This window comes from Vulpes vulpes, chromosome 9, assembly GCF_048418805.1.
Source record: "Vulpes vulpes isolate BD-2025 chromosome 9, VulVul3, whole genome shotgun sequence".
In the NCBI taxonomy this organism is placed as follows: Eukaryota; Metazoa; Chordata; class Mammalia; order Carnivora; family Canidae; genus Vulpes; species Vulpes vulpes.
In genome coordinates this window covers 107,666,656-107,737,311 of record NC_132788.1, presented here as the reverse complement: position 1 = coordinate 107,737,311, position 70,656 = coordinate 107,666,656, and the positions used below count along the sequence as shown (strand labels likewise).

General features: G+C 51.2%; 1 protein-coding gene, 2 long non-coding RNA genes and 1 pseudogene across 11 annotated transcripts; 1 reads left to right on the top strand and 3 right to left on the bottom strand.

Annotated features, from left to right (window-relative positions):
- Window positions 1–19,645: 19,645 nt before the first annotated feature.
- Window positions 19,646–41,578, bottom strand: LOC112935554 (uncharacterized). Of its 7 annotated transcripts, none has more exons than XM_072721867.1 (5): window positions 41,047–41,578; window positions 40,222–40,736; window positions 25,191–25,317; window positions 23,565–23,745; window positions 19,646–23,152 (listed from the first exon to the last, which is right to left on the bottom strand). In XM_072721867.1, the coding sequence occupies exons 1-5, from the start codon at window positions 41,561–41,563 to the stop codon at window positions 21,457–21,459; spliced, it is 3,036 nt and encodes a 1,011-aa protein (XP_072577968.1). In that variant the 5' UTR covers window positions 41,564–41,578; the 3' UTR covers window positions 19,646–21,456. The 7 variants fall into 7 exon arrangements, with proteins under 7 accessions (XP_072577968.1, XP_025875091.2, XP_072577969.1 ...); XM_026019306.2 differs by having other exon boundaries at window positions 40,222–40,755; window positions 41,047–41,197; XM_072721868.1 differs by having other exon boundaries at window positions 40,222–40,353; window positions 41,047–41,159.
- A 398-nt stretch (window positions 41,579–41,976) lies between these two features.
- Window positions 41,977–50,371, bottom strand: LOC140593982 (uncharacterized). 3 transcript variants are annotated; one of them, XR_011994520.1, is made up of 5 exons: window positions 50,084–50,371; window positions 46,922–47,088; window positions 45,698–45,836; window positions 44,202–44,294; window positions 41,977–42,246 (listed from the first exon to the last, which is right to left on the bottom strand). It is a non-coding gene; the product is annotated as an uncharacterized lncRNA (long non-coding RNA). The 3 variants fall into 3 exon arrangements; XR_011994521.1 differs by having other exon boundaries at window positions 44,202–44,265; XR_011994519.1 differs by lacking the exon at window positions 45,698–45,836 and having other exon boundaries at window positions 44,202–44,265.
- Window positions 50,372–51,887: 1,516 nt separating this feature from the next.
- Window positions 51,888–52,403, top strand: LOC112935636 (U1 small nuclear ribonucleoprotein C-like; annotated as a pseudogene).
- Window positions 52,404–61,462: 9,059 nt separating this feature from the next.
- Window positions 61,463–65,338, bottom strand: LOC140593981 (uncharacterized). The gene is made up of 2 exons (XR_011994518.1): window positions 61,943–65,338; window positions 61,463–61,686 (listed from the first exon to the last, which is right to left on the bottom strand). It is a non-coding gene; the product is annotated as an uncharacterized lncRNA (long non-coding RNA).
- Between the last annotated feature and the right edge of the window lie 5,318 nt (window positions 65,339–70,656).

The window sequence follows — 70,656 nt, the reverse complement described above, 5'->3', positions numbered from 1 at the left end:
TGTTGCAATATCTATGCCAACCAAAGCAATCTACACATTTAATGCAATCCCTACCAAAATACCAATGGCATTTTTCATAGAACTAGAAACAACAACCCTAAAATTTCAGTGGAACCACAAAAAGACCCCAATTAGCAAAAGCAATCTTCAAAAAGAAAAGCAGGGACACCTGGGTGGCTCAGTGGCTGAGCATCTGCCCTTGGCTCAGGGTGTGATCCTGGGGTCCTCGGCTCAGGGCGTGATCCTCAGGGTCAGGGGTCCCACATTGGGCTCCTTGTGGGGACCTGCTCCTCCCTCTGCCTGTGTCTCTGCCTCTCTCTCTCTTGCCTCTCCCATGAGCAAATAAATAAAAAATCTTTTTAAAAAAGAAAAAGAAAAGCAGGAAGTATCACAATTCTGAACTTCAAGTTATGTCACAAGGCTGTAGTAATCAAAACAGGGTAGTACCCACACACAAACAGATCGATGGAACACAATGGAAAATCCAGAAATAGGGACGCCTGGGTGGCTCAGCGGTTGAGCGTCTGCCTTCGACCCAGGGCGTGAGTCCCTGGGATCGAGTCCCACATCAGGACTTGATGGAGTCCCCATGGAGCCTGCTTCTCCCTCTGTGTCTCTGCCCATGTCTCTGTGCCTCTCATGAATAAAAAAAATAAAATATTTTTTAAAAATCCAGAAATAAAACCGCAACTATATGGTGAATTAATCTTTGAAAAGCAGGAAAGAATATCCAATGGGAAAAGAACAGTCTCTTCAACAAATGGTATTGGGAAAACTGGGCAACATGCAAAAGAATGAAACTGGACCACTTTCTTACACTATACATAAAAATAAATTCAAAATGGATTAAAGACCTAAATGTGAGATCTGAAACCATAAAAATCCTAAAAAAAAAAAGGACAGTAATTTCTCTGACATCAGCCATAGCAACTTTTTTTCTAGGTATGTCTCTGCTGGAAAGGGAAATAAAAGCAAAAATAAACCATTGTGACTACATCCAAATAAAAAGCTTCTGCACAGGGCAGCCCCGGTGGCGCAGCGGTTTAGCGCCGCCTGCAGCCTGGGGCGTGATCCTGGAGACCCTGGATCGAGTCCCATGTCGGGCTCCCTGGATGGAGCCTGCTTCTCCCTCTGCCTGTGTCTCTGCCTCTCTCTCTAGATGTGTCTCTATGAATAAATAATAAATAAAATCTTAAAAAAAAAAAGCTTCTGCACAGGAAGGGAAACAATCCAACAAGCTAAAAGGCAACCTACAGAATGGGAGAATAGATTTGCAAATGATACATCCAATAAAAGGTTAGTATCTAAAATATATAAAGAATGTATAAAACAAAAAATAAAATAAAAATAAATAAAAACAATGTATAAAACACTACACCCAAAAAAACAATCCAATTAAAAAATGAGCAGGGGCGCCTGGGTGGCTCAGTCAGTTAATCATCTGAGTCTTGATTTCAGCTCAAGTCATGGTCTCAGGGTCATGAGATTGAGCCCCACATCACCTTGGTGCATGAAGCCTGGTTAAGATTCCCTCTCCCTCCCCCTGTGCCCATCTCCACCCCCACTCACCCTCTCTGTCTCTAAATACATAAATTAAATTAAATTAAACTAAATTAAATTAAGTAAAAAATAGAAGACAAAGGGACACCTGGGTGGCTCAGCAGTTGAGTTTCTCTCTGGCCCAGGGCATGGTCCTGGGGTCCTGAGATTGAGTCCTACATTGGGCTTCCTGCGTGGAGCCTGCTTCTCCCTCTGCCTGTGTCTCTGCCCGCCCCCCTGTCTCATGAATAAATAAATAAAATCTTTAAAAAAAAAAACATAGAATACATGAACAAACATTTCTCCAGAGAAGACATACAGATGGCCCACAGACACCTGAAAAGAGGCTCAACATCCCTCATCATCAGGGAAGTGCAAATCAAAATGAGATATCAAAAAAAAAAAAAAAAGAGAGAGAGGTATCACCTCACAGGTGTTGGCGAGGATGTGGAGAAAGGGGAGCCCTCTTGCCCTGTTGGTGGGAATGCAAACTTGCACACCTACTCTGGAAAACAGTACGGAAGTTTTCTCAAAAAGTTAAAAATAGAGCTACCCTATGTTCCAGCAACTGCACTACTAGGTATTTACCCCCAAAATACAAAAACACTAAATCAAAGCGATACATGTACCCAATATTTATTGCCGAATTATTTTCAATGGCCAAGATATAGAAACAGCCCAAGTGGCCAGCCACTGATGAATGGATAAAGAAGATACGTGCGCATGTGTGCGTGTGTAATGGAATATTTGCCATCAAAAGGAATGAAATCTTGCCATTTGCAACAACATGGATGAGCTAGAAGGTATTATGCTTAGTGAGATCAGTCAGAGAAAGACAAATACCATATGATCTCACTCATGTGGAATTCAAGAAACAAGACCAACAAAGGCGGGGTGGGGGGGGGAGAGACAAACCAAGAACAGACTTTTAACCATAGAGAACAAACTGATGGTTACTAGAGGGGAGGTGGGGGAGGTTGGGGGAAATAGGGGATGGGGGTTAAGGAGGCACTTGTGATGAGTACCAGGTGATTAAAAAGTAATAAATTTTAGAGTCTATTCTAGAATATATGTACTAATTTTAATGACAACTTTTCAACTTATTACACCTTTTTTAAGTCCTAAAGTATGTCTGTGAAGTAAGAGAAAATATATATATTGGTCTCTGGGCCCAGTTGTTAGCACTGAGCTCCTGAAGTCTTTGTAAATTATAAAGTCATAAGAGCACCAGGAGGATCTTTTGTGCTAATAAGGTGACTCTAGGTGGCTCGTGGGTGGGGGCCGGTCACCAGAAAGATAAGGCCATGACCGCAAGCTTAGACTTTTCAGCCCCACACCCTACCACTCCATCTCAGGAGAGGGTCTAGGATCATAGTTAGTCACTGACTATGCCTAGGTGAGGACGCCTCTAAAATCCCAATAGTATGGGGTGCAGAAAGCCTCCAGCTAGGTGATCTGATCCACACCAGGAGGATGATGCACCCCAACTCCACAGGGACTGAGGCTCTCTGTCTGTTGCCAGGATCTTCCCCTATGTACTTCTACATCTGGCTGTTTGTCAGGACCCTTTATCATATTCTTTAATAACCTGGTAAATGCTAAGTGTTTGGTCCCTGAGTTCCAGGAGCAGCCCTAGCAAATAAATCCAAGGACGGGGTCATGGGAACCTCTGTCCTGTAGCCAGGTCAGACAGTTGCGGGTGACCTAGGGCTCTACTGACTGCACTAGGCATGTGGAACGGGGCCGGTCTTGGGGACTGAACCCCCAGCTTGTGGGGTCTGATGCTGTCTCAAGGTAGAAAGAGTCAGAATTGAGTCAGATTCTAGGACACCCAGCTGGTGCTGCAGACACCTGTTTGGTGTCATTAAAACTCCAGAGTTGCCATCATGGCAGGCGGTTTTCTTTCAGAGAACATGTGCCATCATTCCACTTCTGCCTTCCTACTTTGATGTCACCCAGGAGCATTTTATGTTTCCTTTACGATGACTTTATGTTTTTATTTGACACTGTATCTGGAAAGCCCACGGTTCTCCTACATCTTTCTGCTTTTACACAGAACACTGCAATTCTGACACTTCTGGTCACTGGAGTTTTAATGACATTCCATTAAATCCCAAACCAGGTTGGGCTTTTTAGTTTTGAATTTATGAAAAACTGCTTCAAAACACTGAAATTGAAGGCAGGGTCTATGAACAGCCAAGTTTTCTACAAAACAAGGGGTAAGAGACTCTCCCTAAAACACATCAAGGCACGGGGGCGCCTGGGTGGCTCAGTGGTTGATCATGGGACTCCAGGATCAAGTCGCACGTCGGGCTCCCTGCGTGGAGCCTGCTTCTCTCTCTGCCTGTCTCTGCCTCTCTCTGTGTCTCTCATGAATAAATAAATATTTTTTTTTAAATCAAGGTATGTAAATCACAAGAGAATAGGGACAGTGTGGAACAGCAGAGGGAGGGGTCCGGGGACGAAGGGAAGCCCTGAGACAGCTCGGCTGCTCCTGAAGCACAGGCTCGTGACAGCAGGCGGTGCCCAGGGTGGAAATGCTGGACACCTGAACCCAGAAGGGGCTGCCGGACCTTATCTACAGGGTGGAGAAGGTCCTTCATAGCAACTTCATGCAGAAGAACCAATTCATGTAGATTTTACAAGTAGAACACGTTCAGAAGGAGGTAAACACAACTGTTCTAGGGCTTGGTGTTACAGGGTTTTCCAATGTAAAGTGGAAAAGAGCAGGTTACAAAGGAAAGCAGCGGCAATCACGATGCTCTTAAAATTCAGAGGAGTCCACTCAGTGGCGCTGAATAGAGAGACTGAAAAGGGAAACCAGCCTCCAGGAGAAAGTGCCTGCACACCTGAGGACGCCAGAGGACGCCTGTCCAGGTAGGTACACAAAGCACAGGTGGGCACACGGCAGGAAACTGCCACAGGCTGGGCCTCCACTATGACAAGCCAGACCTGTCCCTGGTAAGGGGGAGACTGCGTCAGGCCGAGGACCCCCGGCCACTCTGCAGCGGGCCCTGCGCTGCTCGCAACCAGGCGGAGGCGGGGCCCACGAGCCCTGGGGCCACCTGCGAAGGCGGGGAACCCCGCACGCGCCCGACCCTCGTGCACAGGGACAGTGTCAGTACCGGGACACCTGCCCCCCACGCCCCGGGCACGTCCCCTGGAGAAGCCCCAGAGCCACACAGTCAGCAGGAGGAGGGCAGACCTCACGCCCTCCGCCCTCCACCCCCAGGGGAAGAGGGGAGGCAGGAAGGGGTCGGTCACGCTCCACCTCCACCTGCTGAAGCCCAGGCTGGCCCAGGAGGCAGCTGGACGGGGACCAGGCTGCCACCGGGGGCGGGGGACCTGCGGGTCCCCCCAGAGCCTGTGCTGCTGGCACACAGCAGGCTGCAGAGAGGGACCGGCCCCGCCGAGGCACGACCCCCAGATCCGTGCAGGCTCCTCTGCTCCTCGCACCCGCGGGTCACTGACTCCCCCAGGCCTCCGGCCTCCCCACGGGCCCACGGAGCTGGGCGGCCAGGCCCTGGGACTGGGCCACGAGCCTTCCCGACACGGGCTTCCCGCCCCCATCACCCAGAGGAGCAAAGCCCAGGCTGTGTGTCCCTGGACAGGCCGGGGGGTCTCGGCCCCTGGGCCTTCTCTGCAATCAAGTGTCCTCGGCCAAGCTCTGAGCGAGGTCAACGCCCGGGTCACCACGGGTCCCCCGACCCCAATTCCCCGACTTCAGCCCCCGCGGGAGGTGGGCCCCGCCAGCTTCCCGCAGCCAGGGACTGGGGGGGGGGGTCGCAGGGACACTGGCACGCGGGGCGGGAACGGGGCGTCGGGACCGCACCCCACGACCAAGGGCCGAGGCTCCGGTCGGGACCCCGGGGTCTGCGAGACCCGGCCGCGGCCACTGCCAGCCGGGACAGGTGGACGCCCCGCACACCCCACACCTGGGGCAGCGCCGGGCAGGTGAGCCTCGGCCGCGAGGTTGGGGTCCGCGCCCGGGCCCGACTGGACGGTTTCCACACGAGGAGCTAATTGCACCGCGCTGCAGGCCTCGGCGCTCCGATTGGACGATAAAGTGGGCCCTGCGACCTGATTGGAAGGTGTTTAAGATTTTATCTATTTATTCATTAGAGACAGAGAGGCCGAGACACAGGCAGAGGGAGGAGCAGGCTCCACGCAGGGAGCCCGAGGCGGGACTCGAACCCAGGACCCCGGGGTCACGCCCCGGGCCCAAGGCAGACGCTCCACCGCTGAGCCCGGGTGTCCCTCTTCTGTATATCTAAGGACCCACACTGCATGGCCTTGTGCGTCTGGGGTGGTTCACGTAGCGTATTTCCAAGACCTATTCAGGACGCAGCATGTGTCCCACCTCACCCCCTCGTGTGCCCGGATAAGCCTCCGCCCTGCGTGAGCGCCCTGTGCCCGCGTCCACGCCCTGGGGGCCCGGGCCGGCTCCTCTTCTGTGGGTCTTGAACGGGGTCGCACCAGCATTCCCGCGACCTGTCTGGGTGTGTGAGTCAGTTGAGGTAGCACTGGAAGACCCAGGTAACCCGTCATTCTGTGTTTAACCAGACTTTCCCCCATCAGCTACCTCAGTTTCCTCCCACCAGCCACGCACAGGGGCTCCTATTTCCCCGCATCCTCACGGATACTTATTTCCCACATCCTGGACTCTAGCGACCCTAGTGAGTGGGAAATGGTATCTCATCCTGGTTTTGACTTACATTTCCCCTGAACCTGAAGATCGTTTCACGTACTTAGGAGCCATTTGTGTGTCACCTTAAAAAAAAATCTATTGAATGTTTTGTTCACTAACGGGTGGAGTTTTGATATTCAGATATAAGGGTTCACTGTGTATCCTGGATGATAAATCTTACATATGTGACTCGCCTATATGATCTCCCAGTGTTGCTGTGTCCTTTTATTCTCCTAATAGTGACCTTTGATGCACAAAAGATTTTAACCTTGCTGAAGCCTAATACACCTACTTTTTCTTGTGTTGTTTGTGATTTTCCGGTCACATTTAAGAAACCTTATTGATGCAAGGTCATGAAGGCTTCTCCCTGTGTTTCTTTCGCTCTTGGCTTACCCAGGACAGCGTCTTCAGAGCTGGGGGGTTCTCAGCAGAGCTGTCTCCAAGTAAGATGCTCCGATAACAAACACCCCTAAATAATTGGTTAATGTGAAAGGCCTTGAAAGTTAAGGTAAGGAAGTTTTTTGTCTTGTTTTTTTATGATAGTCACACAGAGAGAGAGAGAGAGAGGCAGAGACACAGGCAGAGGGAGAAGCAGGCTCCATGCACCGGGAACCCGACGTGGGACTCGATCCCGGGTCTCCAGGATCGCGCCCTGGGCCAAAGGCAGGCGCCAAACCGCTGCGCCACCCAGGGATCCCCGGTAAGGAAGTTTTTATTTTAAGTGATGACCTTAGACTCCTCTGCGAATATGCTTTTATGCTTCCAGACCTTCATCATTGTGCTTCCAACGTACAAGGTCCTGATGACTGATCATTTTAGGGTAAGTCGCTGCACCTCATTGTTTAGAAAAGCATGGCTGTTACGGAACATGTGTTGTTATTTATACAATTCTGAAGTAAGACTTGCAAGGTTCCAGGAAAAACATGGTTATAGTATTGATGGATTCTGTTAACACGCTTCAGCGTCTGGTGTAAATACTGACATCCTGCAGACGTGTCCTTGACGCTCTCTCAGCCCGCCTCCAAGCCAGGAACTTCTGATGGCTCCAACATCAGTTGTATCTAGGCTTCAACCTCCACGTCACTGCCACTGCTACCAACCCAGTGTGATCACAACCTTGGCCAACGTCCCCATCCTAGTGCCTGTTGTCATGGTAACAGAGGGATGCTGTGCGGCTGCCTCATCAGCTCATCTTGATGGTCCAGGCCACCCACCACCAAAGTCAGTCATCTCTGCTGTGCAGCACATGCGACCCAGCCCGTGACTGTCCTCTCACCTCTGCTGTTGCTCCTCCCCCTCTCATTGGGCTGCAGGCACACTGGCCTCCAGCTGTCTTTGGGTATCACAGGCACCCTCACTCCTCGATAACTGCATTCGTCTCCTGCCAGTAGAAAGTGCCACACACTGGACGGTGGAAACGAGAGGCATTGAATTTCTCGGAGTAGAGGAGGCTGGAAGGGAAGGTCCCTGTGCCCAAATTTTCCAGTTTTATAGGGATACTCGTCATTGGATGAAGACCTGCCCTAATCCGGTATGGCCTCATCTTCATTACATCCCAAACAACTTACTTCTAGATGAGGTTGTATTCTGAGGTTCCAAGTGGGCATGAAATCCGGGGGGACAATCCGGAACCCAGAGGATGTGTATGGCTGAACTGCGTATATCTTATCAATTTTGCTATCAACCTCCCGTGTCTGAAATCATTAAGTTGCTGTTCCACTTTCCTATTTCCACTGATACCCCTGATATTTTACTTAAGCAGAAGACGCTACCCATGTGTCCCAGGAAAGTCTTCTGAATTATACTTAAATATGACATGCATTGTAACAAATGACAGTCTCTTACTTTTCACTGGCTGAAGGACTATATCAAAATATCTCTGTACTTATGGGTTCTCAAATCAGCCTATTGCTCACTGAAGACCATTCTTGGGCAGCCCGGGTGGCTCAGTGGTTTAGCACCGCCTTCAGCCCAGGGCGTGATCCTGGGGTCCCGGGATCGAGTCCCGCATTGGGCTCCCTGCATGGAGCCTGCTTCTCCCTCGGCCTGTGTCTCTGCCTCTCTCTCTCTCTGACTATCATAAATTAATTAATTAATTAATTAATTAATTAATTAAAAAAAGAAAAAAGAGTCTCTTATGTTAAAAAAATAAAATAAAATAAAAATTAAAAAAAAAAGACCATTCTTGTCAATGTTCTCATACATTCTTATTCCTACTACCACATGCATAGGACTTTATGGATTTTTTTCTTAGAAATCAATTTTTTAAATTCTTATATATTAAGACTTTTGTCATAATTGCCTTGTAGTACATCAGTAAGAATAAGAAACGACTTGGTCAATGCCCCGCAGCCAAAGACCACCAGGACCACACCTGTAGTCAGAGAGAGGAGTGTGCTGCTTAGAGCATCACGTGAACACGTCATGCGGACTGCCGAGCTGTCAGTGGGAGGGACACATCGTGACATGGACAGCACGAGGACATGTTCTGACGTGTAGCATGTAGACTTGTGATGGATGACTTGAGCGTGTGCGAAGTGCTCCTCTGCTCTGGATTCGATGCTGTCAGGAGGTCCCTGCAATTTTAGGGTAGGAGAGCTCATCTTAGCAGCTCTTCTCTAGAAAGCAGGCAGCATGCAGTGCAGCTGAAGCTGGGACTAGGGAGGCCGTGGGCGCATCAGCAGGAAGCAGGAAACATTTGCTGCTTTTGACAGATTGGCCTCGTACGGACATGACATGACCGTGACATGGGCTTCGCGTGCCTCGGCTCCCCAGCGACAAGGAAGTGCCTCGTCCGAGCACAGGTGGCTGCCAAGGTTTCTGCTCCAGGAGAAAGCCTCAGCCCAGCGGTGGGCGCCGGGCCAGCCTCCAGCGTTGTCAGTCACTCTGTGAACTCTGACCTATGGCTTAGCCACAGCCCGCACCGGGTTAACGGTCTCCACGAAGGAAGCTAGCAGGACGCAGAGCCCCGCTGCTGGCAGACTCTGGCACGGAGACACCGTCCTTCCGTGCTTGTAGGAGCTCCCTGAGGCCTGCAGGTGCAGGTGACGGCCCAAAGGCCACAGAGCAAGAGAGAACCAAGTCAGGGCGACCAAGATTCGAAGTGAGCCTCTGTCTCGGCCTCTATATTCCGTGTCGGGTGCCACGTAGCGAGCCTCCCTCGTGTGCGCACACGCAGCTCAAAGCAAACCACTGTACCCCACACTGACGTCGGCCCGCGGGCATCGCTCCACGTCCTCATGCTCACTGCTCCCCTCGCTCCCCGGGTGCTCCCTGGGTCACCCTAGGGGTCACTGACTGTCCCCTAGGACCTGAGCATAACGCACCGTTTCCCGGGCCTTCCTGTGTCCCTGGTTCGGCCACCCGTGACTGGCAGCCGCTGAGGTCCACAGACCACGTGCAGCTCCACAGCTACGCGCCAGCGTCAGCGCCCACCCCTGCTAAGCCTCTCACTCCGGTTCTGAAGGCCACAGAAGAGGAAGACTCCCTCGGGGTACGCGGAAGGGTTAATAACTTCTAGGCAATGTTGGAAACTGGACGGCCTGGTTCTGCTCTGGAAAAGAGAGTCCCCTGGAAAGTGTCAAGCGCTGAGGCTGTCTCACTGGTGGTGACATCGAAACGTGGTTGTGCCGCACACCTTCCATGCTGTTCCAGCTCAGAGCGGATACGCCGCCCTTATTGGTGTGTGGTGTCCACACAATCTCTGGTCATACTGGTGAACCGAGGACAGCAGGGAGGAAGGCCCATCCTGACAGTGGCTGGACTAATTAAATGGGAGCATCCCTCTCTGCGAACATGCTACAAGCATCTTTCCTTCATCCACACACCACATTCCCGTACCGTTCTGTCCCCGAGTCCCAGGGGGACTGCTCACCTTACACCTCCTCAGGTGTGAAGCCCAGCCAGCTCCACCACCGGACAACCCTACTTGCACCCTGCCCAGGGCCGGAGAAGCAGCCCTGGGGCCCTCTGATGGACACGGAGACTGACCTGTGTCAAGTGGGGGCAGATCAACAGAAGCGTGGGCGGTCTGAGGCAAAGACAAAGGCACGGCCAGTTTGTCCTCCACTGGAAAGAATACAAGGGGACACCGGTGGGTGGAGCACCGCCAACCACTCACCCATCCGTCCCGGCAAGAAATGTCCTGTGGTCATTTAGCAGAATTACTAACACGAGGAAGTAAGGCGTGGGGGTGTGTTTGCTGTGACCTGGATTTTCATGGAAACACGTCAGAGCTATTTGGACAACAGACATTGAGAAGCAGCATTTCCAGAAACTAGGAATTGCTCAAGGTTTGCTTTGTGCCCGGACCTCCAAGCCATGCTCCTTCCCACAGCTGAGACTCACCTGAAGGTGGTTTGTTCTAGCAAACAAGTAGGGAAGATGCGTGTGTCGGGCTCCCCCCTCCCACGCTCCTTGAGTGGAAAGACCACGACTCCTAGTGTTGTTTGTCGGAGGCCATTGCATAAGCGACATTAAGGGTTTCGCCATTAGGATGCACTAAGTCGTTTTTATGAATAAAAGGGGTCACTGTAAAGGAATGAAAGAAAATCACACCGGAGAGAAAAAATGTCAACGGGTGTGTGTCTTGTGTAAATACAAAAGGAAAATGAAGGCGGGGGGCAGCAGGGCTGCTTTCCCATCTGACCTGTTGTAGACCCAACAGAAGAGGCGCAAGTGGGCACAGCTTTACTGCTCCTGCCACAGTGAGAAACCTTTGCTCCCGCCAAGCAACAGGCCAGCGAACGACGGGGAGCCGCAGACTGGCCAGTGAGAAGCCCCCATCTTCTAGCTGCCAGTTTGCCCCATGGACCTTTCCTACACCACAACCTCTCCCATCTCCTCACCCCTTCCTATGAAAGGGGGTTCCTCTCCTTTGTTCTCTGAACTTGCCCATGGATTTGCCAATTTTTGCATGTCCTCGTTTGCAATTCTTGCTATGCCAAATAAACCTATTTTTGCTGGTAAAAAAAAAAAAAAAAACCCTGACATTTAAGGCTAAGCTTACTTGGTGTCAGAAGTGGTGCCTGTTGGAAGTGTGCCGGCCTCGGGTCCCAGCCTGTGAGGACTCACTGTTCCTGCCTACAACTGTGCTGGCGTTTGGACAAAGTCCTTGTAGAACCAAACTTTTCCTGCTGAAGGAAAAGGAAAGGAAAGTGGTTTTTAGGAATTTCTCTTTTTGTCCTAAAGAAGCTAAGAAAGGGGATCTCACTCATCAAAACGCTTTGAGAGCATCCCTCTGTCCCCATTCTGTGGTGCCCTCTGGTTTTAAAAACCATGGTCTCTCCTCACAGGCATTTCTGACTAAATGGACTAACTTCACCAGAACTTAAAACATCCATGGCCATTATGGGGGACTTCTTATCCCCCCAGACAGACATATCAAAACTGAACAGGGCCTGGCCGCCACCTCTTCCCTCTGCCCTGAAAGCATATCGGCTGGTGAAGAGGGAGGTCCTGAGCCGGCGTGGTCCCGTGCAAGAGTAGGGTTGGGGCAGGGCTACAGCTCACGCGGGCAGCCGAGGGAGCCAGAGACCAGGCTGTTGAAGTTCAGCATCTCAACGTCCCCCTCTCCTGATCTCCACAGCCTCCACCTCGCACAGCCTGACTTTGGGAGGGAGTTTGGTTGTCGGAGTTAAGATGGTGGAGGCGTAGCAGGACCCCACACTTGCCTCATCCCTCCAACGCAGCGAAATACATATCAAATCATGCTAAACACCCAAGAAATCGATCTGAAGACTGAGAGAACAAAGGCACACGTACAGGTTTTAAAAAATGGCCATATTGTGCAAGGTAGGAGATGTGGAGGTGATTTGGGGGAGAGAAGAACCGTGGGTGCTGCAGAGAGGGAGCCCTGATCATAGAGGTGCAAGAAAGAGAGGACAGAGGGGGAGAAAGTAGCTTGCAGGGGACCGCACAGGAAAAACTCTTCCCCACAACCAGAGAGGGAAAGGGAGAGAGGCTGGCTACCGCAGGCTTCTGTAAGCAGTGGAGCTCAAGGGCTGGAGTTTTAGAAGTCTGCGCCATCACGGGGGTCGAGCCTGGTGGGCTTCACGGTGCTCTGGTGGGGAAGGAGGGAGGACCAGGAGCACACAGCATGGCTCGAGAATCCCCTGGGTTGCACATGGAGAAACAGCTCCCCTTCTTGGAGCGCCCTCAGGCGGGACAGCAGGGCCTCTCTGGGGACCAAAGAACTGCCGGTGCCAAGACGCTGCCCGGTTCACCAGCATAGAAACCAGGATGCCAGCTGAGGGCGGCAAACTTTGGCACCAGCCTTTTGCTGCGCTTTACCATAACCCCCAAACCACCATGCAGCCCTGTGACTGCTTTGCTGTGACAAACCGGCACCGGCCAGGCCACCATGAGACCCTCCCCCAGAGGATCAGCGTGGGTTCGTGCTACGCGGGTCCCTCACATTTGGACTTCAGAGACCCAGCTGCACGGGAGTCCTGTGGCACCTGGCGGGCAGACAGCCCAGACACAGAGTGAAGGCCGGGATCTGACAGGTGCCAGGGACACAAGGGCATTGATGGCCCGCCCTTCCGTGAGGGCTTCCTGAGCAGTGACAGGTGCAAACTCTCCACTCCCATCTTGAGAGAGCTGAGTGATGCCAGTGCCCCCTCCCCCACCAGCAGGGAGGGATCTGCTGCTTGGTAAGCAACACGGTGCCCTTAGTAGAGGCCGGGGATGCTTACCCCAAGCCTCACTGCCAGTGCCCTGGGGGTCCATCTCCACCAGGGTAAACTTACCTGCGAATCAGCACAGCAGGCCCCTCCCCAGGAGGCCCCCACAAGCCCCTCACATGCACCACGTCTACTGATCCTACAGTGCTGCAGAGCTTCAGCTGTAGGGGAAGTAGGCTCTAAGGACACTGGATCATAATTAAGGGATCTAGCCAGTAAGGAGATCTAACAATTGTAAATATTTATGCCCCCAACATGGGAGCACCCAAATATGTAAAACAATAACAAACATAAATGAACTCATCAATTATCCTTACGATAAGAGTAGAGGACTTTAACACCTCACTTACAGCAATGGACAGGTCGCCTAAGCAGAAGATCAACAAGGAAACAAGGGCTGTGAATGACACACTGGACCAGATGCACTTAACAGATATATTCAGAACATTTCAACCTAAAGCAGGAGAATACACATTCTTCTCAAGAGCACATGGAACATTCTCCAGAACAGATCACACACTGGGTCACAAATCAGGTCTCACCAAGCACAGAAAGACTGAGATCATACCATGTATAATTTCCAACCGTGACGCCATGAAACTGGAAATCACCCACAAGAAAAAAATTGGAAAGACCACAAATGCATAGAGGTTAAAGAACATTCTACTAAAGAATGAATGGGCTAGCCAGGAAATTAAAGAAGAAATTTAAAAATACGTGAAAATGAAAGCACGACAGTCCAAAACCTTTGGGATGCAGCAAAGGCGGTCCTAAGAGGGAGTACATAGCAATAGAGGCCTACCTCAGGAAGCAAGGAAAGTCTCAAATACACAACCTAACCTTACACTTAAAGGAACAAGAAAAAGAACAGCAAATAAAGCCTAAAGCTAACAGAAGGGAAATAACAATGATTACGGTAGAAACGAACGATATGGCAACAAAATAACCAACCAGTAGAACAAATCAAACTAAGAGCTAGTTCTTTGAAAGAATTAATGAAGTTGACAAACCCCTAGACAGACTTACCAAAAAGAAAAGAGAAAGGACCCAAATAAATAAACTCATGAATCCAAGAGGAGAGATCACAGCCAACACCACAGAAATAGGAACAATCATGAGAATATTATGAAAAAATCATACGCCAACAAACTGGGCAACCTGGAAGAAATGGACAAATTCTTAGAAACATCCAAACTATCAAAACTGAAACAGGAAAAAATAGACAACCTGAACAGACCCATAACCAGCAAAGAAATTGAATCACTAATCAAAAGTCTCCCAAAAAATGAAAGTCCAGGGCCAGGTGGCTTCACAGGCAAATTCAACCCAACATTTAAAGAAGACTTAATGCCTATTCTTCTCCATCTATTCCAAAAAGCAGAAATGGAAGGCAAATGTCCAATGTCATTCTATGAGGCCATCAAGTTGATTCCAAACCAAAGACTCACTGAAAAGGAGAATTACAGGCCAACGTCTCTGATGAACACGGAGCAAAAATTCTCAACAAGATATTAACAAGTCGAACTGGACAGTCAAGAGGGACTCGCCCCTGGTCGCCGGGGTGATTCAGTATTTACCAATCATTAAACATGATACATCACATCAATAAGAAAACGGGTAAGGACAATATGATCCTCTCAATAGATGCAGAAAAGGCATTTGACAAAACACAGTATCTTTTCTCGATAAAAACACTCAACAAAGTATGGATAGATGGAATATACCTCAACATCATAAAGGCCAAATATGAAAGACCCACAGGTAATACCCTCCTCAGTGGGGAAAGAGGAACAAGACAGGGATGGCCACGGTCACCATTACTACTTAAAACAGTATGAGAAGTCTTGTTCTCAGCAATCAGACAACAAAAAGAAATAAAAGCAAGGGGGAACATCGGCAAGGAAGAAGTCAAATTTTCACCATTTGCAGATGTCATGATACTCTGTAGAAAACCCAGAAGACTCCACCAAAAAAATTGCCAGAACTAATACATGACTTCAGCAAAGTCACAGGATATAAAATGAAAATACAGAAATCTGGTGCGTTTCTGTACACAAATAATGAAGCAGCAGAAAAGGAGATCAAGGAATCGATCCCATTTACAAGACTTTGTTTACTTATTCGAGACAGAGCTCACAAGCAGGAGGAAGGGGCAGAGGGAGAGGGAGCAGCAGACTCCCCGACATGGAGTCCAACGCAGGGATTGATCCCAGAACCCTCAGTCGGTGAAGCACCTGCCTTCGGCTCAGGTCATGATTCCAGGGTCCTGCCATCGAGCCCAGCATCGGGCTCCCTGCTCTGCGGGGAGCCCGCTTCTCCCTCTCCCTCTGCTGCTCCCCTTGCTTGTGTGCTCGCACACTCTGTCAAATAAATAAAATATATTTTTTTTAAATCTAATTGAGGGATCCCTGGGTGGCGCAGCGGTTTGGCACCTGCCTTTGGCCCGGGGCACGATCCTGGAGACCCGGGATCGAATCCCACATCAGGCTCCCGGTGCATGGAGCCTGCTTCTCCCTCTGCCTGTGTCTCTGCCTCTCTCTCTCTCTCTCTATGTGACTATTATAAATAAATAAATAAATAAATAAATAAATAAATAAATAAATAAATAAAATTTTTAAAAAAATCTAATTGAACTTTAGCTACTGAATGCACCAGGGAAGCCCGTAGCTCTGTTTATTCATGGGCAGAGCTCGTTCTCTTTTAGGCAAAAGAAACCAGGGTGTAATGGGAAAGTGTGTCCACTCCAGATTTAGGCAATTTGACAGACAAGTTCCTCACATCCGACATGAGTCACCTACATGGAAGACCATTAAATTCCCAATTGTCACTTATGGCAAATGAAAGCCCTAAATGAAATGGGGGATGGGGACCACCTCTACTTTCTACAATTATTGCAAAAATCCAGGATATTAGAAAAAAGCTCATTACAAACTTAAGCACTCCAGCCGCCTGTGTCCCTCCAGCCGGCCTTTCCCATGTCCTCATTCCCAATGACAGGTTCCAAGGAACCACAGCGGCTCTTCCCAGTCCTCCCTTATAAGCAGCTCAGAGAACCCACTCTCCACCCTGGGAACAAATCTCTGCCCTCAGTGACTCTGGAGCTACACTCCTGGTGCCCAACCCCCCCACCCCACCTGGAAGGGCTGACCCAGCTCCCAGAGTGGGTCCTCTCATGACCCCCCCGCCACAGGTTCCCGTCCCTGAGCCTGTTCCTTTCATTGAGACCCTTCAAGAGACACTCATCCCCTTCTCCTTCCTTCCTCCCTTATTCACGTATTAGGCTAAGACTTCTAAGAAATGTAAAATCCCAGAATTTCAATTCCTCCAAATGGCCAAATAATTCTAGAATTTGGCAGTAGTGATCAAAATAGCCAACCAGCGGAAATAACCCCATGGCCTCTTTTGTACACTCTGTCTCTGGTGGCACGATAGCAGTCTGGGAACACTGGTGGTTTGTTCCTGTTGGATCAGCTACCATGCTCTTTATGGGCAACACGCTCAACTGATCCCGGCGGAATCCAGTGACCTTCCACCAATATTCACATAGGTCCTTCAAAACCTCTTCCCAGAAGTAGTCAATACCCTATAAATAATGAAGACCCTCAGGGCATCAAACCCATGATAGAAGATTAAAAGCCTCAGTGTCTCATGATCCTCTGGATCTATTCCCTGCAACACCCCAGTTTTCCTGGTGAGAAAACCCAACGGCTGACAATGGTCATCTAAGACCTCTCAGCAATAACCTTTCCATCCCTCCACACGCTGTGGTTCCTAACACACACACACACACACACACACACACACCGCCCCAACCCGGCTACTGACATCCACCGCCACGGAGAGCAAATTTTTCATTGCAATCCATCCATGCAGCGCATTTTTAGTATTCCAGTTGGTAAGTGTGGTCAACTTTTGTTTTCACTTGGCAGCACAGACATACCCCTGGACGGTCAAGACCCACACAGTCTTTCTTGCTTTTCACAAACCCCTAAAGCCGCTCTGGGTGACAGAGGGTTCTCTGCATCTTTACTTTGGTACAGTATAGGGATAATTGCTTCTCTGCTTCCCTTCAATGGAATATGTCATCTAGAACTTTTGGCTTTAAAGGGACATGAAGTCCAGGGGTGCCTGGGTGGCTCAGTCAGTTAAGTGTCCGACTCTAGGTCTTGACTCAGGTCATGATCTCAGGGTTGGGAGATCGTGCCTCAGGTCAGGCTCCATGGGATCCTCTGTCTCCCTCTCCCTCTGCCCATCCCCCATCTCTCTCTCTCTCTCTTCCAAAAATAAATGAATGGCAAAAATTTATATTTGCTTAAGCTCAGGACCAATATTTAGGGCACCTGACCTTGCAACAAGACCACACTTGGATCCACACAAAACCCCTCATGACCGCTTAATGCTGATGTGTCACATTTTAACTCTATGGCATTTTACATGTCTCTCCTCTAAACAATAAGGATTTTCCAGTTTACTCATAGGTCTTTTTAAAAGGATGGAAGTGGTAAATATTTGGCTGAGTGTGCTATTGCAGGTCCTTTTAAAAATACCGAGGCAGCAACATGTTTCCCTTGGATGTCCAACTAATAGGATGAGTTACACCCCCTTACTTGGCCACGGACCTTAGCGAAGAGTAAAACACAAACATTTAGATCAATAGTTGGTAAAGATCCCCCAAGTGGCAGCAGATAACATCTGTGACACAGCCTTCCTGAAATGTCTGGCCAAGGCCTGAGCTCTTTTTGTCATTTCTTCTCTTTTTTTTTTTTTTTTTTTTTTTTTTGTTTTCACTTCTTCTCTTTGATTGAAAGAAAATGCCTTGTCCTCATTTCCCAAACTCTTGCACCAGCAGCAGGGCTCGGGGGGGCGGGGTGTCTCTTCTTCAAGTTCTGGCCTTTCAGAAGCACCCTAATCATGATCCCATGACAAGGTAATTTTCACTAGCTTTTCCCTAAGTGTTAAGAGGTTCAGAACTCTAAAAAGTCTTTCTCTTTTTAAGATTTTTTTTTATTTGAAAGAAAGAGAGAGCATGAGCAGGGGGAGGGGCAGAGGTAAAGGGAGAGAGACAGACTCCCCACTGAGGGCGGAATCTGACGTGGGGCTTGATCTCAAGACCCCAGACCATGACCCGAGTTTTAAAGTCAGAGATTTAACTGATTGAGCCACCCAGGTACCCCTCAAAGAAGTCTTTCATCTGAAATATTCACTGATACTGGATTCTTATGCAATCCAGTTTCTGAAAATTCTATTTTTTAGGCTGTATTTGATATCATATTTGGTTCTAAACAGGCTTTTTTTTTAGAATAACAATATCATTTTAAAATGTATTTAAATTTTGCCAATATTACAAAAATTCTATCAGCCACTGCTTCACATTCTTTTACCACACTGTATCTACCCCAGTCCACTCAGTTGATTCTGTGTGCTCTTGCAATATCCACTCTTTTTTTTTTTTAAGAATGTATTTAAAAATAAACCTATACACCCAACACGGGGCTCAATCCCACAACCCTGAGGTCAAGGGTCACATTGAGTCAGGCAGGCGCCCCTCCACTATTCTACTCCTGTGCTGCTTTCACAACATACTCCTATGCTGCTTCCAGGATGCATCCATGACTCCTGGATTGTTTTCATAGATAAAACCTTTCCTCCCCAGGTCTGAATAAGCGGCAATAAATATTTCAGCTGACTACTTTCAGACGTAGGGTTCTGCTTTATAATATTCACATGCATAGCATTCCCAACTCCTCTGTATTTTGTGTATTTATTCTACAGTTTCTATACTGTTGCCTGTCAAACTTTTGTGAAAATGATGTACCTAATACTTAAATGATTTCCAATGTTTATCAAGATTTTTTTTTCAAGATTTTATTTTAAAGTCATCTCTACACCCAACATGGGGCTCAAACTCAACCTGGAGGTTGAGAGTTGCATGCTCTACTGACTAAGCGAGCCAGCCAGGTGTCCCTCAATGCTTATCATCTTGATAAATATGGACCAGGTGGGAAGTACTAGAAAGTTTCTCCTGCCCAACCTTTCCTGTTTCTCAAACGTGGCCCTAACTGGTTTCCACTGCATGCACTTTCCCTCCAACATGAAACACAACAACCAGGAAATGCCTCCCTGGTGCTGAGGGACAAAACCACTGAAATAGGAAAGGCTGACTCTTGATCAGTGATGCTTTTGAAGAATGATCTTGAGCAAAAGTGGGAAATGTGAAAATAAAGGGAATAACACCAAAATAGAGGGGGTAGGCTGGCAGGAGAAAGCCTCATGACCTAGCACCGATTGTCAACTCCACACTCAAAAGAAAGAGACAGGGACACCTGGGTGGCTTGGCGGTTTAGCACCTGACTTCAGCCCAGGGCATGATCCTGGAGTCCCAGGATCAAGTCCTACATCGGGCTCCCTGCATGGAGCCTACTTCTCCCTCTGCCTGTGTCTCTGCCTCTCTCTCTGTGTCTCTCATGAATAAATAAATAAAATCTTTAAAAAAAAATAAGAAGAAGAAAGAAGAGACACCTTATAATTCAATGCTTCTTTAGCTAGTGCTTTACCATCCACCAGGAGGAAGTGAGTTTTTCTCCGACAGTAACAGCCTAGCCAATGACACTGTCACAGCTCAGGCAATGAAAGGACACTACACTTGAACTCCCACTTCACTACAGTGGGCTATTTGTTATAACAGCCCCTCCCAACTCCCCCTTTCTTCTATTAAAGACCAGTACTCTCCTCTGTCTTCGAGACATGCTGCTATTTTTATTGTAGCATTTCTGTACTAAATTTTAATTCACTGCTATTAACAGATAAACCCTGGTTTTTCCTGGTAAAGGAACCATCAGCCATATTTTTAAGATTAACAGCATTTAGTACTATTCAGAATATATATGGAAAAAATAATACAATTACAAAAATTAATTACTCCTCTTGCATAACATTTTAACATACCTTCTCAGGTAACGAATCATAAGAGATGGCCCTTAGAAGGGTGTAACAGATTTGAAAACCCAGGTAATAGGCTTTCTAAGAAGTAATATGGAGAATTACATCTCACACACACACACACCAAAAAAATCCCACTGTTTTGAATCACATATTAGGAATGAAAAAATTAAACACTGAGAAACCACATGTAACAACAGAAAAAAACTAAGCATACAGGGCTTATCTTTTACATAGAAGTCAGCTAGTCAGCCATACGGGAAAGTTCCCACAAGCTGCCAAATACACTCACAAGTGCTTATCCAATCATGGAAACATCCAAAAGGAAGAAATACGGGGTCAGTGCAGCCTCTCTACAGTGCAAAGAGGGAAGGAGGTTTCCTGTATCTGTGGGTGCAGCATTAAATCTGTCAGCAGGGTGGCAGGACACAGATCTATCCTGAGAGGGACAAGATGTTTACCACAGAAACCATGTATTAGGAAAAGCATGGGAGATGAAGGGGTGCCAGGATGAGAGGGATCCCTACACCTAACAGGCTGAAGAGGTGGCCTCGTGGACATGAAGAGCCACAAGGCAACACAAGGATCTGTGTGGGCCTGATAACCAAGACAGTCCATCCCGGGAGAGCTCATGGAGAAGTCTCTGGAATATGCTACCTAAGAGAACCATCGAACATATGTTAGGTTGATGGCTGTTCCAGATGACAGACCAGAAGTCAGGAAAACATGCCATGACCCAGGCCCATTTGGGTCCCCATGCAGTTCTGTCTCCTGCTGGCATAGAAGAATGGAAAACCATGGCTCTTTCACGAGGTTTCTCTCCTCAGGGCCTTAATATCAGAACCACACAGAGGACGACTCTGCAACATAGGGTCTCCTGCCTCACCATGCTCACAATGAAATCCAGGAGAACCAACCAGATGCTAGCTTTCATCTTCACGCCACATGGTTTCTCTTCTTAACTCATCCTGACTGATGAACAACCAAGGTGAAGGGTGATCAGCAGAAATCAAAATATGAACATAATTAGAGTAGACTGTCCTCTTACAACATCCTGCACATTTACTAATTTCTGTAAGGAACACAGGTGTGGTATACAGCAGCGATGAGCAAATGTGAAAATACATCTTTCAATAATAAAGATTGAAATGAAAAGTAGATATGGAGTCGGAAATTCCAGTATCCACAACAGAAGACAAGATATGTATACAAATCACTTATCACTCCTGGGTCCAAAAGACATTGTAATAGAAAAGAAACAAGTTTTACAGAATCATAGATTTTTTTTTCATGTGTGAGATAACAAAATATATTTCATACAAAAGGCAGGTAAGGGAATATTTTATCTCAGTGTTCTCATCAGAAACATGCAGTGGAAATAAATACAGTAGAGATCCTTGTTATGGACGAGGCACTTATAAGGCACAACCATATTTATAACAAATACAGATTTGCTGTCCAGCCCTGAGTTTTTATATACAAAATAATTGAGGTGCTATATCTGAAGGTTTTCCAACATTGCTTACATTCATAAGGTTTCCTGCCAGTGTGTCTGATTGGATTTACAGATTTTAAGGAAGAATGAAGGCTTTCCCACTGTCCTCATATTCAGAGTTTCTCCCCAGTGTGAGTCCTCACGTGTGCTCGCAGGTTTGTGGGATACCGGAAGGCCTTTCCACACTGCTGACATTCATAGGGTCTCTCCCCAGTGTGAGTCCTCACATGCGCTCGCAGGTTTGCAGGATACCTGAAGGCCTTCCCACACTGCTGACATTCATAGGGTCGCTCCCCAGTGTGAGTCCTCACATGTACCCGCAGGTTTGCAGGACACCTGTAGGCTTTTCCACACTGCTGACATTCATAGGGTCTCTCCCCAGTGTGAGTCCTCACGTGGGCTCGCAGGTTTACAGGATACCAGAAGGCTTTCCCACACTCCTTACATTCATATGGTTTCACCCCACTGTGTTTTCTCACATGTACTTGAAGGGAGGAGTGACAACTGAAGGCTTTTCCACAGTGCGGACATTCATAGGGTCTGTCCTCAGTGTGCGTCTTCACATGTGCTCTCAAGTTGGCTGGATACCAGAAGGCTTTGCCACACTGCTGACATTCATAGGGTTTCTCCTCACTGTGCGTTCTCACATGTTTTTGTAAGGATGAGGACCAACGGAAGGCTTTCCCACACTGTGTACATTCGTAACGTTTCTCCAAACTGTGTGCTCTCACGTGTCCTTGAAGGGAGGAATGACGAGTGAAGGCTTTCCCACACTGCTGACACTCAAAGGGCCTCTCCCCCGTGTGTGTCCTCACGTGTTCCTGAAGTGATGTGGAACTACTATAGGCTTTCCCACACTCCTTACACTCATAGGGTTTCACTCCAGTGTGCATTCTCACATGTCTTTGAAAATATCGAGGATGTCTGAAAGCCTTCCCACACTGCTTACATTCATAGGGTCTCTCTTCACTGTGCGTTCCCACATGTTCCCGAAGGGATAAGGAACAACTGTAGGCTTTCCCACATAACGTACATTCATAGGGTTTCACTCCACTGTGTGTTCTCACATGTCTTCTGAAGTATTTGGGACAACTGAAGGCTTTCCCACATTGTTGACACAGATAAGGTCTCTCTCCAGTATGCGTCATCATATGTCCTTGCAGGGACGCAGGATATTTGAACGTCTTCCCACACTGCTTACATTCATAGAGTTTCTCTCCACTGTGTGTTTTCACATGTTCTCGAAAATATGAGAGGCAACTGTAGGCTTTCCCACACTCTACACATTCATAGGGTCTCTCCCCAGTGTGGGTTCTCATGTGACGTGTAAGATAGGACTGATACATAAAGGTTTTCCCACACACATCACACACATGGACTCTCTGTTCACAGTGACCTTGCACATGACCCTGAAAGGTTGACGTGCAAGTGAAAGTTTTTCCACATTTCCCGCACTCTAAAGATTTTTGACTACCCAGACTATTTGAGTATCTCTTAGGTGCTCTCCCAATGTCCTGATGTTCATAAGGTTTCCTCACAAGATCTGCATCCACCTGAGTGCTGAGGCTCAAGACGCCGCTACAGGCTGGCCCACATTCCTCACAGGGATTAAGCTTGTATCCAGGGTGAAATATTTGTGGGTTCTCAAGGAAAGAACCATCTCTGAAGACTTCTCTACACTTAGCACATTCACAGGATTTCTCTCCAGCAGGACAATCTTCGTGCACAGTAAGACCTGTAATCTGGTTTACGGTGTCTCCACCTTGATTACCTTCATTGCTCTCACAGACACGCTCCAGCAAATGACTTCTGTTCAAAACAGGAAGGCACACTGTTAGGCAAAAATGATTATAACCAATCTCTTAATTAAAGATCTACTGATGTTTACTAATGATTATTTGGCTACCTAATGACCAATTCCAAGGAACGGACATGTTTGTGGCACCATCTACACTGCTACAATGTAGAAGAAGCTAAATGCTCAAAATAAGGGCCCAATAATAACTGTGACTGTCAGCACTGCTGACATGTGGGTTTTGCTGATAAATGTTATGAAATGAATTATATTTCTAATGATCAATATGTACATCACATTTATATAGATCTTGTATTGTGTAATTCCGACTACAAAAATGTTGAGCGCTAGGTTTACATTTTTTAATTTCAAGTTAGTCTAACAATTTGCCAAGATCCCCCTTTCTCCTATGGGAGAGGCACTCACCTCAGACACCTCTCCTGGGATTGGAACTGATCTCCAATATTATGAAACACTCGGTTTTCTCCAAAAAGAGCCCAGGAATCATTTCTTGTAAATCTTACTATTTTCTCTTCACTGGATAGTTCACTCTCCAAAATATTCAGCTGAGTTCTTGATCCACAAGGTTTAACTTGAGTGCAACAATCTGCAAAAATTGGTACCATTAATTGAATTTCTTGGGAATGGTCTGATGTTTAAAGGTAAGAAAATAGACCCTATGTGGCTTTCCATTCACATACTGATCCCAAATGTAAATGAAGTTCATCAGGAAGAATGAACATGTGACCAAAGAAAAATTCTGAGGACCCTAGTGATTTGGGACTTTGGCAATAAGAGGAGAAATATATGAAAAAGCAGCCCATCTGCTAAAAAATACTTCAAAATATACGGAGACTAATGTGGAGAGAAGTATTATCAGAAAAGCAAAGTAGGAAGGAACTGGGCAAGATCCATACATCCACATGCCACCTCTAAGAGGAATACAAAAAGGCTTGCCACATGGGCAAGGGTAGAAGAAAGTTCGAACAGGGAAGCCAGGTGAATGACAGACATCACTCTTCTCCAACAAGGACTGAGTCATGTTTCTAATGCTCATATCCAAATGCCATTCCCTTCTCCAGAACCTGGTCCAATCGAGGGTTCCTGGACTGTCCTGAAGGCACAGAGGCCCTCGGTGAAGCCTGCCTGCGCTGCCTCAGCTGCCGTCGGGAGGTCAGATGGTGTGTGTGTCTCCTGCCCTGCCCTGGAGAACAGCTCAGCATGAGGGAGGATTTGAAGGGCAACAAGCAATATGGAAATGGACCGTTAATTTGGTCTTCAAGGTCACTGAAGATGATGAAGTGCAAGGCTAACTGCAGCATGACTGCCATGAGAAATGTGTATTAATCTCAGTGTATCCTCCACAAAGAAGTACTCACTGCCCCAGAGCAACACCAGAGACCATTCTCACACTGATAAAATTAGACAGTCTGACTTTGATCCAGAGCAATAGTCAATTTATTACATGAGGGATCCCTGGGTGGCTCAGCGGTTTGGCTCCTGCCTTCGGCCCAGGGCATGATCCTGGAGTCCTGGATCGAGTCCCGCATCAGGCTCCCTGCATGGCGCCTGCTTCTCCCTCTGTCTGTGTCTCTCCCTCTCTCTCTCTCTGTCTCTCTCTCTCTCATGAATAAATAGATAAAATCTTTAAAAAAATGTATTACATGAAACTGTTTTCACAGAAAAGGTATGTGACTTGAGGTAGGTTCCATGAAGGCTTGGACCATGTCTGTCTCTTCCCCAATGTATTCCCATTCCTTGGCCCCAATAATACTGGACACTTATAAGAAACATTTTATCCTAGGGACACCTGGGTGGCTTGGCGGTTTAGCACCTGACTTCAGCCCAGGGCATGATCCTGGAGTCCCAGGATCAAGTCCTACATCGGGCTCCCTGCATGGAGCCTGCTTCTCCCTCTGCCTGTGTCTCTGCCTCTCTCTCTCTCTCTGTGACTATCATAAATAAAATAAAAATTAAAAAAATATATATTTAAAAAAAAAAAAAGAAACATTTTATCCTAAAAGACCAGTGAAGGGATGGAGCCATCCTTACCCACTGCAGCCAGGTTCCTGCAGGTCTCCAGCATCACATCTCTGTAAAGCCTCCTCTGACCACGATCCAGCAAAGCCCACTCTTCTGGGGTGAAGTACACGGCCACATCCTCAAAGACCACCGAGTCCTGAAACATACCACAGATTCAATTGCAGTAATGCTCCATCCTCACCCATGTGTGTGGGATGATTGGGTGGGGGGTGACAGCCAGGGAACTGTACTCCATTCCTAGGACCCGAGTCACACGTGTGTGGGAAGTGACAACACACAAGGGGATCCACTGCAGTGCACTCAGTGATGGGACAGGCTAGGAACGCGAAGCAGAGGGTGATGACAGCAGCCGATACAGGCGTACACACACCCAAATATTATTTTTACTAAGACAGAGCAGATCTGAGCAGACCAGTATAGTAAGAACGAAAAATGAAATCATCATTCAGACAACACAGAAATCGGAAGATACATCTTCGACTTGCTCAAAGATGATTACTGCCTTATCAGCTCCAAGAACTAGAACCAATGTGAGGATACCATGGACACGGATTCCAGTGCTGCTCTCACCCTGGAAGGCAACAAGGTCAAGGAGCCTGGTGCAGTCCCTCTATTCCAACACAGGCAGACACGACCCTTTCCCTGGATTAGGTGGACTCTGGGCATGGACCCAGGGAGGGCCAGGGGGGCTGACACTCCTGGTGTGTAACAGGAGTTCTGGTTCTTGAAGAAACTTGGAAATCAGCAGGGCCTCTCCAGTATACACCCTAGTGCCCAGAATTCAAGGAGAAAGACACCAGAAAGAAGAGCCCCTGGGGGATTGATGGTAACAGAGTCACTGTGACCTTAAGAGAAAGAAAATAAGGCTAATTCATAACTTCAGAGCAACAAGGTATGACCCCACACTCGTGAAATAGAGTAAATTTTTTTTCAAAAAAAAAAAAAAAAAACAGACATTGTTTAAACAAAAACTGTGTCTCAATACCTAATGGAAAAAAAAAATCCAAACCATATCACCTAATAGGAAGGCAAATTCTACTTCAATCATGGTTTTAAGTGGGGTTTGCTTATCACACATCTGATAAGTCCTGTATTTTAAATATGCCTTAAAAATTCATATGACAATGAAGAAAAATTAAACACATGATATGAAGAAAAAGAATGTGATGAAATAATGGGCAAAGAATATGAGCACTCTTGCAAGGAAGATATGAAGTGGCCAATAGTTTCAGGAAAAGACACTAGATATTAGTCATCAGGGAAATGCACATCAAACCACAAGCAGATACCCCTCCAGACCCACTGCAATGGCTATAAAGCTGGACAAGTAAGTGCTGGTGAGGACGTGAGGGAAGGGGGAACTCTCGTGCACTTCTGCTGCTGGGGATGTAAAATGGTGCGGCCACTTTGGAAGAGCCCGGCGCATCCTCGAAATGATGAACGTACTGTTACCACACAATACAACAATTCCACCCCTGGTATCAGTCTACCCAAGACAGTGAAGATGAGCACAAACAACTAATTCACACCTCTAAGCAGCGTGACTGATAACAGCCAACAAATGACAACCGCCCAAAGCCCACCAACCCTCTGAAAATAAATAAAAGAGACACAACTAAAATGGAATCCGGGGGCCAGACCTGGAGCTCCCACCAGTACCACTCATCCTGTACCACACTCATTAGTAAGAGACAACCTTGGACACATACTGCCCCAGCAGGAGAAAGGAAGGTTCCTCCCTCCCTGGCAACAGCCCAGCCAATAAGATAGTCACAGCTCAACCAATGACAGTCACAGGCTAGCCAATGGGAGACAGTCACAGCCCACCCTATGAGAAAACACTATACATGGAAGCCCCAGTTTGCTCCAGTGGATGTCTTGTTAGGAACAGCCCATCCCAATATCCTCTCTCCTCCTTTATAAGAGGTCCGCCCTTTGTTCTCCAGACTTGCCTGTGGTTTTACATACAGAATTGCAAATCTTCACTATTACCAAATAAACCCATTTTTGCTAGTATAATAACTAGTAGATTTATTTTTTAGGTTATGATGATCAGTCTTTACATGACAATTACAATCAACTCCAAATTGCCTTTAAAGAAAATTCTGGTTGGGCTCAGTGGTTAAGTGTCTGCCTTTGGCTCAGGTCATGATCCCAGGGTTCTGGGATCAAGTCCCACACTGAGCTCCCCACGGGAAGCCTGCTTCTCCCTCTGCCTGTGTCTCTGCCTCTCTCTGTGTGTCTCTCATGAATAAATAAAATCTTTAAAAATAAAGAAAATTCTGGTCTTCCTGTAGACATGGAATCCACCTAGGTAACATTTAAGTCTATGTTTATTAAAGAGCAGAACCAGTATCTTTTTCTTTTAGTTAAAAGGACCAGGACAGAATGTGAAAATATGTCCACTGCAGATTTTATTTGCCAAAGCACTCATACATATCCTAAATGAGTCACCTAAAAGACTGTTAATTTTTTAATTAATTTTATTTATTTTTAAATAATAAAAATATTATGTTTAATATTTTTAGCACCAAAAGCAGGCACTAAGCCACTGAGCCACCCAGGGATCCCCAACTAATTTTATTTTAATTTTTTTTTTTTTTATGATAGTCACAGAGAGAGAGAGAGAGGCAGAGACACAGGCAGAGGGAGAAGCAGGCTCCATGCACCGGGAGCCCGATGTGGGACTCGATCCCGGGTCTCCAGGATCGCGCCCTGGGCCAAAGGCAGGCGCCAATCCGCTGCGCCACCCAGGGATCCCTAATTTTATTTTAAAAAGTAGACTCCACACCCCACATGGGGCTTGAACTCACGAACCTGATATCAAGAATTGCACACTCTACTGACTGAGCCAACCAGGAGCCCCAAGACCACTAAAATTCTTAATTTTCAATTCTAGCAAATGGAGGTTCCTAAACAAAAACAAAGCCTGACTAGTTTCTCGAATTTTTGCAGAGGATCAGGACATTAGAAAAAAAGATTACTACCAACCTAAGTGCTCCCACAGCTGCATCCCTGCAGCCAGCCTTTCCAACATCCTCCTCATTCCCAATGATGGTGCTCCAGGGAACCACAGGGATCCTTCCCAGTCTTCCCCTGTAATCAGCTTGAAGAAACCACTCCCCACCCTGGGAATGACTCACTCCGTGTCCTTGCTGACAGGCAAACAGCCCCAACCTAGGAGGTCTACAATACAAAGAGCAGGGATCTCTAACGAACCTCAACAGGTTCCTGTCTCTGAACTCACTCCCTTTTGTCTAGATCCTTTGAGAGCTACACCATTTTCTACTTAGTTCCTATGCCGGTAGTCATTTAATTGGGCGGACACTTTTTAAAAAGGTGTCTTTGCCCTAAAAAGGGGAAATAATTCTAATTCTAAATAATTCTAATCCCTAAAAAGGGGGACAACAGTGGTCAAAATAGACAACCAAAGGAAATAAATGACCCTTCCACATCTTTCATCTGCCCCATCTCTGACACACTATAGTGGAATCTAGGGACATTGATCATTTGTCTTCATGAGATCACCTACCATCCTCTTTCTGGGCAAAATCTTCAACTGATGTTGGCGAAATTCACACTGTGCCTCCCATCACGATTAAAATAGATCTCTCAGGGGTCCCTGGGTGGCTCAGTGGTTTGGCACCTGCCTTCAGCCCAGGGCGTGATCCTGGAGCCCTGGGATCAAATCCTGCGTCGGGCTCCTTGCATGGAGCCTGCTTCTCCCTCTGCCTGTGTCTCTGTCTCTCTCTCTTTCTGTATCTCTTATGAATAAATAAATACAATATTAAAAAATAAAAATAAAAATAAAATAGATCTCTCAACGTGTCTCCCCAGAATCAATCAATATCCTATAAATAAAGAAGCTCTTAATGGTATCAAGCTCATAATAGAAAATTACAAGCCTCAGAGGCTCACCATCCCCTGCACTACTCCCTGTAATGGTCTGTTTTTACCTGGGAGAAAACCCAATGGCCAAAGATGGAGGTTTGTCTAGAACCTCTGAGCACTATTACCATTGTTAACCCTTGGCACCCTGTTCTTCCTAACACCCATATGCTACTGACTCAGTTTCTAATTTATGCACATTCCAGGAGGAATACATGACTCCAGGTTTTTATCAACAGAATAAAAAAATTTCCCCACATCTGAAAACTGCCAATATTCAATTGGCTACTTTTAGACCTAGGGTCCTGGTTTAGAGCTGTCAGACAATTTGCAATTTTCATGTTACTTTTGCTTTTATAATTGTTGCCTATCAAAATGTTTTAAAAATTATATATCCATCAAGGAGATAATCTCCAATGCTTACCAACTTGATAAATAGGGACCAAAGATGAGAAATGCCTGAGACTCCTCCCCTCTAATCTTTCTTGTTACTCAGTTATGGCCTTAACTGGTTTCCAAGTGCTATGCACTCCCCTGTGACATGGGACATCACAACCAGGAAAGGTCTTTCCTGGCACCAAGGAACAAAACCACTAAACATGGAAAACCAACTTGTAAAAAAAAAAAAGAAAGAAAGAAAAAAAAAAGAAAAAAAAAGAAAAAGACTTGTAATCAATCAGTGATGCATTTGAGAAATTTTTTAAAGATTTTATTTATTCAGAGACGCCTGGGTGGCTCAGCGGTTTAGTGCCTGCCTTCGGCCCAGGGTGTGATCCTGGAGTCCTGGGATCAAGTCCCACATTGGGCTCCCCACATGGAGCCTGCTCCTCCCTCACCTGGGTCTCTGTCTCTCTCTGTGTGTCTCATGAATAAATAAATAAAACTTTAAAAAAAAGATTTTATTTATTCATTTGAGACAGAGAGAGAGAGCATAAGCAGGAGGGGAAGGGGAGGAAGAGGGAGAAGCAGACTCCCCACTGAGCCAGAAGCCCAACATGACTGATCCCAGGACCCTGAGATTATGACCTGAACCATCTGAGTCACCCAGGAGCCTGAGAAAAGATCCTTATCAGAGGGAGATGTGTAAAAACTAATATAGGAAAACCTTGTTGGGAATGGAGTCAGGAGGGGCGCCTGGGTGGCTCAGTCAGAAGCCTGGGCTTCTGACTCTTAATTTTGACTCAGGTCATGCTCTCAGGGTTGTGAGACTGAGCCCTGCATTGGGCTCAATGCTCAGCAGGGAGATTCTCTCTCTCTCCCTCTGCTCCTACCCCAGCTGTGCTCTAAAATAAAACCAAAAAAAAAAAAAAGAAGAAGAAGAGAAGAATGGAGTCAGGAGGCCAGCAGGTGGGGCTCCCGCACCCTACCACTCAGTCAACTGCAGACCCAACAGCAAGAGAAGGACCTTGCAGTTGCAAGTGGATACCACTCTACTAGGGCAACAGGAGGAAGGTTATTTTCCCACATGGCAACAGCCCAGGCAGTGAGAGACCATCACAACTCAGCCAATGAGACGCAATAACACTTCCAAGCCTGCACCAATGGACTTCTTGTTTGCAACAGCCCCTCCCCAATCCCCAGTTTCCTCTATAAAAGAGCCTCCTCTCCTCAGTTCTCTCTGGCTTTTCTGTGGTTTCACTGTAGCCTGCTTTTCAGAGTTGCAATTCTCACCTATTCCAGAATGAACCCATTTTTGCCTGCAAAGTTAATAACAGTTTCACTTTGAAGGGTAACAGCTCCTTTCTTTTTTTTTTTTTTAAGATTTTATTCATTTATTCATGAGAGACAGAGAGAGAGAGAGAGGCAGAGACACAGGCAGAAGGAGAAGCAGGCTCCATGCAAGGAGCCCAACGTGGGACTCGATCCTGGGGCTCCAGGATCACAGCCTGGGCCAAAGGTGGGCACCAAACCGCTGAGCCACCCAGGGATCCCCAACAACTCATTTCTTAGGCATATTCATACAATGGAATATTATTCAGCAATGAGCAGAATGAAGTACTGATCCAGGACACAAAACCAATGAACCCTGAAAACATTCACAGGCTTCACAAAGACCACACATGGTAAGACGTCATTTCTACAGAATGTACAAAATAAGCAAATCAATAAGAGAGGAAGACTAATCAATTGTCTAGAAGCCAGGGCTGGGATGCACTAGAATGTCACGTGACTACCACTACATGCAGATTCTCTTTATGGAATTAATAAAATATTTAGAAATGAGAATGTGAGGATGGCTGAACAATTCTGTAAATACGATCAATACCACGGAACTTTATACTTTAAGCAGATAAAACATCATGGTGTGTGGTCCATACCTCAGTTAGAGCTATTAAAAAAAATAGTCATAGAGGGGCGTCCAGGTGGCTCAGTTAAGGTTGAGCATCCAAGGGAGATATATGTACAATTAAGTTAAAATAAAATAAAATAAAATACCCACCATTTGCTTCAACGTGGATGGAACTGGAGGGTATTATGCTAAGTGAAATGAGTCAATCGGAGAAGGACAAACATTATATGTTCTCATTCATTTGGGGAATATAAATAATAGTGAAAGGGAAGAGAAGGGAAGGGAGAAGAAATGGGCAGGAAATATCAGAAAGGGAGACAGAACGTGAAGGCTCCTAACTCTGGGAAACGAACTAGGGGTGGCGGGAGGGGAGGAGGGCGGGGGGTGGGGGTGACTGGGTGGCGGGCACTGAGGGGGGCACTTGACGGGGTGAGCACCGGGTGTTATTCTGTATGTTGGCAAATTGAACACCAATAAAAAATAAATTTATCATTAAAAAATAAATAAATAAAATAAAATAAAATAAAATACAAGTACTTCAGAGTCGCAATGGCCTTTGTGGGGAACGTCGATCTCGGCCTGCCCCAACCTGTTTCATGGATGACTCGTCAGGAAGTCCTGACCCTGAAACCCCGAACGCGACACACGTCGTGACCGGCGCCTGGAGACCTGCAAACACGACCAGGCGGCTCGTGGGCCTCCCAAGAGCCTGTTTGGCACTTGACGGAGGCAAAGCGCTGAGGGCACAAAGGGCTTCTGAGCTCGCCCCACGTGCCGCCCCGGGGCTCCTGCCGGCTGGGCCCCCCCTTCCCACCCGCCGGCCGACCCCTGCCTCTGGCCCCGGCCTGCTCCCGCCTCGCCGCAGCCGATCACGCCCTGCCCGTAGAGACCGGCCCGAAGCCCCCAGCCCGGGCCGCCACCCCGCTGCCCCCCGGCGTCCGGGCTCCGCGGGGAGGGGCGCGGCGCTGCCGGCCGCGTGGGGTGACCCTGGCCCCGGAGGGACACAGGCCGCGAACGCCTGGGAAGACTCGGCAACCCTGAGCAGCCCGTGTAGCTCCTGCGGTCGCCGAGGGGGACCCAGAGCCCAGGCGCCCCGGGCCTGCGGCCTGTCGGGCCTCCCGGGGACCCGGGTCTTTCGGCCCCAGCGGAACCTCCCCCACCGGCCGGGCCGGGCTCCTTCCTCCACTTCCAAGCACCAGGAGGGGCCGTGCCGGCCTCGGCCTAGGCGGCTGCTGCCCCACAGGCAGCCCCGGCGCTCCCCGTCTGGCCACCAGGGCCCCTGGCGCCCGTCGCCTCCAGCTGCCACTAAGCTGCGGAGAGCAGGCACATCTGCCGGGAGACTGTCCCCAGCTTGGCCCCCAGGCGCGGCGCCCTGCCCCCGGCCAGTCCCCATCCCTCGGCCCGGCCGACCGCGTGGGGGAACCTGCCAGTTGGGGAAGCTTGGCCTGCCCCCCTCGACCTGGACCTCCCCGCTGGAGGCCACCCCCCGCCCGGGGGCTCCCACCGCGGCCTCCCCGTGAACCGCGGCAGGTCCGTGTCCTGATGTCCAGGCCCAGGGCAGGGTGGCCGTCCCCACTGGCCCCGCACCCCGATCCACTCACCGCACTCGTTCCTCACAAAGGGTCACGCGGGAGCTTCATGCTCCCAGGAGGGGAGGTCACTGCACAACCGGACAAAAGGGACTGAAAATACCTCACGGGGGCGAAAGGCCCCGGACACCTCTCACCTGCTCCAGCCCTGACCACCCACCGCCCACCCCCTCTCGGGGAAGTCCCCCGCTGACATGGGCAGGACCCCCCGCGCCTCCCATGAACTCGGGATAATCCCTCAAAGCTCTGCCAGGAATTAATCAGTTCCCCGTAAGTAAAGAGCCGCAAAGGCATCAAGCCCATAAAGGAAGATGACAAGCCTCAGAGGCTTCTGGTCCCATGACACGGGCACCAACCCTGTAGCCGCCCCACCTGTGACAAAACCCAAAGCCTGGCACCCTGCTCTTCCCAACTCCCACACGCTGACATCCCTTCCCACCGAAGGAACAAACTTTCCACGTAAAGAAACCACGCAGCACGTCTCTCTGGTCCGGCTGGTAAGACGGCCGCTTGCTTTGCTTTCATTTGGAAGGAACAGAACTGGGGATCCCTGGGGGGCTCAGCGGTGGCGCGTCTGCCCTCGGCCCAGAGCGTGACCCCGGGGTCCTGAGATCGAGTCCCAAGTCGGGCTCCCCGTAGGGAGCCTGCTTCTCCGTCTGCCTGTGTCTGCCTCTCTCTGTCTCTCATGGATAAATAAAAAAAATCTTAAGAAAAAAAAAAAAAGAAAGAAGAAAAAGAAAAAGAAAGGAAAGAAAGAAAGAAAAGAAAGAAAAGAAAAGAAAAGAAAAGAAAAGAAAAGAAAGAAAGAAAAGAAAAGAAAGAAAAGAAAAGAAAGAAAAGAAAAAAGAAAAGAAAAAAAGAAAAGAAAAGAAAAGAAAAGAAAAGAAAAGAAAAGAAAAAAGAAAAGAAAAGAAAAGAAAGGAAGGAACAGAACTACACGTGGACATTCAGGCCCAGGGCTGCACAGTCGTCCTGATTTCCGGAGTCGTAACAGCCCATCTGGGGTGGGAAGTCCGTGCAGGGTCTACTTTGCTGTAACACCTGGATGAGGCTCTTCTCTGCGCCCCCTCAGGCCCCTTCACAGGAACACAGGATCCACCTGTTTCGTCTGTTTGCCCTCACAGGCCAGCAAGTCTCCAAAGAAAACCTGCAGGTTGTTCTCAACCTCAGGATCCATACACAGGGCGTCTCACCCGGGAACAGGCCCCAAGTGGGGCCGCGTGAGACCCCTCGGGACTGCGAACCGCCCACAGCTCACCTCCAACTCCCCACACGACCCGCGGGAAGCGCCTCCCACGGACGCAGGGTCCCTGGGCTAGGGGTGGCTCCTATTTCAAACCTGAAAACGGCGGGGGCCCCAGGCTGGCTCAGTCGGCGTGCACGGGCTCAGAGACCACTTACACACACACACACACACACACGCACACGGAGAAAGACAAGGATGAAATGAAATAAATAAAAGTTGAAAAGGGTACACAGGGGGATCCCTGGGTGGCTCAGTGGTTTGGTACCTGCCTTTGGCCCAGGGTGCGATCCTGGGGTCCCGGGGTCAAGTCCCGCATGGGGCTCCCTGCTTGGAGCCTGCTTCTCCCTCTGCCTGGGTCTCTGCCTCTCTCTCTGTATCTCTCATGAATAAATAAATAAAATCTTGTTTAAAAATAGAAAAAGAAAAAGAAAAGAAGGGGCGCCTGGGAGGCTCAGTGGGTTGACCATCCCAACTCCTGGTTTCAGCTCAGGTCATGACTTCAGGGTCATGAGCTCGAGCCCCAGGTCAGGATCTGTGCTGAGCACGGAGCTCACTCACGATTCTCTCTCTCCCTCTCCGTCAGCCCCTCCCCACGCCCCCACGCTCACGTTACCCCCCCCCCCCCCCCCCCCCGCCAACAAAACTGAAACCCTGCCCTAGGAAACCACAGGCAGACACCTGTCTTCGTCCAAAGGGATGTTTTCCCCAAATGATATTTTACAAAATTGATAAGAGATACCCAACAACTAGCTCCAGAGAGAGGCAAAGAGTATTGCAATCTAGTCCTCCTCAGCCCAGTGAAGAAGTATGTTTTGGACCAAATAACAATCTTGCCCCCCCAGAGATCCCATAGCTCCCTCCACTCATCGCGGGACGTGCGTGAACCCACCCACCGGAACAACTCAGCCGTGTTCTTTTTTTCCCCCCCCCGCCGTGGTCAGTAACCATACTAGTGCAGAAACGTTAACGAGGCCACAGAGTGCCCAGCACCCGGTCCCAGCCGTCTACATAAACGGGGGTCCCAGCTCTTGTGTGGACAGGAGGACACTGTGGTCACCATTTGTGTGTCTTCTCACGGGGCAGAAGCCTTCGTGTAGACAGTCCAGGGCCTGTCCTGCGGCTGCAATTCTCTGAGATCGTGCCCGCCTGGCGAGCAGCTCTCACCCCTCAGGGTGACCAGAGCACCCATGTCACCAGCCAGGTGATTCGACAGGTCCATTCCATTTGGCCCGGTTTACACCATCACTTTGCGAACCATCCACAACCCCCGGGCTGAGGGAAGCTCTCAGGGCACTGCTGATACTCAACTGACACGCTCCATAGAGACACACACACTGCCCCCCCACCCCCCCACCACCCCCCCACACACACAGACCATGTCTGACAGCCCTGCTGTAGGTCCCTCTACATCTACACCCCCCGCCCCCCGGGACCCCCACATGCCCACCACCGAGATGTCACAGGGCGTCCGATGCACGGCCCCGGCCTCGTCTGACCCTCAGGGGACAAAAGGAGACAAACTTCAATACTGGGAAAGACCGGTCGCTTCTACTGCAAACAGCCACGCTGGGGACAGCGGCGTGCACAGCGCCCGGCCCGAGGGGGACCGCATCGCACCCACCAACCTGCACATTTCGTCCCTGAAAAGCCACCTCCGGCCTCTCCCTAGCTGGGTGGGCCCCCGTGTCGCCACCCTCCCGGGAGGAGGCCCTGGAATGCACCTGCTGCATCTAGACTGGCGGCGAACCCCGGGGGGCCCTGCACACCCCGTGCAGATGGGACAGCGACGACGTCCCGGGGCGGCAGCCGATGACACCTGAGCCACAGGCTTCCTCAGACGTGGGGCCCCGGCCTGGGCTGCTCCTCACTGCGCCTCCTTCCCTCCTTCCCGAACAGACACGCTCCTCGTCTGCCTGTGCAAGACCCAGCGGGAGGAGGAGCCTCTTCAGGGGCCCTGGCCGTTCGGGAACAGGCTCATCGGGATCCCAGGACACAGAGATCGTTCCCTTGCCTTTTCTCAAGTGTCAGAGGGCTCTGAGATCCCAGTCTTCCCTCACCCGAGCTACTAGCCGACGCTGGCTTTGGACCCAAACTCACCCAAACTCACCGTCTCTCAGCACACACCCTTACAGGCTGTCTTACTGGGTAACATGAGTTTGGTTCCAAACATTTCTTCCAAGAAAAATAGTTTCAAAACAGGTTGGAAGTTGTGCTACTTTGGCAAACACGTCACCAGCTAAGCCCGTGTCCTCACCTGCCCCGTCTCCGCCCAAAGCCCTGGCCCCGTTCTCTCCCCGAGCTCCTGCAGGATCCCCTCTCCCGCTCTCCTGCCGCCCGGAGCAGGGACCCCCAGGAGCCACACAGGACTCCGGGTCTGCCCACAGGGAGGACGTCCTCCCCCAGGTTGGAACAGGTGCCAGTCAACATTTCCGCTGGCTGCCTTCACGCCTGGGGTCCTGGATTAGAACCGTCACACGATCCGGAATTCTGTTCCTCCGGTCTCGTATTTTGTTGCCTGTGAATTTGTGAAACGATGCACCTAACGTGCAGGGGCTCTGCATCTCACGCTCCTGGCGAACACGGAGGGAGGGCAGGTGCCCGCGAGTCTCTCCCCCCGTCCTTCCTTGTTACCCACGTGCGGCCTTACCTGGCTTCCACGGCTCTGCACGTTCCCTGCAACAGAAGACGTGACGACCAGGAGAGGACCTTCCTGGCGCTGAGGGACAAGCCCACCAGTACCGCAGACCTGCCTCTCGCTCAGAGATGCTCCAAGGAAAGACGTTGGTCCAATGAAGGAAATGAAGAACTTCACACAAAGTTCTCTGGGGTGGAGTGGGAGGCCAGCGGGGGGCCCTCCTGCCCTGCCCTGGCCCTCACCGGGGGGCCCCGCAGGACGCCCAGCACCCTGCAGGTCCACACTACTCTCCCTGGGACTCCACTGCCCCAGCGGGAGGGAGCCAGCCTCCGCCTCCCTCCACCGCCCACCACCGTCCAGCCACTGAGGAGCCCCTGGGCTTCCACCTGATCGTTTCCTCCAAGACCTTTGTGTTTCCACAGCCACCCTGGCTCCTCCTTTCCCCTGTAAAAGAGCCTTCCTGCCCCCCTTCCAGAAATTGCCTGTGGTTTTGTGACCTCACACTCCACAATGGCAATTCTCTGCTATTCCGGAACAAATTTGGTTTTGATGGTAAAATAACCAACAGTTTTCATTTTAAAGTTACCAGTGATTGGAACGGTTGGCAGTAACAGTGAAGGATGGACAGATGCCCTGATGGAAAACAGCAGAAAGCACGGACACCTCCCCCTGCCCTGATTCTGGCAAGTGGATCTACGCACAGCATGTGCTCCCGGGCAGGGGCAGAGAGGGTGACGCTTGGACGCAGGGGCCGGGAGGACTGGCTGTCTACAGGGGAACAGGGGTCCTTTCCCTTGGCAATTTTACGGGCAACAAGCGATCCTGGGGATTTATTTCACTGTCGTGGAAACAAGCAGAACACACAAGGAGGAGGTTCCAGCAGGTGTGTTTACGCCTGAGCCATGGCAGGGTTCTCTCAGGGCACAAAAGGGTGATCAACACAGGAAGACACGGGGAAGGCCAAGTGTAGTAAACACGTGGAGAGTCCATCCACGCAGACTCGCAGGCTACAGGGGACAACACGCTGGAAACTCTTCCACAGGAGGCGGAACCCCACCCATGAGGATGCTCCGCCCTAGTGGGGATCAGAGGAGCCCACGGGGGACCCCAAGGAGATCCCGCGTCCTGCCCTCCAGCTGGACATGAAGCTGCATAACCCGCAGTGCCCGAGGGCCAGGCATCAGCCCACGTGAGATTCACGCACCACATCCGCGTTTCTCTATAAATTTTAACTTCCCCTTGATCTACGATATGCAATTTTCTGCAGGTGTAAATAATTAATACAGGTTTACACCCAGAGACCAAACAAGACCGACGCAGCATGCTGACAACCCCGAAGCATGGACTTGGGACCTCGGGCCCATGAGGCCCAGGAGGGAGGAGCTCACGGGGTGACCCGAGTCGAGGGCACCTGCCCAGCGACACAGACCAGGGCTGAGCAACCACACAGCAGCCATGACGTCCGCAGGGACACTGCTGACATTCACCGGCATCTTCAACAGGGCAGTCAGGTGACACCGCCTGGTGGTGGACACGTGTCCAGCGGCCATCAGGAGGGGGCAGGACACGGGTCACCTTGGGGGCAGCACACGGGTAGATGCTAACACACGAGAATTCAAAGAGCCGAGTCCTGCAAATGTGGCCACATGACAAAAGTCGTATCACCCACGCTGGGCTCACTGGGCAGCAGGAGCCTCTCCAGGAAACACGCGGGAGCAGCAGCAAGTGGGAGCCAGCGCAGGTCAGCCCCCGCTGCGCCCACACAGCACCAGAAACCCCAGGGTGGGGGGTCAAGGCCGGTCCCATCACGGGGGCCAGCTCTCCCCGCTGACACTGGCCAGGGTGGCTGCTGCCAGGGAAGGGGGAGGGGACCCTGAGCCCCCGGGGAACGGTTCTGCAGCTCCACACACCCCGCCCCCCCTCAGTGTGGAAACGGTCCCTCCTCCGGGACCCCAATTCTCACCAGGGAGGAAACCCTCAGACTTAGGTGCTGACCCTTAGAGGCTCGCGCTCATCAGCCCTTCCCACGGCGCTTGAGCCCAGGGGGCCCCCTCAGCCTGACCTTCACAGACCGCCCCAGGTTGCACAGATCCCCCCTGACTCTACCAACTCTGTGGCTGATGCCAGGACCAGCCAGGAGGGAGCAGCCCCAGGACAGCCCCAGATCGCCCCACGCTGCAGGCGGGCACGACCCCCCGGCCCCAGGGGCAGCCTGTCCGCAGCCCTGGGAGCACCTGCCTCCAGCACCTGCGTCCCTGCACCAGGACCAAGCCGCTGACCCACGGCGTGAAGCACAAGGTGCAGAATCGCTGTCCCCAGCCCCCCCCACTCCCCACCCCCCACCCCGGGCTCGAGGGAGCAGGGAGGGAGGCTCGGGGTATGTTGATGGTTTAAATAAACGGGAAATGTTTATCCTTTACAGAAAACAGTTAGTTGTTGACTTTACCATCGTGGTAGCAAATCATAGGTCAGAACCGACCACGTTCAGTTCACAGAACGTCCACGATCTCCGTCCGACCTTCCGCAATTAACCGGAGGGAGACAGGATCGCCCAGTGTCCCAGCGCTGTCCCCGCGTGAATACTCACTAGGATTTGGAGGAATCCTTTCATCCATGAGTCCACTCGCCCGGCATGAAGGTGCGGACCCCCGCACGCGCCCGACCCTCGTGCACAGGGACAGGGTCAGTACCGGGACACCTGCCCCCCACGCCCCGGGCACGTTCCCTGGAGAAGCCCCAGAGCCACACAGTCAGCAGGAGGAGGGCAGACCTCACGCCCTCCACCCTCCACCTCGAGGGGAAGGGGGTGGGGAGGAAGGGGTCGGTCACGCTCCACCTCCACCTGCTGAAGTCCAGGATGGCCCGGGAGGCAGCTGGACAGGGACCAGGCTGCCACCGGGGGCGGGGGGCCTGCGGGTCCCCCCAGAGCCTGTGCTGCTGGCACACAGCAGGCGAGCAGCCCGTGGGCCTGGACAACAGCAGGCTGCAGAGAGGGCCCGGCCCCGGCCGAGGCACGACTCCCAGGGAGGTGGCCCGTCCCTACCAGGGCCGCACCCCGACCCCCAGATCCGCGCCGGCTCCTCGGCCGGACTAGCGCGGCTGCTTGTCCCGGGCCCACGGGCACCCAGCGCCTGCTGCTCCCACGCAGCCCGGCTTCGCCCTCCTCCGGCCCGCACGTGGGCCTGGGAGCTGCCCTCCGGGAGGCCCACGCAGCACCATGGGTGGCCGGCGCTGTCCTCTCCAGCAACGCCTTTGCCGCCGCTCCTCTGCTCACCGCACCGCGGGGTCACCGACTCCCCCAGGCCTCCGGCCTCCCCACGGCCCCGACTTTGTCTCCCCATCGCCACCTCTGCTGGAGCAGGTGCTCGGATGCAGAACGCGCCACTGCCCACCTGAGCAAAGGAAGCCCGGAGCACAGGGGGGCCGCTCCTGCCAGACCTCCTTTCCGCCACTGCTCCTCCTGAGGAAAAGCCCTGTTTCTGCCGGACCGGAGGTGCCGGGAGCCTGGGGCCCGAGCAGCAGTCCTGGGAATGGCAAAAACGGAGACGGCCGACCCAAAATGGACTCCTGCGTACCAGGCTCCTTGTCACCAAACCCAGGATTCGCCTGACTGCAGTTTCGGCCTCTCCCAGAAATGGAATGTGACACCAGCCCGGCGGGAATGAGCTGGTCAGGAGCGCCCAGGTCCTGCGGCTGCTAGACCCCGGCCACCCCTGCCGCGGGACGGAAGGGGACCTGTCACAACCGGCCCCACTTTCTGTCTCACAGTCTCCTGCTCCCACTCCTGGTGCCCGTGAAAGTCTTTCATTTTGTGCAGCTCCTCCGAGCTCCTTCCTGCCCCGAGATGGCACGCTGCCCGGCCCATGAATCACTGAAGAGCGCCCATTACTCAGCTGGATTTTGTTTTCTAGCAGGAACAAGGTGTCCTGAACCACGTACGGATGGGGCTGTGTCAGGGGGAGGGAGGGGCCCCCTCCGCCGCCCCCCGGGGCCCGGAGCCCCTGCCCGCCTGCCCTGGGGTCCCTCCACCGTCCCTGGGATCCCCACCCAGGGGAGGACCCGGCGCGGCCCGGGGGAGGGGGGGGACAGGGCGCTGCGATCCCACCCGCAGCCGAGGGCACAGATCGGGTCACGACCCCCCACCCCGGGGCGGGACCGCCTCCTCCAGCCGGTCCCCGCCGGTTTCCAGCATCCCCTTCCCGAACCCGCGCACTCACCATCTCGCGTCCCGCTCGGGCTGTCCCTGCCACCCGAGCCGCCGAGACCGAGGAGGACGGGACACCCGCGGCCGCGCGAGGCAGGTGCGCACCGGCGCCGGGGCGGCAGCGGAGCGATGGACACGCGGCTGGAGCGCGCCCTTCCCCCGCCCTGATTGGACGGCGCTCCGGGCCTCTGCCCCCTGATTGGACGGCGCTCCGAGCCTTTGCGTCTGATTGGCTCGTCTTCCGGGCACCGCCCCCTGAGCGCGGGCGGGCGGTTAACCACCGGGGGCTTCCACGCCTCGGCCCCGCCCCTGCCGCCCCTGATTGGACGATCCTCCAGGCCCCGCCCCCTGCGTGCTGAGTGACAAGCCGTTCGGACACACGTGGCCGACTGGCCTGGGCTCGGTCGGAGCAGATCCGGCTCCCCGCGCTCGGATCTCCGGCCACCTGCGTCTGGCTCCCCGACCGTGAAGTCCTGACTCAGTTTCCCCGCGGAGCTCCCCTTGCTGAGAGCTTGGACCGGCGCTGACATACCGGAGTGGCTGATGAGCCCTAGGGTCAAGGGTTAGCGTGGGGGCAAGGTCAGGGCGTATCTGTGCCTTTTGTTTAAGAACAAAGATCCTCAACAATGACGTCACTGCGTGCTGGGAGAGGTCAGTGGGTTTTGACCTGTGACCTTTCACAGCTGGAGGCCCTGACCTCGCTCCCGTTGTTCCCACCTCTGGGGCTTGAGGTTAGCAACCTCGCCCCAACCTTGGGGATTTTGCACCACTACCACCACCTTCCTATCCACCCCCCTACCCCCCACCCCACCCCCGTCCCCGGAAGTGGGACCCTAGCTCTGCAGCCAGCTGTAGGACCCCCACTCAGCACAGCTGCAGTGTGAAGTGTTAGAATCCTCAGATGTGCACTGTCCTCTTCACAGTCAAGGCCGCAAGACTATAAAGCATCCAAAAGCTTTTATTTGGGGTCCTAGGCATTAGGATCTGGGCGGCACAGAGTCAAAATCCAGTGTGCTCCAAATTGCTAGCAAGGAGTGCAAGCTTATAAAGGCGAAAAATACACAGTTACATAAGTTGTTTTGAAAGAATTATGATTGGTGCTGGCAGAGTTTGAACTGACTGTCTAATCCGTGATTGGCTGTTGCGCTAACAGGCATTACATTATCTCTATTTCAGTCCCCAGTAGGAAGATGTGTTCCAGGAGGTGGTCCCACTGCAAAAGACAAAAGTCAAAAGTTCATGGTGTTCCGAAAATTGAAACAGGAGATGTGCATAAACCTTGCTTCCTCAATGTCCTTCCGACTTTCTTTTGAGTGACTCTTTTAGAGATGCCTTCATTTTCAATCTTCCTTCACACCCTACAAGGAAATGTTTTTAGATGTTTCTGAGTGTATCTCTAGAGAATTTTGTAATATAAAAGGCTGTGATATCCTGAAGGCAATTGAATTCCTATTTTAACTGATTTAAAAGCAATAAAAGCTGAAATAAATTTATGTTGGACCTGAAACTCTTAATACACCAGGAGCAGCAGTTAATATGACTGCTCATTTCAAAAATCTCTCCCCTACCCCCCTCCAGTTTTGGATAGAGAAGCATAACCTCCAGTAGCTACTGACCATTTTACTCACAAACATAATTATAAAAATTAATTTTCTCTGTTTTGCAAAAAAGGTCTTACTTTCATAAAAATAAGTGTTTCGGGGGAGTTAACAAAATTCATCTCAGTAAATTTGAATTTGTAATTGGCTTTATTTAATGATTCATGAATCAGGCGACATGGCATCTTAGCAGATGGAAAGGAGCTCCAAGGAGCTCTGCGCCCTGATTGGGAATGGTAAAACGGAGACAGCCATTTTTAGAGGCAGAAGGGGATGGGAAAAGGAAGTTTCTAGCAATGACTGGATTGTTGCAGGCAAGGTCACCTTCCTTTGAGGAAAGGGGGGTCTACCCAGCAGGTTATCCCACTGGTGCTGACCAGGCAATCACAGGCTGACTGGTGAAGTTCACATTCCTCACAGAGGCCAAATCCACAATTAGGTTAGGTGTCAAGTCTCCATGTGCTGATGTGTGACTTAGCACAAGTGACTCCATTTGGGACCTGTTGTTTCTTGTGTGTGTGTGTGTGTGTGTGTTGTTGTTGTTGTTTCTTTTTTAACAAGAAGAATATATTTGAGAATGGTTTCCTATTCAGAAAAGTGACTTTCAATTAAAAATAAATTACTTTTGAGGGCCTCCCCCCGGGGGCTCAGTCCATTAAGCCTCTGCCTTTGACTCAGTTCATGATTCCAGGGTCCTGGGATTGAGCCCCACATCATACTCTCTGCTCAGCGGCAAGTCTGCTTCTCCCTCTCCCTCTGCAATCTCTCTGGCTCTCAGGCTCTCTCAAATAAATAAACAAACTCTTTAAAAAATAAATCACTTTTGAATTATAACTACCTAAAAATCTTTTCTTTGTATGCATTAATAATGAGTGTCATGTATTAAAAAAATCAGCTTGAGATTTAGAAATCTAAGACTTTAGCCAGGCTTAGGTAGCATGTCCTTCAGCAACTGCTTTCCTGTACATCTGCTCAGTGTTTGTGTGAAAAGGAACAAGTTCACCTACCTGTGTCGTTTTATTTCCTATGTTCTAAAAAAATAACAAGGTGTACACATTGCAATACAATTTGCTTTTTTGGTTCAATTAAAAATAAATCCTACAGCTTCTCACTTTAATTGGTGACTTTCATAATCTTCCTAAGGGGGATGTGAAATGATAGAAGTTCATGAACCAGTTCTCTCTACTTATACTCTGGGCTTATTTCCAAACTTCTACTACTCAAATATTGCTTTCTGTTGGGGCAATATGATTGAAAACAAAACCTCCTGCCAACCCAGAAAACCCCTCACAAAGCCTGGAGAAAACAATTTCTGAATCAGCACTAAACCAGAATGTGACATGCGTCACAGGCCATCCTCTAGGAGACTGTAAAGGCAGAAAGACATCTCTCCCACTTATACAGCCAAGCAAGGCCAGTGGTGACATACCTGTTCTCACGATGAGTGTTAACCAGTCCTCACATGACAAAAATCAACAATCGTGTATCCTCCATCCACCCAGTAACTGGGTGGCCACCCGTATTAGTTACAATTGGCTTTTTGCAAAGAAAAAGAACAAACTTCTCTTACCTTTATGGCAGTAGGTAGTTTTGGAACTGATGCATCTCGAAGTGATAGCTCCCAACAAAGACTCCTGGTGGTAAAGCAGGCAGCCTTCCTTAGCTTTTATAGAGGTTTATATAACATTTCAAAGGACAGAGAAAGGGTTTATAAACACAAGTTCTCTAAAGAAAATGCTCTTAAAAAAAAAAAAAAGAAAAGAAAAAATGGAGAGAGAAATGTGTTTCCTTATTTTCAACAGGGAGAATGAAAGCTCTTGGTCTGATCTGATTTGGCCTTACACCTATACACAGTAAATTTCAAAGGATCCCGCCATAAAAGTCTTGAGAACCTTTTCCAAACTCAGCATAAAATCAAAGCTGGGGTGTCTGGGTGGCTCAGTCTGTTGACATTCTGCTTTTGGCTCAGGTCATGATCTCAGGGTCCTGGGATCGAGCCCCATGTTGGGCTCCCTGCCCCGTGGGGGACTCTGCTTCTGCCTCTCCCCTCCGCTCTTCCCCCAGCTCGTGCTCACTCGCTCTCTCTCTCAAATAAATAAAATATTTTTTTAAAAAAATTAGGCATTAAGGAGGACATGTGATGTGATGAGCCCTGGGTATCATATGCAGCTGATGAATTACTGAACTCCACATCTGAAACTAATGATGTTCTGTATGTTGGCTAATTGAATTCAAAACAATTGGGAGATGCTCACATCACGTGGGAAAATAAATATTTGAAAACTGTACAGTTCATGCTTTAAAAAGTCTTTAAATTTGTATTGTGAAGCACATAGTATTCCAGTGGGGGGGAAATGCACTGAATGTTTCATGCTAAGTTTATTTTTAAAAAATTTTTTTAGGATTTTGTTTATTTATTCATGAGAGACACAGAGAGAGGCAGAGACACAGGCAGAGGGAGAAGCAGGGGGACTTGATCCCAGGACCTTGGGGTCACGCCCTGAGCTGAGGGCAGAGCTCAACCCCTGAGCCACCCAGGTGCCCCCTCATGCTAAGTTTAGTCATTTTAAGTTAAAAAAAAAAAACAAAACTATGTGACATTTAAGGAATAAACAATAAAGGCGACTAAACCCAGGCAACCACATTCATGAACATGCTGTTCATCTCTTGGGGTGCCCCCTCTCCTGACTCGTCACCTCCGGCCTCTGGAGGTGGTCACCACCCTGAATTATGTCTTGCTCTTCATCACTTTACCAGCTATTATTTGTGACTAAATGTTTGGCTTAATTCTGTCTCTTCTGAAATTTCAGAAAATGGGTATTCCTGGAATTACACTGATAAGCCGCTTTGTAGGGTGCGTATCTGTGTTTTCTTACAAGGCTCTGGTCGACCGTGTGGGGTTCCCACCATCCCCTAGTGTTTCTTGTGGATGAAACCACAGGCGAACAGATGTGGAGTTGCGATTTTGCTCAAATTACTCCCTAACATATTAATTATCTTGTGACCCATCTGGTGTTCGCAAAGCAAGTGCTCCAGCAGAGCTGACGCTGCATATTTATTACTTACATTGAATTGTTTTAAAGTCAAAACCGAAGACAATGTAGCATCCCTTAATACTTCCAGTGTGTTGGGACTGGCTCAGTCGGGCATGGGACTCTTGATCTTGGGATTGTGAGTTTGAGCTCCACGTGGGGTGTAGAGATTACTTTAAAAATTTTTTAAAGATTTATTTATTTACTTATTCATGATAGACATAGAGCGAGAAAGAGAGAGGCAGAGACACAGCAGGAGGGAGAAGCAGGCTCCATGCCGGGAGCCCGACGTGGGATTCGATCCCGGGACTCCAGGATCGCGCCCTGGGCCAAAGGCAGGCGCTAAACCGCTGCACCACCCAGGGATCCCCTTTAAAAAAATTTAATAATAAATTTAAAAATACAAAATAAATACTTCTAATGTGTTATTTTAGACAAAAAACATCTATATAGAGAACCCTTCATTTTCACCATTATCAAAATTATCATTCCTTTATATCTAGTCTGTGTCTATATTTACTTCAATTATCCCCAAAATGTTCTTTGTAGATGGTTGTCCTAACCAAGATCCAACACAAGCCATATGTTGCATGGCTTCTTGTTTTATGTTGTATTACACACCAAAATTGATTTTATTTTGGGGGTGTGCGGGTCTATAAACTTTAGTATTAGTATAGTGTTATGGAAATGAGTTGTGTCTCACCTTCTATTTACTTAATTTTTTTACAGATTTATTTATTTATGATAGACATAGAGCGAGAAAGAGAGAGGCAGAGACACAGGAGGAGGGAGAAGCAGGCTCCATGCCGGGAGCCTGATGTGGGGCTCGATCCCGGGACTCCAGGATTGCACCCTGGGCCAAAGGCAGGCACCACACCGCTGAGCCACCCAGGGATCCCCTCACCTTCTATTTATTTGTGAAAGTCCTGACTTCCAGGACCTCAGAAGGTGACTGTACTTGGAGACGAGGTCTTTAAAGATAATGAAGGTACAATGAGGTCACAGGGTGAGCCCTACGCCCATCTGACCCGTGTCCTTATAAGAAGAGATTAGAGGGGCGCCTGGGTGGCCCAGTCGGTTCAGCATCTGCCTTTGGCTCAGGTCAGGATCTCAGGGTCCTGGGATCGAGCCCCGTGTTGGGGAGTCTGCTTCTCCCTCTCCCTGCCCCCCACCCGTGCTCTGTCTCACCATCTCCCTCTCTAAAATAAATGAATAAATAAAATCTTTAGAAAAGAAAAGAAGAGATTAGAACACTCACACTCAGAGGGACGGCCCAGTGAGCAGGCGGGGAGAAGACAGCCGTCCTCACACCAAGGAGAGCGGCCTCTGAAGCAACAATCCTGCCGACACCTTGACCCCAGACCTCCAGCCTTTGGGACGGCGAGGACATAAATGTGCTGTTCCAGCCCCCCAGCCTGTGGAGTCCTGTGACGGCAGCCCAAGAAGAAGAATATGTAAGTAATCCAGACCGTGCTTCTAAAAAAACGAAACAGGCCTCCTGCTGGCTCCATTGGTAGAGCATGAGACTCTTGATTTGGGGTCATGAATTCAGGCCTGATGTGAGGCATACAGCTTATATAATTTTTTTTAAGATTTTACTCATTTATTCATGAGAGACACTGAGAGAGAGTCAGAGACACAGACAGAGGAAAAGAAGGCTCCTTGTGGGGAGCCCAATGTGGGACTTGATCCGGGGTCTCCAGGATCGTGCCCTGGGACGCAGGCAGGTGCTAGACTGCTGAACCACGCAGGGATCCCCCTATAGATTTTTTAAATCAATCTTGGGGCCCCTGGGGGGCTCAGTGGTTAAGCGTCTGCCTTCAGCTCAGGGCATGACCCTGGGGTCCTGGGATCGAGCCCCACATCGGGCTCCTCGCAGGGAGCCATTTCTCCCTCTGCCTATGTCTCTGCCTCTCTCTCTGCATGTCTCTCATGAATAAATAAATAAAATCTTTAAAAAAAAAAAAAAAAAAGGTGGGCAGAGCGGGCAAGCTGTTTCCTGCCTTGGAATTGGTGACCCCTGATGGGCTGTGCCTCCAGGGTCAGGAGGCCCTAAATGTCCAAGCATCAGAAGACAGAAAATAAAAAGGCATGAAGATACATGGGTGAGGACGTGGAGAAGTTGGGACGGCTGCCCACGGCTGGTGGGAATGTCGGGTGGTTCCTCAAGCAGTTAGAGGTAACGTGACCCTGTGACCCAGGGACCCCGCCCGTAGGTGCACACCCACAGGAGCTGGAAAGGGTCTTCAAATAGATGCTGTTCAAAAAACAAAACAAAACAAAACAAAACAAAACAAAACAAAACAAAAAAATAGATGTTGTTCGTCACTGATCATCACAGCGCAAGTCACGAGCTGAAGCTCAATGAAGGGACACGCACAACGTGGCCACCACCCATGGGGACGCCACTCGGCCTCGAACAGGAGCCCAGGCCCCAACGCTGTTCCCACCAACAAAGCCCCCAGCCCAAAGCCCCCTCCCCGAGGGACCGGGCACAGCTCCTGCTTGTCCCCCACCCCCAAGCCTTGGAATCATTCACACAAGCCAATCTCATCCCACTCCAGGAACCAGCGCCACCACCGTGTCACTCAAAGCCCTCCTCCCGCAGCCCCTGTGATTCACTCTGTCCCCCAGTGCGTCCCCCAAGTGGCCTATGGTGTCTGCTCCCCCAGGCTGTGAGTCTACATGACGAATTAATGGCTTTGAGTCTCATCTGCCCATTGTTGGATGCCATGTGTTGGTTGTCCCCGTAACCTTGGGGTGAGGGTCCCCAATGGGTCAAGGGGAGGCGATTAGAACAGATGGTGTCTCACATGGAGAGGGGCACGATGCCCTTTATTGCTTTGGACCAGCCAACTCTGCACACACGCATGAGACTACTGGTCACCCTCGTGCCCTCAGCCCAGGGAGAGTGGAGCCAATGCAGGACCCGGCATTAAAGTGGAAAGCAGGGCCGCCTGGGTGGCTCAGTCCCTTGAGCCTCCGACTCTTGATTTCTGCTCAGATCATGATCTCGGGGTCACGGAATTGAACCCCGCTTGGGGCTCCACACCAAGGATGGAGCCTGCTTAGAATTGTCTCCCTCTCCCTCTGCAGCTCCTCCCCGCTAAAAATAATAAAAATCATTTAAAAATAAGTTTTTTAAGGTGGAAAACAGTCACCACACAGAGAGGAAAGGAACCAGCCAGCCCACATACAAAGATGCAGAACACTCAGTCCTCATCCGAACTCGATGCACCAGGGGTTGCGGCGTCCTTAAAACAGGAGCTTCAGGAGGGACCTCTGGGGGGATGAGCGTGTGTGTCCTGACGTGGCTGGCGGCTGCACAGACCCACACGGGAGGTAAAGTGGCACAGAACCCTACACACCCGCGCACACATGTGCAGGTAAAGCTGCTGAAATCTGAACGAGGCCTTCGGTTCGTAGCAACGTCGCTCTCCAGGTTTTGATGTGGCGCTAAAGCTGTGTCCCCGGTCACCGCCTGGGGTGCTGGACAGGGGACAGGAGGCCTCTCTGTACTACTGCAACGTCCGATTTTTTTAAAAAGTGATTTTAAGGGACACCTGGGTGGCTCAGTTGGTTAAGCATCTGCCTTTGGCTCAGGTCAAGATCCTGGGCCCTGGGGTCCTGGGGTCCTGGGGCCCAGCCCTGCACGGGGCTCCTTGCTCAGCCAGGAGTCTGCTTCTCCCTCCCTCTGCCCACCCCACTGCTCATGCGTGTGCTCTCTCTCTCTCTGAAATAAAATCTAAAAAAAATAATAAATAATCAATGGCGCCAGCCAGCACACGCTTCTTTTCCCCACACGTGGAGGTGCAAAGGTGAGGTCACCGGGCAGCGGCCCGGGAGCTACTGCAGGTGCAGGCCCCGGGCCCGGGTGCAGCCTGTGCCTGGGACCCTCCGGCCTGCATGGTGCTGGGGTGGGGGGAACCCGGGACCCGCAGGTTGTCTCCCAGGAAGTGGGGCGCGGCAGCAATCAGATGCAAGGAGAGGCGGGGCGGCGCTTTGTTCCCGGAGGCCACGCTGCCCGGAGCGCAAGGGCGGCTCCGCTTGGAAGGACGCAGCGGGTGGCCGCGAGGGCGTCTGCTCTGCAGCGGGGGCACACCTGTGAGGACGCAGAATTCTCCTTCTCAGCACAGGCCCCGAATCACACCATTCGCACTGGCTGGTGAGGGGAGCACCGGTGACCCAGGCCAGCAGCAAGGTGCCAGCAGGACGGGCGCCCCAGGATCCGCCTCCACTGGGGGGGGCGCTTCCGGAGGAGGGGGGGCCCCTGCACCCCCTTGTGCCCAGAGGGACCCCAGGTCACCGGAGGCGACCCTCGGGGTCACACAGAGGGGCTCTGGCTGCTGCCAGTGCCCACCCTTGTCCCAAGGGGTGTGCGGTGACCCCAGCTCTCGTTCCCCGGGGGCCCCCAGCGCACCTGCTGACAGGAGAGGACCGGCGGCTGCGGGTCCCCGCCCGGCTGTTCGTGGGGGCACCCCGGGCCTTGAACCGCGCCTGTGCTCTGGGGCGAGGCTCCCCGGCGCTGGGCTTCCAGGGGGCTCCATCACCCGCAGGCCTGTCCCAGGTGGCTGTCGGGTCACGGTTTCCTCCTGGCTTCTCTTCCAAACACTCGTGCAGACCGAGGAACAGTTTACTTGCAGGAATGTTCCAGAAAGAAACGTTTGAGTTAGGTTTACAGTGGAGCTGACAAAGGATGGCTCACAGGCCAAATCCAACCCACTGCCTCCGTGGGTGGAAGTTGTGCCAGGCCCTTCCCCAGGGCCACCTGCACTGATTTCAGGGGCAGTGGCAGAGCCAAGTAGCTGCCCAGAGGACACATGGCAGCAGGCCAGAAAGAGTTGCCAACTGGCCTTTGCCAGAAAAAGTTTGTGTCCTTTTCCCCCAATTCATACTTTGCATGGACTTTTCTCCTGAGACACAAGAGGTCTTGAACAAAAGCCATTTCTCCTACATTTCTCTCCTGCTCCTTTGCTTCTTCCCTAACTTTGGGTACCGACTTCTCCAACAGCAAAGGACAAGATTCACCCCTTTGTGAGTCTTAACATTTGCATGCCGCCCAACAACTTCTCTCCCAGAATATCCTGTTTAGAAGTTGGCTTCTTGATTTTTTTTTTTTTCTAAGCAAAGTCTGCGCACAATGTGGGCTTCAAACTCATGACCCCGAGATCAAGAGACACATGTTCGTTCCACTGACTGAACCGGCCAGGAGCCCCTGGCTCTTTGAGTTAGGGTTAGGGGTTGAGTTTAAGTTGTTTCCTCCACTCCAAAATAAAGTGGACAAAAAAAAAAAAAAAAAAAAAAAAAAATATATATATATATATATATATATATATATATATATATATAAAATGTCGTAGAAAAAGGATACAATACTTAACAATAAAAAAGACCAAAACATATAATCCCAGGGTCCTAGGATCAAGCCCCGCATCAGGCTCCCTGCTCAGCAGGGGGCCTGCTTCTCCCTCTCCCTCTGCTGATCCCCCTGCGTGTATACTCTCTTTCTGTCTCTCAAATAAATAAACGTTTAAAATAAACAAAAATTAAAAGACCAAAACAGGGGTGTCTGGATGGCTCAGTAAGTTGACTGTCCAACTCTTGGTTTCAACTCAGATCATGATCTCAGGGTCCTGGGATTGAGCCCCATATCAGGCTCCCCACTCAGGGGGGCTCCTGCTTGAGCTTCTCTCCTTCTGTTTCTCCCTCTGCTCGTTCTATCACTCTCTCTAAAATAAGTATTTTTCCTTTTTCCATTTAAAAAATAAAATAAAAAGATCAAAAAAATGAAAAATGGGCAACACATTTTAATAGGTATTTCTCCTAAGAAGACATACACATTGCTAATAAGCAGATGAAGAAATGCTCGACACCATTATTCATTAGGGAAATATAAAATTATAACAACACGCTGCTTCACACCCACTGCGATGGGGATGATCGAAAAGACTGATGATAAAAAAAAAAAAAAAAGACTGATGATAACAGTGCTGACCAGGACAGGGAGAAGTTGGAGCACTTTGTATGCGGCTGCTGTGAATGTATAAGTGGTGCAACCCCTTGGGACACAGTTCTGCAGCTCCACAGAAGGTCAGACATGGGGTTACCACATGACCCAGCAATTCCACCCCCAGATATATGCCCACAAGAATCACAAGCCAGGACCCAGGAGGAAGGAAAACATTTCTGCACAAAAACTTGTTCATGTCGTCATTTCTGGGCGGCGTGGGACAGAGTGGCCAACGGCCTGCAGAGCAACATGCCTAAGTTTTATTGTGACTACTGCGACACATACCTCACCCATGACTCTCCACCTGTGAGAAAGACACACTGCAGTGGAAGGAAACACAAAGAATGTGAAAGACTCCTCTCAGAAATGGATGGGAGAGCAGGCTCAGAGCCTGGTCGACAAGACAACCGCTGCATTTCAACCAGGAAAGGTACCTTCTACTCCATTCTGGGCTCCTCCTCCTGCAGGGGCAATGATCCCCCCTCCCCAGTCTCCCGGGTCCTCCTCGCCCTGGTATGATGCCAGCCCCCATATGGGGGGCCCTCCCATGATGCCAATGATGGGCCCTCCTCCTCCTGGATGATGCCAGTGGGACCTGCTCCTGGAATGAGGCCACCTATGGGAGGCCACATGCCAATGATGCCTGGGCCCCCAATGATGAGACCTCCTGCCCGTCCCATGATGGTGCCCACTCGGGCAGGAATGACTCGACCAGACAGATAAGGAGAGACAGGAACCTCTTTTTTTTTTAATTTTTTTTAATTTATTTATGATAGTCACAGAGAGAGAGAGAGAGAGGCAGAGACACAGGCAGAGGGAGAAGCAGGCTCCATGCACCAGGAGCCCGACGTGGGATTCGATCCCGGGTCTCCAGGATCGTGCCCTGGGCCAAAGGCAGGCGCTAAACCGCTGCGCCACCCAAGGATCCCAGGAACCTCTTTATATTCATTTTATATTACTTGTTCTACTTCACCAGGAGATCATGTGCTGTGGCTCTGGGTGTTTTCTAACAGCATGACAAGGAAGACTTGCTTCCCCCTCCTATCAAAGAGAGAATAGTTTTTGCAGGGGAGTAGTGGGACAAAAAAAGGGAGGGGCAATTTTCATTAGTATTGTGAAATGTGAAAATAAAATTGTCAACTGTTTTAGTTAAATAAAAAAACAAAAAGGATCCCGGGGTGGCGCAGCGGAAGCCAGAAGGTGCAGAAGCCAGAGTATGAAGTGGAAGGAATGCTCCTGTTCTGAGAAGCACACTTGTAACTGCATCTTTTGGAATTCTTTTTTGGGGAGGTGGGGACTTATGTATTTTATTTCAAAGATTCCCTGGTCACAGGTCTTCCCCAGGGAAATTCTGAGAAATTTTCAGTTTCTTACCAGATAAAACATGGAGATTTTTGCCCTTAGTCCTACCCCCCAACCCCTCCCTCCTTTTTTTTAGTTTTAATTTATTGGTTAAATTGATGGTGGCAATCCGTGAAGTGTGTCAAAGAGTGTACAGATGTATGTGTGTATATTGTATGTATGCTAACATATTACTGAAGGACACATTTTAATAAAGATTTCTGTCGTAATTCAAAATAAAATAAAATAAATTAAAAAATAAAATAAAATAAAATAAAATAAGAGGCCAGGATGAGAATCCCTTGTCCCTACCCTAGTCCTCCCAGGTCCTCAAGGCAGACCCCGAGGGAGGCCCAGCATCCTGGGGGCCACACTACTTTAGCAGGGGACTTCATTGCCCCAGCAACAGCCCAGCCAATGAGAGACAGTTACAGCCCAGCCAATCAGAAGCCACCACGGTGGCGCCTCCCCCCCACTTTGCTCCAATGGATGTCTCTGTTAGCGCAGCCCCGCCCACATCCTCTGCTCTATAGAAGAGCGGCCCTCCCTTCCTTCTCCAGACTTGCCTGTGGTTTGGCTGTGGCTCCCAGCTTCCCTGTTACAATGATTTATTCCCACATAAACCCAGTTTTCTGCAAACAACCGACATAAAGTTTTATTTTTTTTTATGTTTCCTGTTTTTTAAAAAAGATTTTATTTATTTATTCATGACAGATGCACAGAGAGAGAGAGGCAGAGACACAGGCAGAGGGAGAAGCAGGCTCCATGCAGGGAGCTCGATGTGGGACTCGATCCCGGGACTCCAGGATCACACTCTGGGCCAAAGGCAGGCGCTAAACCGCTGAGCCACCCAGGGATCCCCTAAAGTTTTATTTCTAATGACAAACCCGTGACTTGGTGATCACGCACGGGCCCAGAGAAGACCCCAACCACTCCCAGCTGCTGAGCAAACAGGTGCGGGTCCCCCCAGGGCCCCCCACTCTCCCCCCCACCCTGACCTGAGGCTAAGTCCTGTCCTGGGGTCAGAGCCCCGCTCCCGGTGTGCTCTCTGCAGGGTCGGCTGGGGACCCGTGTGAGGGGCTCGTCCTCTGAGAGGACTCCCCAGGCTTTGGTTCCAGCTCCTTTCCTCTCTGAGCGGTGCCTGATGGAGATTCGCTGGCTTTTGGGTTGACTCCTGGTGCTCTAGGGGACATTTCCCTTTTTCCTCTAGAGAAAAACCCCTAGGAAATGGGATCTCGGTCATCCAAGTGCTTTGTGGGCAGCGCTCCCTTCTTTCTCGTGTGTGAAAACTGGGCTCCCTCCACAGGTGTGCGTCTAACTAGGGGGACGGAACCAGGAGAGACAGAGAACCTCAGTGGCCCTTTGCAGAACTTCCCATCTGCCCCAATTTGTTGTGTACTCGAAGTGAAATGAGAAAGTTGTGCTTGCAAAAATAACAGCAACAAACAAACAACATCCAAAACTGAAGGGATGCCCACTTCAACTGGTACCTGAGGCTTCCAGACATTTTTTGGATCCTAATTTTGGCTCTTTGCAAAATACTATTTCTAAAATAACTGTGGCCTGGGACGCCTAGGGGGGTTCAGCGGTTGAGCGTCTGCTCCCGGCTCAGGGTGTGACCCCGGGGTCCTGAGATCGAGTCCCGCATAGGGCTCCCCGCAGGGAGCCTTCTTCTCCCTCTGCCTGTGTCCCTGCTTCTCTTTCTGTGTCTCTCATGAATAAAAAATTTTAAAAAATGAAAATAAAATAACTATGGCCAAAAATAAATAAATAATTGTAGCCAACAAACCATTGAAAGGTGTCCAAATGGCTCCTGAGGCTCTTTCCTTTCCCTAATCTTTGTCACCAGACATGCTGGGTGGCAGCCACCTGCTGCTCAGGCCCCACCTCCTGCAGCCTCTTCCTCTCCTCCTCCCTCTGCCCCATCCCACCTCCTGTGTACCCTGCCCTTTTTTTTTTTAATGTATTCTTGGGGATCCCTGGGTGGCTCAGCGGTTTAGCACCTGCCTTCAGCCCAGGGTGTGATCCTGGAGACCCAGGATCGAGTCCCACATCACATCCAGTCCCACATCAGGCTCCCCGCAGGGAGCCTGCTTCTCCTTCTGCCCGAGTCTCTGCCTCTCTGTGTGTGTGTGTCTCTCATGAATAAATAAATAAAATCTTATAAATAAATAAATAAATAAACATTTATTAAGGAGCTAGATGGGGATCTGCTCCTTCAGTTAAGAGGACCACCGTGGGAAACGATGTCCACTGCAGAGTTAGTGAATCTGGCCGCCCAGCTCCCACCACAGGTGTGTCATCTAAAAGCGAACACTAAAATTCACTGCAGTGGTAAATCTCATCCTCTGGAGCCCCCACACGCCCGCCACCGAGATGTCACAGGGCGTCCGATGCACGGCCCCGGCCTCGTCTGACCCTCAGGGAACCAAAGGAGACAAACTTCAATACTGGGAAAGACCGGTCGCTTCTACTGCAAACAGCCACGCTGGGGACAGCGGCGTGCACAGCGCCCGGCCCGGGGGGACCGCATCGCACCCACCAACCTGCACATTTCATCCCTGAAAAGCCACCTCCGGCCTCTCCCTAGCTGGGCGGGCCCCTGTGTCGCCACCGTCCAGGGAGGAGGCCCTGGGATGCACCTGCTGCATCTAGACTGGCGGCGAACCCCTGGGGGCCCTGCACACCCCGTGCAGACGAGACAGCGACGACGTCCCGGGGCGGCAGCCGATGACACCTGAGCCACAGGCTTCCCGAGACGTGGGGCCCCGGCCTGGGCTGCTCCTCACTGCGCCTCCTTCCCTCCTTCCCAGACAGACACGCTCCTCGTCTGCCTGTGCAAGACCCAGCGGGAGGGGGAGCCTCTTCGGGGCCCTGGCCGTTCGGGAACAGGCTCATCGGGATCCCAGGACACAGAGATCGTTCCCTTGCCTTTTCTCAAGTGTCAGAGGGCTCTGAGATCCCAGTCTTCCCTCACCCGAGCTACTAGCCGACGCTGGCTTTGGACCCAAACTCACCCAAACTCACCGTCTCTCAGCACACACCCTTACAGGCTGTCTTACTGGGTAACATGAGTTTGGTTCCAAACAGTTCTTCCAAGAAAAATAGTTTCAAAACAGGTTGGAAGTTGTGCTACTTTGGCAAACACGTCACCAGCTAAGCCCGTGTCCTCACCTGCCCCGTCTCCGCCCAAAGCCCTGGCCCGTTCTCTCCCCGAGCTCCTGCAGGATCCCCTCTCCCGCTCTCCTGCCGCCTGGAGCAGGGACCCCCAGGAGCCACACAGGACTCCGGGTCTGCCCACAGGGAGGACGTCCTCCCCCAGGTTGGAACAGGTGCCTGGATTAAACTCATTTTACCACTTGGGACTGTCACGTTATTTCTGTTTTGTAAAATTATTTCAAGTTTGCATACTGTTGCCTGTGAAACTTTTGTGAAAATGATGTACAGATGGGATGAGCACTGGGTGTTATACTATATGTTGGCAAATTGAATTTAAATATTTTTTTAAAAAAAGAAAATGATGTACATAATAAGTAGATGCTCCCCAGAGCTTACAATCCTGATAAACTCAGACTAGACGGGAAGTGCCTGAGTTGGATGCTTGAATGAGGAGTTTAACAGTATCTAAATTACACCTCAATTTTTTAATTTATTTTTTATTTATGATAGTCACACAGAGAGAGAGAGAGAGAGACAGAGACACAGGCAGAGGGAGAAGCAGGCTCCATGCACCGGGAGCCCGACGTGGGACTCGATCCCGGGTCTCCAGGATCGCGCCCTGGGCCAAAGGCAGGCGCCAAATCGCTGCGCCACCCAGGGATCCCTACACCTCAATTTTAAAACATTAATGAGAAGAAGAGGAGAAGAAGAAATCATTGGATGAGGGTGAGTAGGAGCCCAAAGCCCCCCGGAGGTGTTTTCAAGCCTGGACCCCGGGTGCCGGCAGATGTGGGGAGCCCCCACCCCGGGCAGAGAGCAGCCCGGGCGGGCACCCCCGGGGGTTTGCTGCCATCACCCACAAATGGCCCAGGTGGTAGGTACTTGGGGAAGGATTATTTTACAATAAATGAGGCTTATCCTCAGAAGAAGAAACGGGGTGACCCACATGAGAAGCCACGCGCGCAGACCCCACGTGAAGCTGAGCTCGTGCGCTGCAGGTGTCTTCTTCCCAAGGTCCCTATGGGCACTGGATGGGGTCCCCTGACATTCCTTCGTTCAGTCCCGACCCCAGCGCGGGGGTATTTGGAGATGGGCCTTTAGGGAGGTGACAAAGGGAGGTTAGGGGGAGGCCCAGATCCAACAGGACAGGTGTCCTCGTAAGTCCAGACAGCAGAGAGCCCGCTGAGTGCACGCAGCTGCCCAGGTGCCACGGAGAGTTCCTCCCCAGGAGACCCCGGGAGGTCCAGGGGCTGACACCCCGATCCTGCAGGGAGACGTGGGGGGACCCAGCGAGGAATCCCAAACCCTTCCCCAAACTGGGGGCGAAACCGCAGACCCTGGGGTGCAGGTGTTGGCAGGTCTGACTTAGGAGCAGCAGGGAGGGGGTCACACCTGTAGGGACACAGCTGACAGTCCTCATGGGCCGGCGCCCCCAGTCGCAGCCGAGAGGCGCCCACGGCCTCGGCCGCTGGGCTCCGCGCTCCCCGGAGGACAGGACCCCGTGCCGACCAATGAGCTCCCCGCCGGCCGCACCCACAAGAGTGGTGGCAGCTGCTGTCACGGGGCGAGCCTGCCCCCGGGGGGCCCTGGTGGTCCCCAGGGCCGGGGGTGCTGGTGCGGACACACGCGGCTGGGTGGGGCGGGTGAGGGCTCCCGGGTCCCCACTTCACCCCGCAGAGAGATTCCTGGGGGGTCCGGCCACGCCCTTCGCCAGGGGGGAGTCCTCGGGGAGCACCCAGTCCTCCCACAGCCGCTCGTGGCTTAAAGGCTGCTCTGGGGCGCCTGGGTGGCTCAGTGGGTTGAGTGTGCAACTCGGTCTCGGGTCAGGTCACGGTCTCAGGGACGTGGGACTGGGCCCCACGGAGGAAACGCTCCCCCACGGGCCGGGCACAGCGAGCACCTGCAGGGCAGCTTCCACCTGCTGTGAGGCTCAGGCACGGGAGGGGGGGTGCAGCCCAGTCCCCACTGGCTGCCCGGCTCCAGGCCTGGGAAGGAGGCGCCTCGGTCTCGGCCTCGGGGTGCGGGGGTGCGGGGCTGCGGGGGTGCAGGGGTCCTTTGGAGGAAGGAGGAATTGGCCAGCTCCTGAGAAAGCAGCCACCGTCCCTCCCTCCCCGGTGTTCCCCTCGTGGGGATGCACAGGTGCCCCGGCCCTGGGGGCAGGTGGGAGACGGGGGCCGAGCACCCCATGCCCCCGCCGTCCTGGAGGCTGCCACACGCCGACCCCAGAGCTGCGGCCTTGCCACACTCACGCCTTCACGGCTGCTTTGCAGATTAGCTCAGGGCCCTCTGGCTGCCGCCTAGGCCGGGCGCCCAATGAACTCATGAATGGGGTTCCGGGATTGCCCCCCGGGAGAACCCCCTCCCCATCAGACACCGGCCGGCTGGGCACCGGGGCCTTGGCGCCGCCAGCCTCTGGTGAGGCCAGGAAGCAGCCGCCACCGCGTCGGCCCGTGCCCGTAGCCGGACGCCTCCAGGACCAGGAGCCCCTGGGGGTGCCCACCTGGCGGGGTCAGCAGCCAGGTCGCTCCTGGGCCGACCCGCGGCCACGCCAGGATGCTCGCCTGCGCCCCAGGCCCCTGGGCGTCCTGTCTGAACCATGAACCCCCGCAACCGCCCGTCCAGCACCCCGACCTCAGATCGTCCCAGGGAAGAAGGCGAAACGGGAGCGCCCTTAACCTTGAAGACACAGCACAGCCCGTTACTGATAGGGCACCGCCGCGGAGCCCCCGGGAGGTCACGGGCGTCAGGTGGGCACCAGTGAGCTCATTAAGTTTTCATAATCAGTGTAATTAGTCAGCTTAGGCCATCAGAACAGCGGGCCCCAGGTGCTGGCCGGTGGGCTCTGCAGGCCCCACGGAGCTCAGCGCGGCCGGGGCTGGTTTTCTGGAGACCCCCCCACCCCCCTGCAGCCGGGCCACCCCTCCGTGCACAGGCCCGGGGCCCAGGCTACCCTCATCTCTTTTTTTTTTTTTTTTTTTTAAGATTTTATTCATCCATCATGACACACAGAGAGAGAGAGGCAGCGACACAGGCAGAGGGAGAAGCAGGCTCCATGCAGGGAGCCCGACGTGGGACTCGATCCCGAGACTCCAGAATCAGGCCCTGGGCTGAAGGCGGCGCTAAACTGCTGAGCCACCCGGGCTGCCCTCATCTCTTTCTTTTTTAAACATTTTACTTATTTATTCATGAGACACACATAGCGAGGCTGAGCCACAGGCAGAGGGAGCAGCAGGCTCCCTGCGGGCACCGAACATCGGACCCGATCCCGGGACCCCGGGGTCATGCCCTAGGCCAAAGGCAGACTCGACCGCGGAGCCACCCGGTCGCCCCTTGGAAAGCCCTTAGTGACATAGGATGGGGCCATAGCCTGGAGCACGTTCATCCCACCAGCCCCCGGCGCCCCCACGACCCACGACAGACAGCACTGACCGGCCAGACCCCACGCAGATCACAGCGTCCAGGTGTGTGTGATGGGCCCTGCTGAGGGGGACAGCAGGCAGGAGGCTGCCCAATATCCTGGCGACACGGTCACCTTGATAAGGGACGTGCACCGGTCACAGAGGATCCTTAAGGCTCAACACCAAGGAAGCAGGGGAGGCCATCGGAAACGGGCAGAGGACCCGAGAGACCCCTCCCCAAAGGTGCGGGGACATGAAGCAGGACATGGGCAGATGGCCCACCTCCTAGGTCATCTGGGACACGTGAATTAAAGCAACGACGAGCTACCAACACAGGCCTGCAACAATGCCCCGCACCGGGGCGCCGGTCCCCAAGTGCAGCAGGAGCTCCCTGTCCAGGCTGGCAGGGACACGAGGCTGGCGGCCACCCCGGACTCACTTTGGCGACTCGCTACGAAACTGATGAACGGCCTCTCACAGGACCACCCGACTCCTGGGGGTCTACCCGGACTCGAAGGCAGGGCCACACAGAAACCCCGGCGGGGACGTGCCCGGCCGCTTGGTGCAAAGTCGCCGGGAGGTGTCCTTCCCAGGCAAGCGGGCAAGAGAACTGTGCGACAGTCGCCCGGGGACCTTATCAGCCCTGGAAAGGCAGGGACCTGAACGCAGCCGGCGTGCAAGCAGCCAGTCGGGAAGGGCCCCCGCCGCGTGATTCCGAGTCTACGACAATTCTGGAACAGGAGAAAACCGTGGGGACAGCACAAAGATCAGTGGCTGTGGGGGCTCAGCGGGGAGGCAGGGATGCATGGCCGGGCGGGAGGCGGCTGGGGGCAGTGACACAGCGGTGGTGGGCACGCGTCACCCCGCACCCGCCCGAAGCTGGAAGGCAGCGCGGCGACCCTCCTGTCAGCCACAGGCTGTAGTTAATAGTCTGTGGACACCAGGTCCCCCCGCGACGACGAGGGCTCCAGGAGGGCAGGATGCTTCGGAGGAGGCGCAGCCTAGGGCCCGTGGGAACCCGTACTTTCTGCTCTAAGTTTCTACAAATCTAAAGCCACTCGAAAAAATTAAGTCTAGGGACACCTGGGGGGCTCGGCGGTTGAGCGTCTGCCTTCGGCCCAGGGCGTGACCCCGGGGTCCCAGGATCGAGTCCTGCGTCGGGCTCCCCGCATGGAGCCTGCTTCTCCCTCGGCCTCTGTCTCTCTCAAAAACAAATAAAATTTTTTTAAAAATAAAAAATTAAGTCTATTAAACAAAAATTTAAACACAGTTAAGATTGTATTGGGGTGTCTGGGTGGCTCAGTCAGTTAAACGTCCGACTCTTGATTATCTGCTCAGGTCATGACACCAGGGTTGTGAGATCAAGTCCCACTTCGGGCTCTGCACTCAGCGTGGAACCTCCTGAGGCTCTGGTCTCCCTCTGCCTGCCCCCCACCCCCTCGCCCCGCTTTCACACGTGCTCGCTCTCTCTCTCCAAAAACATAGAGAAAGATTATAAGTACTGCTTTGTAATATTTTTTAAGCATTTTATTTTTTTAAATTTTTATTTATTTATGATAGTCACACAGAGAGAGAGAGAGGCAGAGACACAGGCAGAGGGAGAAGCAGGCTCCATGCACCGGGAGCCCGACGTGGGATTCGATCCCAGGTCTCCAGGATCGCGCCCTGGGCCAAAGGCAGGCGCCAAACCGCCGCGCCACCCAGGGATCCCTGCTTTGTAATATTTTTATTTAATGATACACTTTCGGGGCAGCTGGCTGGCTCAGTCAGTAGAGCAGGCAACTCTTGATCTTGGGGTTGTGGGTTTGAGGCCCGTGTTGGGTGTTCTTACTTAAAAATGTAATGGTTGTAGTACTTAAAAATAAAATCTTAAACAATACATTTTCCCATGTCGTCAGAAAATTAACAATAAAATTTTAATGACTGGTACATTTTTAAAAAATAGATAAATGGGGATCCCTGGGTAGCACAGCGGTTTAGCGCCTGCCTTTGGCCCAGGGCACGATCCTGGAGACCCGGGATCGAATCCCACGTCGGGCTCCCGGTGCATGGAGCCTGCTTCTCCCTCTGCCTGTGTCTCTGCCTCTCTCTCTCTCTCTCTCTCTCACTGTGTGCCTATCATTAAATAAATAAATAAATAAATAAATAAATAAATAAATAATAAAAGAAAAGACCTATCACAGGGTTTAGGCTTAGCTCTGGGAATATGGAGGAAGGCCTGAGACAGCCGGGCTTGGCTCCTGGGCTCCGGATAACCCTGCTGGCCCAGCTCACCTCCGGAAGGGGAGGCTGCGACTGGCAGAGCAGTGGCCCCGCCCACACCCGCGCTGGGAGCCCAGCAGCCTGCCCTCCAGGAAGCGGTTACGGTTACCGAACGATCCGCGTTTGTCCTGATCCATACGGGTCCGAGGCTGGCTGCACCTGTCGTGCTCGGGCAGCCCCGGGTGGCCCAGAGGTTCACCGCCGCCTGCAGCCTGGGACGTGACCCTGGAGACCCGGGATCGAATCCCACATCGGGCTCCCGGTGCATGGAGCCTGCTTTTCCCTCTGCCTATGTCTCTGACTCTCTCTCTCTCTCTGTGTGACTATCATAAATAAATAAAAATTTAAAAAAATTTTTTTTAAATTTTATTTATTCATGAGAGACACAGAGACAAAAGCAAAGACATAAGCAGAGGGAGAAGCAGGCTCCCAGAGAGCCTGGATCTCGGCCCTGAAGGCAGACGCTCCACCACTGAGCCACCCAGGCATCCCTACTCCTAGGTATTTAAAAAAAAAAAAATATATATATATATATATATATATATAAGTTTTAAAGATCTTATTGGCGGCATTTAATGAATCAGCATGTGCTCTTAGCAAATAGAAAAGAGCTCCAGAGAGCTGTACAAAACGAGAGGTTTTCATAGACAGGGAGAATACAGAAGTTATTAGTAGAGCGGACTGGTTTCAGGCAAGGTCACCCTTGTGGGACAGAAAGGAGCCGTCAGGCAGATCACCCAACCGGGGGACTCCCAGCTGCCTGGCCGAGATTCCTGGGAGAGGCCAAACTGCAGTTACGTTAGGTGTCACGGCTCCATTTGGTGGCATGGGCTTGGCACAAGTGACTCCATTTCGGTCCTGCTGTCTCTTTAACAGTATCTAAGGAAAGAACTGAAAACAGTTTCAAACAGATCCTTGCACACAAATGTTTACAGGAGCATTACACACAATGGCCCAAAGGTGGAAGCAACCCAAATGTCCACCGACAGGTGAGGATATGAACAAAATGTGGCCCATCCACGCCCTGGAAGATCATCCAGTTTTTTGTTTTTTTTTTTTTAATTTTATTTATGAGAGACAGAGACACAACACAGGCAGAGGAGAAGCAGGCTCCAGGGAGGCCGATGTGGGACTCAATCCCGGGTCTCCAGGATCACGCCCTGGGCTGAAGGCGGCGCTAAACCGCTGAGCCACCGGGGCTGCCCAGATCATCCAGTCTTAAAAAGAAATAAAGCACTGACAATGTGGATGAACCTTGAAAACTTTATGAAAGAAGCCAGTCACAAAAGACGACATATTGTATGACTCTCTATATATGAAATATCCCAAAAAGGGAAATCTCTAGATGGAAAATTTATGAGTGGGGGTGAGGGGATAGGGAAACAGGGTGGTGGTAGCTAAAGGGTAGAATTTCTTTTGGAAGCGACGAAAATATTCTAAAATTGTGGCAATGGTTGTGCAATTCTGTGGGTGCTAAAAGCCCTAGATTTTTACACTTTATATTTCAGTAAAGCTGTTTAAAAACAACATACACTAAACTCTTTAAATAAAAATACAATTTTTTGAAACCGCCTCATGGGGCTACCACATGGGACAGCATTTGCTGCTGAAAGCAGCACCACAAAAATCACAGGTTGCGGGGAACAAAGAGAATTGCAAGAATCAATTCTGAGAAATAACTGGAAAAAAATAAGTGTGTATAAAAATGACAGAAGAATCAAATCTTCTCAACGAGTTCTGCAACACCTGGCCGAGGAAGCGTGCCGTAGGAAGCAGCTTCAAGACACAGGAGCTTCAGTGAATAATTTGAACAGTCGCACAAGTGACAAACGAGTCAACACTTCCGGGTGACCATGAACTCAAGATTTTCAAGTACTGGCCAACGCTGGGTAAAATCAGCTCTTATCAGGCCCTGCAGGCTGCTCCGAGGACAATCGGGCAGTTTGCATTGCAATTTGAAATGTACACGTGGGCAGCCCAGGGGGCCTTAGTGGTTTAGAGCCGCCTTTGGCCCAGGGCGTGATCCTGGAGTCCCGGGATCAAGTCCCACGTCGGGCTCCCTGCATGGAGCCTGCTTCTCCCTCTGCCTGCTCTGCCTCTCTCTGTGTGCCTCTCTTGAATAAATAAATAAAATACAAATGAATGAATAAATGAATGAATGAATGAATAAATAAATAAATTTTGAAAATGTACATGCTAGGAGCACCTGGGGGCTCAGTGGTTGAGCATCTGCCTTCGGCCCAGGACGTGATCCCGGGGTCTTGGGATCGAGTCCCACACGGGGCTCCCTGCAGGGAGCCTGCTTCTCCCTCTGCCTGTGTCTCTGCCTCTCTCTCTCCGGGTCTCTGATGAATAAATAAATAAAATGTTTTAAAAGAGAGAGAGACTGGAATGAGGATGACCATGATGATGAGCGGACATTAACAACTGACGCTTCTCGGCACATGTTACCTGCCCAATGCAGGTCCCGTTGTACTTTAATTTTTACAGGCGTGGACTCAGAGGCTCTGAAGGGCTTGGCAAACTGCGTGTTACCATCTGAGAACCAATTAAGGCTTGGGGCCAGGACGGGAGCCGGAGGCTGGCGCCCAGGCGAGTACGAGGGCGCACTCAGCACGGCAGGCAGGAGCGACAGGAAGAATCGGCTGAGACAGTAAGTCCCTGCTCTGACATTCAGGGGCCGGGAGGACAGAGGCAGTAAAACCAACTGCAGAATCAGCAAGAAATATTTCCTCCAAGAACGCGCTGCAGCGCCGGGTGTCACAACCACCCAGGTCGGAGTCCCCCCCCACCCCCCTTTCCCAACTTGCTGAAAACCGTGTCCCTTCAGTTAAGAAGGGAACATCCCAGGGATCCCTGGGTGGCGCAGTGGTTTGGCGCCGGCCTTTGGCCCAGGGCGCGATCCTGGAGACCCGAGATCGAATCCCACGTCGGGCTCCCGGTGCGTGGAGCCTGCTTCTCCCTCTGCCTGTGCCTCTGCCTCTCTCTCTCTCTGTGTGACTATCATAAATAATAAAAAAAAAAAAGAAGGGAACATCCCTCTTGTGCCTGGACGATCTGATTCCCCCGCACGCTCGAGAATCGGGCCGCATTTCCCAGCAGGCGCGGAGGCTCGGGGAAGGGGCTCCCGGTCGCAACCACCTGCATCTCTTTGCGGTTGCCAAGGAGACGGGCCCGGGTCCAGCAGGCCCCGCCCCCTGTACGCGGCCCCGCCCCCCGCACGCGGCCCCGCCCCCCGCACGCGGCCCCGCCCCCCGCACGCGGCCCCGGAACACAGGCTGCATTGACGCCGCACGCACACGCGCCCTTCCCCCAGCCTGGGCTCGGCCCGCGCCCCCGCCCCAGGGACCAACACCCGGGCTGGACGACCCCGCCCGCTGACCCAGCCCTGGCTGTCGAGCAGACGCAGGGTCGGACTCCGCGGAGGACACAGAAACGTCCACTAGGAAAGGCGAGCGTCCCGACGCAGGACCACCACAGCCGTAGCCGCCGGCCGGATAGGCGCCCTCGCTTCCGGTTCCGGGGCTGCCGGGAGCGGAAAAGGAAACAAGCCTGGGTCTCGGGATTGGTGGAGCCTCCGTGGTGGGAGGGGCGAGCCGCGTCCTCCAATCGGCGAGCAGGGGAGCGCTAATCCTACCGCCCTCTGGAACGCGATTGGGTCCAGTCTCCGGGTCCGCCCCCTTAGGGCTTGACTGAAGCCAGATGGCGCTAAGGGCGTGGGTTAAGGCTGGATCCTCCCCCCCGGGGGCGTGGCTAGAGGTAGGACGAGGCCCCGGGGTGCGGCCGGGGGCGTGGCCACCGAGCGCGGCCTGAGCGCCCCGTTGACGTTGGTAGTAACTGCTTCTTGCACGCTTTCCGCGTGCCTGCACACTCCTGTGAAAAGATATTAACGCCATTGGGATGTTTCTCCCTGGAATGTCTTACTTCTTCCAGAAATGGGGTCAGGGTTTGTGCATTTCCCTACAGGCGGTTTTTCTTCCTGATGAGCGTGGTATCCTGCCCTGACCACAGGATGGCGGCCTAGTTCACATTTTCACGGTCGTGATTATTTTGTTGCACTGGGTAGACTCCGGAAAAATGCCTGTGGACTCCTCCAACACCTACTCATTAGGCATCTCTTATATCCCAGACTCTGTCCTCTGCACCGGGGCTCATGGCAGTAAATGAACGCAAAAAGCCTTGCCCTCATCCTTCTTAGATTGCAGCTGGGAGGGACAAATGTATTAACTATATTAATAAATGGCATATATGATAATGTAATACATCCCAGTGTGGACAGCAGAGTGACTGCAAGCCTGTCCCCCCCTCTGCTGCCTCCCCCAGGCCCTGCACAGCTGTTTGAGTCCCATCACTCCCAGGCAAGCCCCTACCCCGCTCCCCACACTTCCCCCCTCCTCCGGAGCAGCCCCAGCCTCTTCCAGGTTCCAGCTGGATGCTTCTGGTGGGGGTGGGGGGCTGGTCCAGGGTGCCTGAGGAGGGGCTGGGACAGGCCTGGGGACTCTGGGCAGCTCCTGACTGGGAGCTCCCATCTCAGGCACCTGCAGATGTTCCGATGTGCTATGCATGGTGACTGGGATGTGCTGGGACAGCTGGTTACAACTGCATTAAATCAACAGGCCCAATTTAAGGCGAATTGAAAATTCTTACAGGCCTTCCTTTTAAGAACATGCCTGTGTATGCAGAACCAGTGAGTTCATCATAGTATAGCGTACGCAAATCAGTTCTGAGCCAATCCTAGACCTGAGTGTAGAAGCCGAAACTCCATAAACATCTCGAAGAAAACACAGGATAAAAAAATCCTGGTGATGGATATCTGGGTGGCTCAGGGGTTTGGTGCCTGTCTGCCTTTGGCCCAGGGCGTGATCTTGGAGACCTGGGATCAAGTCCCACGTGAGGCTCCCTGCACGGAGCCTGCTTCTCTCACCGCCTATGTCTCTGCCTCTCTCTGTGCCTTTCATGAATAAATAAATAAAATCTTAAAAAAAAAAATCTTGGTGACCTCAGGCCAGGCAAATATTTCTTAGATAGTATGCAAAATGTGACAAACACACACAACGAAAAGATCAAGTGGGTCATTAAAATTTTAAGTATTTGCTCTTTGAAAACCACTTTGAAGCAAACAAGGAAGCAAGCGACAACAAGGAGAAAATATTTGCGAAACATATAAGGACAGTGATTGTTTCTAGAATGTAGAAGGAATTCTTTCAGTGGAGAAAAAGTGTGACCACAAGAGGGCGTCCCTCACTCTCAAAACCTAGTTCACTGCAGTATCTCAAGATAAAGGGGCGCAGAATGCGATTTACTGTCAGGGTTAAGAGGAGGAACACCCATAATTTGTATATGTGTATATACACACATGTGCAAGTATGCACGGACACGTGCACGCAGAGACGCGAACACGTATGCACACAGACACGTGCACACACAGACACACATACGCACACATACATGAATGCTTCATACTATTCATGCAGAAGTTTCAAATGATATCAAAATAAAAAGTTACCCCAAAACAGTTTTCTAGTTTGTACTATCAAATATGCAGATAGCCAGCAAATGATCAAAGAATAACAAATGACCAATTCTAACTGTTTGCAACCATTTCCCTTTATTCTTTCCCCTGTATCTCTGGTTTTATTGCCGTTTTTCAAGAATATAACTGGTAACATTATTCCTTCCAGGAACTTGAGAGTGGCTTATTTGCAGTTGAAAACACAGGGTCCCAGGGGCGCCTGGGTGGCTCAGTGGGTTCAGCGTCTGCCTTCGGCTCAGGTCTTGAGCCCTGAGCCCTGGGATCGAGTCCTGCGTCGGGCTCTCTGCTCAGTGGGGGGCCTGTTTCTCCCTCTCCCCCTGATCTCCCTGCCCGCCCCCCGCTCATGCTCTCTCTCTCTTTCTCCTTGTCAAATAAGTAAATTTTAAAAAAAGAAAAGAAAAAAAAAAAAAAAACAGAGGGTCCCAAGTGAAGCCATTTCCCTGAGTCACCCGGAAGCATTCCTTTTTGCTTTTCATCCCGAATTTTATCCTCAAATCATTTCTGTAAAACTGATTTGATTGGGCGCTAACAGGGAAAGTCATTCATGTAGCTCTACAAGGTCACTGCTTGGAAGCTGCAGCCCCAGATTCTTCCATTCGGCCTCATGTTATTGGCACATCTGCTGTGATGCTATTTTCCTATGTTCCTGTTCGTATGTCTCTATTTTATTTTTTTATTTTTAAAAATATTTTATTTATTAACGAGAGACACACACACACACACAGAGGCAGGGACACAGGCAGAGGGAGAAGCAGGCTCCACACAGGGAGCCCGATGTGGGACTCGATCCCGGGACTCCAGGATCACACCCTGGGCTGAAGGCGGCGCTAAACCACTGAGCCACCCGGGCTGCCCACGTATGTCTCTTTTTTAACTGAAATTTTTGAGAGAATGCCCATTCACCCGAACTGGTACAGAGAGATCCCGTCCACATGTGTTCACTTTTTCTCTACTGGTAACATTTTGCAAAAGTAGAGTTGAAGGTCACAAGCAGGGTATGACATTGATACAGTCCATCCATCTCAGGCAGAGGGTCCCTTTCACTGGGGGTGGCTTCATGCAGCCACGGCCAAGATACAGAACACTTGTGACATCCCCAGGACCTCCTCTAATACCCTTGTGTTTTCACACCCCCACCTCCCTCCTAGCTCTCAGGCCACCCCACCCCACCAGGAAGCTATTTAAAAAGATGCTCACTGTCCCAAGAATCCCTAATTTCCGCTCCCACACCTGCTGGGCTGAAGCTCAGAAATCTGCCTATTTACAAAGATGATCCCAGGGCTGGGGACAGGAGAGGAACAAGAGCCTGGACCATCCAGTTCTGCCTGAAAGCCAGGAGGCACTCAAAAGAATGATGGGGCATGTCACAAAAGCACAGAAGCCAGCTTGAAAGGGGGCCAAGTCTTAGACAATGGGACCATCAAAATAATTAAGGAGAATGATGCATTATAAGCCATTAAAAAAAAATGGGACTGTGCATCCACACCAAGAGTAAATAGACTCGCAGGGGACAAGGGAAGGCTGTCACTTACAGCTGAATACCAAGGGCCCACTGGCAAACGCGGGGAAGTGATCGGGGTACAAAGCAAGAGCAAAAGCTGCTTCAGGCAAGAAGCATCCACCATAACGGCTTCCAATGATTCTTGCCTCCTAGTTTCCAAATTAATATACTGTGGTCCACTGGTGAAATGGGTGTGAAGATAAAAGAAAACAAGATAAGGAGAATAGAAGGTGCCCTGGGCAGACGTAGGGTGAGGTTTAATGTAGGTGGAGGTCGGGAGAGGCCACCCCGAGGAGGTTTCACTGAGCTACGATCGGAAGTATTAGAGGGAGTGAGTCAGAGCTGTCAAGGAGAAGAGTGTTCCAGATGGGCAGACAGCCCGTGCAAAGGTCCTGTGGTAGCCGGTGAGGAAGAGCAGGAAGATCTGTGTGGCTGGAGCGAAGGGCCTGTCATCGGGATTAATCAGAAGGGTGGTAAAGAGCCGCAGGGCCATTCAGCTCTGAATGGGAGTGAGAGCCTTGGGAGGAGATTGGGCAGGGGAGGGACAGGATTCCATTCAATGTTTAAAGGATTGTCCAGCTGCTTATTAAGAATATATTGTAAGGAGGGGGCGCCTGGGTGGCTCAGCGGTGGAGCGTCTGCCTCTGGCTCAGGGCGTGACCTGGGGTCCCGGGATCGGGTCCCACATCAGGGTCCCCGCAGGGAGCTTGCCTCTCCCTCTGCCTGTGTCTCTGCCTCTCTCTGTCTCTCATGAATAAAAAATAAAATAAAGTCTTAAAAAAAAAAAAAGGATAGGGGATCCTTGGGTGGCTCAGCAGTTTGGCACCTGCCTTTGGCCCAGGGCATGATCCTGAAGTCCCAGGATCGAGTCCCACATCAGGCTCCCAGCATGGAGCTTGCTTCTCCCTCTGCCTGTGTCTCTGCCTCTCTTTCTCTCTCTGGTATACATAAAATCTTAAAAAAAAATTAAAAAAAAAATAAAATAAAATAAAGGATATGTCGTAAGGAGAGGGAAAAAGAAAGAAAAAGGCAACTAAATGCTAAAATGAACACCCCGAGTGTCCGCCACGTGGTGAGCAGACACACACAGCATGTCCACCACCCACGGCAGCATCACTAGGCTGGCAACAGGAGCGAGGGGCCCACACGTGCCGCCCCAGGGATGGACTCCGAGCCCACGACACAGGAGGCCCCATGGGTGTGAGTCCACGTGTATGACACGTCCAGGACGGGCTTGTCCACAGACAGGAAGGGGGCCCGTGGGGGCTGGAGGCTGGGGGGGGGATGGGGGTGACTGCTGATGGGGATGGGGTTGCTTTCTAGGGTAATGGAATGTTCTGGAATTAGATAATGCAATGGTTGCACAACCATGTGAATATACTTAAAAAAATACTGAATTCTACACTAAATAGGTTGATCGCTATGGGAATTATAGCTCAATAAGTTTCTTACTAAACAAAATCATGAGCAAAACAGAGGAAGAGGAGGCTGCAAACACCACCATCCAAGGAAAAGACGTTGTGAGCTACATATGCAACTTAAAATTTTCTAGGGGTGCCTGGGTGGCGCAGTCAGTTCAGTGTCCGGCTCTTGATTTCGGCTCAGGTCGTGATCTCAGGGTTCTGGGATCGAGCCCTGGGCTCTGTGCTCAGCACCGGGTCTGCTTGTGCCTCTCCCTCTGCTCCTCCCTCTGCTCCTCCCTCTGCTCCCCCCGCTGCTCCTCCCCCTGCTCGGCCTCTCCCTCTCTCTCTCCCTTGATCCCTAAAATGAATAAATAAAATCTTTAAAA

What these genes read in the sequence shown, in the direction of transcription:
- LOC112935554 (XM_072721867.1), bottom strand. Translation starts at nt 41,563, where the DNA reads ATGTCAGCGCCGGTCCAAGCTCTCAGCAAGGGGAGCTCCGCGGGGAAA. An exon ending in CAGGAACCTGGCTGCAGTGG is followed by an intron (nt 23,746 to 25,190) that starts GTAAGGATGGCT and finishes CAATTTTTGCAG; the next exon opens with ATTGTTGCACTCAAGTTAAA. An exon ending in TCCCAGGAGAGGTGTCTGAG is followed by an intron (nt 23,153 to 23,564) that starts GTGAGTGCCTCT and finishes TGTTTTGAACAG; the next exon opens with AAGTCATTTGCTGGAGCGTG.